Genomic DNA, 70,040 nt, shown 5'->3' with positions numbered 1-70,040 from the left:
AATGTGCATTAGGATCTGGAAAAAAAAAGTACATATTTTGAGTTTAAAAAATGGATAAGTATCACACAAACCCTTAAAACTTACAAAAGAGGTCAATTCAACCTTTGTCAAATCAATCCCTCAACTTCAAACAATGGTACACGTTGGCCCTTCGATTATTTTTTCATCATAACGGAAATGACGTGGCCAGATGTGTAATGTAAAATTCTTCTCAAGTTTTCTCAGACAGTCCTCAGCCAAGTTTATACAAACAACTATGGAAGACTTTGACATCCTAGTATCGTCTATTAGCTATTAGATTTTTAGATCTTCCCATATCAAGCTTCATTTGCTAGACACAGTTCATGAGATGTTGTTATCTTCAATTAAGAAAATCGAGATGATAGTGGGAGGAGAAAGGGGCGGGTCAGGGGGCAGAGAGAGGACTTTCGAAGGAGGAGGGCCCCTTAAACCAAAAATATAGATATTGTTTTTTTTTTCCCTTTCCTCGTTTAATAGCCAACTTGAGTTGACATAAAATTGTACCAATGATTATACTCCATATGACTAATATTAGCACCTTATTATCAGATTTATTGAATTAAAACAAATCTGGAGGACGAACCACTAATCCTAAAATACAACTTTTATTGGTGAATGCATTGAAAGAGAAGAAAGGATCAAAGCAAGTTAGTAGTAATAAATTAATAATTATTAATAATAACTAGCTGTCACATTTTCAAACAGTCTTTTGATATGTTGTTAAGAATCAGGCCAGGTGCGTGTCCATACACAAACCGAATAGGCCCATACATTCATTAATCAATCACACAAGCTCAATCACTACCCACATATGGGTTGGTTGTGACCAACAAACCCATAGACCACTATCTAAAAAACTTGTTGACTGATTAAGGAATGCATTATTGTGGGATATTCGTATCAATATCCCGCTTTACTGAGCCGACGTCCACGTCGGTTGCACTCAGTGGGGGTCTTTCGCTGGGCTGAGGTCTTTACCCGTACCACTGATCCACTGGTAGCCCTTTCCATGGCAGCCCAATCCAGTCTCATACCTGGGGGTTTTTCGTTGGGCTGGGGTCTTGACCCGTACCACCAGTTCCACTGGTAGTCCTTTCAGTGATAGCCCCCACAAGTTCCTTTCAGTGATAGTCCAGTCCCATACCTGGAGGTTTTTCACTGGGCTGGGGTCTTTATCCGTACCGCCAGATCCACTGGTAGTCCTTTCAGTGATAGCCCCCACAAGTGCAGAGACAAAACAACTCCGATACCAATTGTTAAGAACCAAGTTAGGTGCGCGTCCATACACACACCCAATAAGCCCATACATTCCTTAATCAACCACACAAGCTCAACCACTATCCACATATGGGATGGTTATAACCAACAAGCCCAATAGGCCACTATCTAGAAAACCTATAGGCTAATTAAGGAAAATATTTACCCTCCTTATCAATAGATCACAATTATCATATCTAAGAAATGTGGATATTGGTATCATCTACCTAATCAAAATTGTATTTACATATAAACAAGGCCAGGCACTCCAGGTTCAGAGAGAAGACAATTTGACCACTTGAGTACACTGGATATCCAAACAAATGACAAATGTAAGTAAATTATTTAAATATAGGGTAGAAATTGTTTTTACAGCCACTGTAAAAAGTTAAAACAGATTTTGAATGGATAATTTTGACCACTCTATGTACCTGATTAATATTCCTTTTTTCATTTTAATTTTTTTAATAATTAAAGGAATATTTAAAAAAAAAAAAAAGAAGTTGCAAAAAAGTCTTCTTAGGAAATTTTCGTGTGGGCCTCCTCTGGCATCTGCACCTGCGCCAGCACCAGCAACATCTAAGGTTACAAAAAAAACTAAATTAAATATTTATATATATAAGAAAATAAATAGTTTTATATTCCGAAAGTACCCCTACAATAAATACCTAGATGATTTAGCTATTTCCCAAGGATAAACAACGAGAATTGAAAAGCGACTTCAGATTCCAGCGCATCATCCTAATCGAACGGTCCAGACTTGCTGGGCCAGAATCCCCAACCCTTAGAATTTAGATCAACACCGTCCAATAAACGAGCCGTCGCTCTAATTCCCAAAAAAACGTAAGTAAATGAATTTAATTTTATGTAAATCCGAAAATCGAATATAAGTACTCCTCTATACCCCTTCACGCCAAAATCACCAAGAAGCAGTTGGAGCGGAGGGAGAGTTTAGGGTTTGTGAGGATGAGCGACAGGTTGACAGGGAAGGTTAAGTGGTTCAATGATACCAAGGGTTTCGGGTTCATAACTCCCGATGATGGCGGCGATGATCTGTTCGTCCACCAGTCCTCGATCCGATCCGAGGGCTTCCGCAGCCTAGGTGACGGCGAGGAGGTTGAGTTCCAGATCGAAAATGGATCTGACGGCCGTACGAAAGCCGTTGATGTCACTGGACCAAACGGTGAACCTGTTCAGGGAAGTACCCGCGGAGGTGGGGGTGGTGGCGGTGGGGGTGGTAGAGGTCCTCGTGGAGGCAGCGGTGGAGGTAGCTACGGAGGCGGTGGCTACGGAGGCGGTGGATACGGTGGAGGTGGCTACGGTGGAGGCGGTGGCTACGACGGGGGTGATGGATATGGTGGAGGAGGTTATGGTGGCGGTGGGAGATCTAATAGAAGTGGTGGTGGAGGTTATCGCTCAGGAGGTGGAGGCTATGGTGGCGGTGGTGGTGGTGGTGGCTGTTATACCTGCGGGGAATCAGGCCATATGGCTAGGGATTGTCCTCAGGGCGGAGGTGGCGGCGGCGGAGGCCGTGGCGGCCGTTATGGAGGAGGTGGAGGCGGCGATGGCTGCTTCAACTGTGGTGGTACTGGTCACTTTGCTAGGGAGTGCCCAAACAGCGCTCGTTGAATAAAGGAGGTTGGTTGGTTGAGGTGTACTACCTACACATTTGACTTGCTCTCCCTTTCAGTCTGCTGGTTATGCTTTAGTTTATTGCTTGGTTTAGGTATATCATGTTTGGACTTTTCTGTTGATTTTAAGGATTGTCTTGCGGCTTTATTTTTGATCTGGTTTCCTAGGCTTTTAAATCCATATCGTTTGAACTTTTTATGGGTTATGGCATGGCTCTTGTTGCAGCAAGAGATGAGTCGGTGATGGTGAAAGTGATTTTTTGTGTGCTCACTGTGCAATGAAGTGTTCATACACAGAAATATATACATGCTGGGTTTGATCCGTTATTTCGACCTTTCTATAATTTTCAGTTTGTTTTATGTTTTTGTTATTCAATTGGGTTGGTCAAAATCAATTGCTGTAATCCTGACATTCGTATAGATCAGTGTTATACTTTTTGCTCTTTCTATTTCTTCAATTCTTTTATATGGATTTTCCAGTTTGGTCTTTGTTCTCAATAAAAGGTGGATTTTGGGAGCTTGATTGTTATGATTCTTTGTTCTCTCAACGAAATATTTTGGTTTCTGTGTTCCAAACTCTGCTGGATCCTGCGGTTCTTCCTACGGAACATGCTTTTCCCACCCAGGACTTGTTATCATTTTACTAATAAATTAACCAGCAATAATCTCCTCCACCAAAAGTAATTGAGCCTTAGATAGACGGACCTATATGGTTCTAATGAAGTAAGGTATGCTGGGAATAAGGAAAAGGAAAGTTAAAGTCTAAATGCACAAACTTTTTTGTTCTGTACACCCTCTCCTTTTTCCTATACACCGCCGGTCTTACCATTGACCCCACCTTTGACGGAGGGGCTATTGTCTCTCGATCGGGTGCATTCTCTTTTTGCTTAATTGCATCTCCCAAGTTACGTTGAATGTGCTTAGAAGTTCTCCATACAAGTAATTGGCAAGGGAACACTATGGAAGTTGCAACCTTCCCCAACCTAGATCTTTGGGAAATAGGCTTATCTTGGGACTCATAAGAATGATGATATTGATAGGAGGAATACAATGAATATTGACTGCCTGATTGGTTGGTAGATGTTTATCATAAAGCTCAGTCCACTTAAATTAACGAATGTTATCTGTTTTGAGTTTACTAGACGTCCGATCATGCATATATGGGGCCACATACAATACGACAGGTTGTTTCTCGTGGATTTTCATAACCCTGCTGTGCAAAAATGGGATATGCATTTGAAATGGATGCCCAAGTCATTATAGATATAATGAGCGATACGGAAAAAGATTTCTGCAACAAGATTAGGTTAGGTGGCTAATATACTTTCTTATTCTGCTTTTTATTGTTACTGAAATATCAAAATATTAATTAAAAATCTCTGGATGGATAGAAAAATTAAAGAAGAGTACAATTTTGAGCATTTTGCTGGTCCGTCTTACTTAATAACGCGGGCCGAAACATGTTTTATCGGCCGGGTGGGTTTCGAGTATAATTTTCTGATTTTTCAGCAAATTAACGATTCACGTTTCACGGGACAGTACCCCTAATTACGTACACTTCCTTCTTTTTTTCTTTTAGTTATTCCATCTCCTCTCCGCTCTTATTAGTATAACGCAGACAGGCATTTGACCATAGAAGCGAAGTCACAACTCACAAACCCTTCAATAATAGCGGGAAGAAGCAGATATCCTGCCAAAGCTAGTGGCCGTTGCGACTCATGGGTCACCTACTCACCGTTTTCAAGGTTTCGTTTCAAGAAGCAGAAGTTCATTTCAATCGGCTTTCTCCGGTTTAAGGTTTCGTTTTCAATTTTACTGTTTGTTTAGTTGTTTCAAATACTTAGTTTCGATTTTCCTCTCTTTGTTTAGTTTCACTTGCGCTAAATCTAGTGTAATGGAAGGTCTGAACAGCTATAGGTTTTCTTCTACTGTAATATGAGTTTATGCTTCATATTCGTTGATTGACATACTTCCAATTTGGTCAAAGAACTATTGAACTCCCTAAATGGCCTTCATTGTTTCTCTTTTTGAAAGTTACTTTGAAGAGGAGCGCATATTTGCGTGGCCCATCATTGATGGAAAACCCTAAACCCAGCATATGTCATAGGTGGGTTCTGGAACGTCCTGTTGGAGAGAAAATTCTGAAATGGAAAGCAATGGTTGCGTAAAGGAGATTCAATTTATAGTGGGCAAATCATTTCATTGGAAAAACAACCTGATTGATGCAACATATATCGCAATCGCATCATTGGGAATGGATATTCCAGTGGAGAATAAGGTTGTTTAGACTTAAGATGGGAGGAGAAAGGAAATTTTTTAGTTAACTCATTATTCTTCAAGTTGCAGCAAGCCTTCCCACAAGATGTAAGTATGTTATAGTTTGGTCAATTTGTGGAGAAAAAAAATAGTAGACTAGAGTGGTGTGTATTTGCCCATCTTTGCAATATTGCAGAACCAAATAACCTATCTAGTTCCAGGACTTTCTATACGCAAGCTCTAAGTTATCCCAATCTTCATGTAGTGGGAAACTCTGGAGCAATCTCACAAAGAGGAGAAGTAGAGCAACAACACTCTGGATATAGCCCATATGTCAGATGAAATATATAGAATGTAGATGGTGTTGGATATTGGTGCATGTAAACGGCCCTACTTTGGTACATTTGCATTGCACAAAACCAATATCTTGTGAATGAAAAATTGATCCCAAAAGTGTCCACATGAAATGATGTCTACGGTGATGTCTTAGGTTTAGGTTGGGCTAAAACACACACGCCACTTCTTCCACAAATTTTGAGTCCAACTCTCCTATATAAACAACTCTATTCCTCTCTGAAAATTCACAACTTTCAAGCATCTTCTTCTCTTCCTTTGCTCTCAAATTTCCTCTTTCAAAGTGCAGAATCTTGACATCCGTCTGGATGCTCCTCAAGCTGTCCGGATAGATTGCTCTCTGTCACGATTTTTAACCATTCTATCCGGACAGCCCCATTTATTGTCCGGACAACTACCAGTATGAGCCAATAATCCACAAATTTGGATTTCCTAAACCTCTTGTGGGCTTGCTTCAAATGGGCCGCACAAAGGTGTGGACCTGCTTTAAACGTTCAGTGATGTGGACTTATTTTAAACGTTCAGTGCTGTGATTTTTTGTTGACTAGGTCAAAGCGGTTTTTGGTCAGGACAGTGTACAAAACACATGGATGTATTTCTTTGTAAGGCCATCAACTCTTAATGCCCTTCTGTTAAGCATCTATTTGATTCTGGTCTATATATCTGTTATATCCATTAAGAAAATTATATCGCATTGTTGTTCAGCAGAAACAAAGCAGGAGAACTCTCGGTACTCAAAGCTATTTACTCAATAACCAAAAAATAACCTTTTTTTTTGTAGCCATTTATGAATTTTCGCAGTATCATGATTTTGTTTGGTGGGAATCGAATAAAGGCTTAATTCATGAGCCTCAACTGAAAAGATGAAACGCTTTATTGATCTGGGACTGCGGTTGATCTCGCATGCTCTTGTAAATGCAGAAAAGGCATAGTTGTTTCTCATAAAAGTGAGCTCCATCTGTTGATCTTAATGTGCCAAAGTTCTGATCAATCTTTTTCTACTTTAATTCTTTAAGCCTCCTTTTCTTTTTTATCATCCTGGTTTCCGACAGTTTTTGAGAGGCATGTGTGAACTCATTGGAGATTCAAATATGCTTTCATCAAATGTGTTCCTTTCTTGTTCATGACTCGTCGTTTTCAAGACTTATATGCATGGTTTGGGTGCATTGGGGAAGGGAGACCAGATTTTCTCTGGATTTTCTTTTACTTTCTAGGTGAGTGAATAGAATAGTCTTGTTCTCTTTCAACTTGGATGGGAATTTTGAAGCACCCAAAATAGACAATCCTATACACGACAACACACATCTTGCCATTCTTAAGACACTCTCCCCGAGCTGATCAACTTACTTGACTGCTTTAACTGGTTTCAAGAAAACCATCAAGGAAAAAAGAAGAAATTGATCTGTCATTCAATTCTCATGGAAAACATTCTGTGATTTTTCTTAACCCAATTTAAGTAGATCGCAAAATTCGTGTGTGTATATATATATGTAATCAGTCTGTATTGGTTTCGTGCATATTTTAAGTTGGTGTTTTGAGAATGAGAGAACTTACCTCAACACAAAAACGATAGATATTACTACTCATGATAATATATGAAGGTACAAATTCTCGGTTCTGTCATACATCTCCCTCTCTCTTTTTCTTTTTGATAAAAACAAAAAGCCCTAATGAACCTTTAAAAAGTAGAGAAAGAAAACTAAAAATTAATTGTGGAGGAAATGCATCACATGTAGGGATGGAATTTTCATCTTGGAAGTTCATTTCTAGCCATCTCGATCTCTCTTTTCATATTTTTTTGGTGAAGTACTAGCTGCTGCAGTAATAACTCAAAGGCTTCCCAATTTGGGTAGTATCAAGCTCTGTGAGTGTGGTTCTGTGGCAGGTGGTGGAGTGGAGGAGCCGCCACGGTGGCGTTGACCGGAGAGTGAAATTGTGGTGGTGGTGGTACCATTGATTGGGGAGGGCATTGGTAACATTTTGTGAAAAGCCCGAATGTGTCAATCTGGCGTATGAAGTTAGTCATGCTGGCCCATCCACCAAATCCAAACCCAACAAGTAGGACCCACACCACCACAAATATATTGATCGTGTACGACCCCACCCATCTCCCCACAAACCTTGGAGGCTGCTCCACTGCATTCTGCAATACATCAATCACAGCCGTCCATTACCGTCACATTTTATTTTCAATAACATTCAACCATAACCCAATTCAGAAATTCTGTAATAAAACAATCAATTAGTGCATATATATTGTGTGTCCTATGCATATATGTATGGAAAAAAAAAAACTACTTTTCTGCTACTCCCCAGACAGGAGGAATCAACTACGCACAGATGTTCTGCCTTATTATGTTCTGCACGAATCTCGTGCCTTTATTGAAAAATTTTCTTTAATCTGGTTTTACGATTAATTTGGTCAAATTTTCAACTTCTTTAGTTAAGGAAACTCAGACAGAGCAGTCAAACTTCTGACACCAAAGAAAAAAAAAAGTGTTCCACAGATGTTTTGATGAATTAATTATATGGTGTGTTACGACCATGATAATAATGTGTACGTACCTCTCTAGCAGCCGCTGATTTGAAGGTGAACATGTGGGCCAGGGCAGGGATGATGTATACAGTGAAGCTAACAAGGAGTGATCCAACGGCCGAGTTGATGGGTCCAAAGAATGGGAAGATGATAGCCAAGAACCAAATTGGAACAACCACAGGCAATCTGGCAGCAGCTCTTTTGCACAAGCTCTTGCACTCATGCATTCCTATTGCCTTCTCCCACACAAAGTACAAGGGTGTGCATGCAAACCCAAATGTTATAAACTGCAAAACAAAACAAAAAACCAGAATTGACCCAATGACTCATTCATAATTCGGCCATAATGAATGAAACAAATTAGTGTACGCATGCCTGGTGGATGAGCATCAGAATGACAGCCATGTCCCTGAAGCGTGTTCTTGGGAGAAGAGCAAAGGCATTGGAGTGGTCAAGAAGCATGTCTCCAAATGCCCAGTACATTGCTGAGGCAGAGGGCAGTGTCAGTGTCAGTACGTACAGGGTAGCCAGCAAATATATGGCCTTGAACTTCTGTGGCTTCCACATCGCGTGCATTATCTCCCTGCACCACATTTATCATTTAATTTCTTTTACATTTTTCAGATTCAGAGGACCCAGAAAGGCCAAATAAATCACTGGATGAGTTGTCTTACACAGTAACGGCATGTCCTCCGAATGTGTATAGAATGTTTGTGGCACCTGTAAAATACAATACCAATTTTGTGGGTCCAGAATGTTTCACTCCTTCCACCTACACAAAACATTAATATTCACGTCATCAACCCTTCTTTCGCACCCCATTAATCCAAACCAAACAACTCGAAAATATAATACGCGGAAATATAATACCCAGTCTGGACTAAGATCTGCACGATTTTATCATTAAAAAGACCCTCTTGATTGAAAAAGATTGAATCTTTTTATTTAAACCACATGGATGATTTACGTTTAACCGATGTGGGATACAAGTTTTAACAATTTTAATAATGAAAACTCTGTCATAGCAATTAGTACCTGGCCATGGAGAACAGCTGCAATGGATAGGTACCAAGCAGTGTATGTAGTCATAACAAGGCCAATGAAGGACCAGATTCTGTAATTGTGAAATGAAGGAATAAACACTGTGGTTGCACAACAAGCCCCGAAGATGTAAGTCCAAGTCCTCTTGTCCAGATTATCATTAATGTAATATATGTTACTGCAAACAACATTTAACAAAACAAGTGTCAGGTTAATTAATTTGAACTACTCTGTTTCTTTATATTTAATGAATTCAAGACAAAAAAAAAATAAAGCAAGGGACTGGGATAGTAATTAATTAGGTACCTTGCACAAGCTATTAGTTGAATGACAGATCCAAACAGAAGAAATGTGCAATTAAATCCCAACCCCACATTCCTCCAATGCTTCCCAAGTAGTCCATCAAGCACTTCAAACCACTACATGTACATAAATACATTAATTAACAACTAAAAGATTTGGTCTTTTTTTTCTTTTGTTTTGTTTTGGGTTTCTGGGTTTGTTTGGTAGGTAAAGATGAAAAAATTGAACCTGAATGACATGGTTTCTGAAATCAACTTTCTCTCTTTCTTTTCTGGTTCTGTATTCAACATAGAGTACGCTGATGAGATAAGCAGTCCAACTACCCAACAAGCCATAGAAGAGCTGGAACAGTATTCCAGATAGCATTCCCAGTTGAGAAAATGAGTATGGCAGTGTTAGCAGCACTTGAGCCACCTAATTCACCCAAAAAAAAAAATCTCACTAAAACAGAGCATTAAATCATATTGTTGGGTTGTGAGAAATAAATGTCAAGAAAAAAAGGACCTGATTTGAAGCACAGCTGAACCAGGCATCATAAACAGAACCACCATGCCAGAAAAAACTAGAAAGCTTTGATTTGACACTCTTTTGCTTCCCTTCAGTCTCCATCTCCTCATAACTCCCAACCATCACTGACTCCACCACCTTATCTGTAGCCATGATCCCTCTCTCACTGTCTCACTCTAATCACTTATTTCCCTAAAATGGGTGTGATTATAATGCTATATATATAGAGATATGGTGTTGAAGACTGAAGTGGTGTAAATTATAGATATAGTGGGTGGGTGTATGTATATATAGAAGACAGGAAGGAGTTTTTGAAGGTAGTGTTGGCTTGGAATGTTGTATTGTGTAGTAGAGAAGAGGAGGAGGGGACTGGTTTTGGGGAAGCGAGTAAAATCCGCTTTTGGAGAAATCCTGTGGCTTTCGAGTCCAACTTTTGTTGTTTAGCAGAGGTCGTAATTAATTCTAATTTTAAATGATTTTAAAGGTAATTAATTATTACGGAGCGTGAACGAGTTTGTCCGCACGAGCGGGTCACCCCGTTTCCCGAGCTTATTATGACCATTTTGGTTATTTTGACTAATTTACCCTTATTTGCTCCCCCTAATCCATATATAATTGGCGGATTTCTGGACAGGTAGGTGATTACTGATTACTGATTACTGAGGCATTTTAGTTAGTAAGCATATAAATATAACTAATTTTTTTCTTCTATTAGTATTTGGCTCATCTGCTTGAATTATATGGGTGTGTTTGGAAATGGTTTTGGTTTTCAAAAACTGATTTTAAGATTAGATTTTGAAAACAATTTTAAGAAATAATGATGAAAACAAAATTCATTTGATAGAGGATTTTGCACGGAGAAAGAGGAAAGATGAAAGAGAAAACAGAAAAGAATTTTACAAAACTTCAAATAACAGTTTTGGTTTTTTAGTTTTTAAAAACCAAAAACAGTTTTCAATTTTACAAAACAGTTTCTAAAAACACCCAACCAAACGAATTTTCAATCCCATTTGAATTTTCAAAAACAGAAAACAGTTTTGAAAACTGTAACCAAACAGGCCCTATATTTCTCTGCATGCGTGAAAACGGGATTTTTGACATAAATTTAATCGATTGATCTGCCGGTTATTTTGGTTATTGGTCTATTTCTTAGATTGATTCTTTAAAAAAATATGTATTTTTTCGAAAAATATTAGATCGATCAATTCGGTTATCGATCGGTTCGGTTATAATCGGTAATTTTCGACTACCATAAAAATTATCTTATCTATATATAAATTTACTATTTTAAAGAAATATGAAGTTAAAAACCAAAAACAATATTTTGTTTATGTAAAAAGAGGAGTTGAAACACAAAAGTGAAATGATTTTGTGGAAGAACATAGGAAACAACAGCATATTAAAGGAAAATGTAATTGTAAGGGAAGGAGTGAAGGAAATTATAGCAAAGTAGAGCGCATGGCATGGTTGCAGCCAAACCAAACGGGCGTGGTCACTTTTACAACTACTAAGAAAAGCTGCTTTTTTCTTTTCTTTTTTTTCTCTTTCACATGCCCAATGTTTTTTAGGCTCCCAAAACCCTAAAAAAACCCAAACCCCAAAATCTTATCACTCACATGTATACATCCACACATAAGGAGATTTTTTTAAACTTGTGTTAACGTAAATATAAAATATTATGATTTAATTTCAAGGAGTATAATTTTTGTTATTCCAAATTTCTAATGCATGAATAAAGCTAAAGATGTATGTATATTTTACCCATATATATATATATATATATAATTCTATTTACTGAAGTGGTGTTGTTATTAATTAGGTTAGACACTTAGACTAATTGTAGGCTGTAGCATTTCCATTACAGTTAGAAATTATATATAATTATATATATGTGTGTGTGTGGAATTTGAATAAGTAACCTGTTGCTTTTTGTTTGATTATCTTTCAAGTGATGATGATAAACCATAATGATTTTGTCTTTTGTAAATCAAATAGAAAAAAAAAACATATATATATATATGTATGTATATATATATAGCATGTCATGCTTTCAATAATTGTATCACCACTAGCTATCTAGACTTAATATATATATATAATTATTGAAAGCATGACATGCTAGTCCTGTAAAAGAAAAGGAGAAGAGAAGAGAATATATTGTTTTGGGTGCAGTGCAACATATTGATGATGCTTGTTGGGCATCATTCATATCTCAGTACCCCTTGTTATGTCATGCTTTCATGTCTTGTAAAACACAAACATTCCCCAGTGAATTCTGTCTCCTTTGACTAACATTTTTGTGCATTGCATGCTTGTCTTTGCTCTCCAATCCATCCATCCATCAAACTCTCCAACCTTTGATTTCTCACTTCACTTGATCATTCTTATATCACGCTTGCTTGCTTGCTTAGGCTCACAACACACCATTATGAAACTACAAAACTAGATTGACCACTAACGGCATTGTCTACCTCTCTTTAGAGGAGAAAAATCATTTATCTTGTCAAATCCACCTTACTTGCCCATTGTATATGAATGCTTTCATGCCCATATTTTATGCTACATACCTGTAAAAAGATGGTTATTGTCATCAATCAATGATTAAAGCTCTAATGGGTCAAAACTACAATTGATCCACTTATTTACTTCATCATGAGAAATTTGGGAAATGTATCAAAATAACCCACGTTTTTTTATCCAAAGGGTAAAAAAAATCTCTGTAGAAAATCTCTTATGTGTTATGTAGAAAATGTGATGGATTAATTTACTATAGATATGTAGAAAATGAGATGATTAAATACGAGGTAGGAATAGTATCAATTGAAAATCAATTACAAGAAAGTCCTTTAAGATAATATGGACATATACAACGAATAAATACCAATGTGACGGTAAAAAGAATCGAGAGAATTGTATAAGATAGAATAAAAAACGAAAAGGAAAACCTAAAAAATACATTACTTAGATTAATAGGAACATAAATGGATTCAATAATAATTGATGAGAGTGTATGATGCTATATATAGCATGATTAAAGCTCTAATGGGTCAAAACTACAGTTGATCCATTTATTCTACTTCATTATGAGAAATTTGGTAAATGAATCCAAATGACCATTTATTTTATTTTATTTGTCACGTCATTGACTTGGATTTGAATTTGTGCATGTTAAAATTGATTTGGATCCCACTCTTTTCAAAAAATTATGATGCTAGTTTCCCTTTTTGGCCTCCAAATTGGAAGCCAAGTCTTGAGACAAACAGAATCATGGAATGAATTAAAGAGAGAGATGCCATTCTAGCCTGGCTGGCGATACTTTAATGTCCAAAGCACTAGAAAGTATTCCATTGCGTGTCTTATTAGCACTTCTTGGCATTTGAGTCCGGACCAGCCCTACCCCCTATAAACATTTGCCTTAGGACCAGGGGCCGACGTATAGAGAGCCAAATGTAATTTTTGGGCCTAATGTATGGAGGTTGTGGATTTCGGTCATTGTTTAAGAGGCCTGTCTTAAAGAGCCCATGGGTTTTGTAACAGGCCGAGTTACATTAAATCGCTTTTTTAATTTTGTAAAATAAAAATGAAAACAGGACCCAAAAAGAGAGAGATCTCCTCTCCATGTTGCTTTGTTGCTCCCAAATTGACAACAAACATTGGCACTTTTGGAGGCCGGTACACTAAATTATATTTAATTGTAAAAAAGTGTAATCACTAAAACATCTTTTTAAAAAAGTACACTGGGATAATCTTTTACCAAAATAACCTCAAATTTGATTTTCTCTCTCCACGAATTGTGATACAATAGTGATACTTTTAAATAGAAGATCCAATTTGATGTTCAATTTATATCTTTTGCTCATAAAATGATGATATAAATGTTAGAATGTAAATTTGATTGCATTACATGTCTTTCTAGTTTAATTATGTCATTTTAGTGGATTTTTGGTGTTGGTGATACTATAGTGATACATCTCTGCAGCTGTAAATGTTTTTCCAAAACGAGCAAGAGATGTACAAACTAAGAAAAGAAAACCAAGAAAGGAAAAGTAATTAGGAAGAAGAAGTATGCATACAGGTTCAATTATATCATTTTAATGAATTTTTGGTGTTCGTGATACTATAGTGATACATCTCTGCACTTGTAAATGTTTTTCCAAAACGAACAAGAGAGGTAACCAAGAAAAGAAAATCAAGAAAGGAAAAGTAATTAGGAAGATGAAGTATGCATACTGGTTTAATTGTATCATTTTAGTGGTTTTTTGGTGCTGATGATACTATAGTGATACTATATTGATACTATAGTGATACATCTCTGCAAAAAACGAATCAGAGTCCAAATCTGCAAAAAAATGAAGCACAACTCATATTGAACAACGAAGCATAGTCCAGATCTGTCAAAAACGAAGCAGAGCAACTCGACGCAGTCCAGATTGAGCAACGACGAAGAAGGCGATGAAGAGAGGAGAAACTCGGCCAAAAACGGAGAAGAATGCAACGAAGAACAAATTCAAATTGAGAACCAGAAGAAGAAGAAGAAGAAGGAGGAGGAGAGAAAGAAGGAGATAACTTTTAGTAGAGAAGAATGAGAGAAAGAGATGGCATACTAGAGTTAGATAGTTGGAGGGAGAAGAAGAAGAAGAAGAAGAAGAAGAAGAAGGGTATTGTAGGAATAAATTAAAAAATATCTTAAGTCAGTTGACCACATTACCCTTAAATTGTACTTTTTTACAATTTTAAAAATGTTCATGACCTTTTTACAATTAAGTTGTCCAAAGTGCTCTTACTCCCAATTGTCCCTTACAATATTACCTGTGATGGATTGGACTCAACGTACTGACCTTCTCACTACTGAATAGCCCATATCAAGAGGGGCACCAAGTAAATATTGGGCCAGACTATTTTACGGCAGCTGGCGGAAAACACTGGGCAATGCCCCTACCAAACGAAACGGCCCTAAATATTGGGCCAAAGTATTCTATGGAGATGTGTGAAGTTGGTGTGGCTATTTCTCTTTTTTTGATGAAGGAGAAATAGTGAGTGTAAAGTCCCACATCGTTAAAAGATATGATGATAATATCCTTTATAAAGACTAAGCTCACCCATTACCTACAATAAAACCTTTTCTTAAACTTGATTGAGTTAGGCCTAACCCACTTATTTGAATAAAAGAAGAAATATAACCGTGCGGGCCCAATGTATCAATGGAAACCCAACAACCCAAAACAACCATGCGGGCCAGATGTATCAATGGGAACCAAACAACCCAAAATGGACAATATTATTGATGTGTATGTGGATCAGAATTTACAACAGAGAGGAGACAAGAGCATGGCCTCTTATCAAAAGAGAAATAAAACCGTGCGGTCCCGATGTATCAATGAAAACCGAACAACCCAAAACAACCATGCGGGCCAGATGTATCAATGAGAACCGAACAACCCAAAATGGACAATATTATTGATGTGTATGTGGATCAAAATTTACAACATAGAGGAGACAAGAGCATATTATTGATGTGTATGTGGATCAGAATTTACAACAGAGAGGAGACAAGAGCATGGCCTCTTATCAAAAGAGAAATAAAACCGTGCGGTCCCGATGTATCAATGAAAACCGAACAACCCAAAACAACTGTGCGGGCCAGACGTATCAATGAGAACCGAACAACCCAAAATGGACAATATTATTGATGTGTATGTGGATCAGAATTTACAACAGAGAGGAGACAAGAGCATGGCCTCTTATCAAAAAGAATCCAGAAGAATCACTTTTTCTTTAAAATATGACACTATGGTAGCGTAGTGGCTTCCCTAAAACTGGGTTTTGAGCTCTCCTCTTTTCAAAAGAATCCAGAAGAATCACTTTTTCTTTAAAATATGACACTATGGTAGCGTAGTGGGCTTCCCTAAAACTGTGTTTTGAGCTCTTGATCTTGATGAAGCTAAAGAAAAAACACATACGAAAGTTTAGCTAATGCATCAAAGCTATTTGTATATATTAGAATGTTAAAAAAAGTCATCGAAATCACTGCTGAGGAGGCAACACTTAACAATCCGCATTCGATGAGTACTCGTATGTTCAAACTGAACATTTCGCATGGGGTGAGTATTCATATGATCACGCCTAGGAAGGATTGATATCCTCGTCGTCCATTCCATCATTTTTTCATACTAAAAAAAGACCGATAAATAATTACAAATGATTCTGGAAAAAAGTGCAAACTAGCATTTTAGATTTATGTTTTGAGTGAATCCAATCATAAATTAATTATTAACCATATATTATTCTTCACCTTAAACCTATATCAAAATTTAATCATGGGCAAAATAAAATTAACTTTATGTCTCTCATTCCAAAATAAAAAATTGGGCTTTCTATCAAATCATTTTCTCCTTTGTTTTGACTATAAAATGGTTTTTCAACGTTAAATGCAAGTGTAAGTACTAGAAAAACAATAATAATATACAATAAAGCCTCCTAACATTAAAAATTTATTTTTTACGATGAAGTTAGGCTTTTAACTTGTAAGGAATTACTCTTCATCACAATAAAATTAAAACATTAAATAACTTTTTTATGAAATATTTGATAGTATTAGTATGATTAAAAACAAAAGAAAAGCTTTCTAATTCTAAATTGGTGAGAAATGAAAATTTGATAAGAACAATTGGGTACAATTAACGCATGAAAAGAAGAGAAGAAAGAGTGTAGGCATCCAATGCTTTTGCCATAATTGCATTACCCTATGCACTCGGATTTGAATAACAAATTAGGGGTTGGCCTCAGATGAGCAATACTGGATGAGGGGCTCGAATACCTGTTAGCTGAAATTCTTCAAATTCTTTAAATCTAAATCATTAATTTAATCGTACGATTATAAGTTGGACAATTCAGTAAGAAAATTCAGTCGTTGAATGAATCGTGTGGCTCTTACTTTTCCAGTTGCAGAGATTGTTTGGCCAATAATGGTGTTTAGTCCAAATCTAGGTTTCCTCCTCCATGGGTTCGCAAAGAGAATCCTAACGAAATAAGAGGATCCCACGACAGTCTTCCTCCGCCGGCACCGCTGTGTGAGTCCTCTCTCACGTATTCACCCACGAGGAGCGCGAAACCTCCACCAAGAAAAATTATTGAAAAAAAAATCATAAATGTCTCGTATTTAAAATGACGAATTAAGAATTTCACGAATGACGAATTAACTTGTGAATTAGTAACTAACGAACGGTGGTTTGGTTGATAATTGATTGGATTAGATATATGTATGTTCAACATTCGATTTCAATGAAAATGAAAATTTCTTAATATTATTTCAAAAACAAAACGTGAATTAATACACCGTCTCTAAAATAAGAACCCAAGTTGATGATCCCCATCAATTCCAAGTGTTGATACTTAAAAAAAAAACTTATTATTCTCGTGCTATCGATTCATGTTTGTTTGCTACCTTGTTTAGGCCTGTTGATGATTTGTCTTGTGTTGAAGCTTTGGCAGGATTTCTCTTGTTTGGCAAGGGTATGTGTTCTGAGTAACAACAAGTCCTACAGCATAATCTATCCCGGCCAAATAAGAACAGAAATATAGAACTGCTTGAAAAAGAAAAAGTAATTAACAGAACAAGGTGCTAATTATATTATGATATATAAACAAATGTGTATGATTATGATACAGTAAGACGAGATATTTTGATCGGGGTGGCCCAGATATTTGGGCCCAGCCTCCAGGGTTTACTGTTTATTGTAAGTCTCTCCATTCATTCCTTCTCACAACACTTTGTTGCACTTTTTTTGTCGGTTTATGACCTCCCTAAACTCCTCTGTTCACAGCCACTTCCTCTGTTTCTGTCACTGGCAGCTGCCTCCTCGCAGGGCATAAAACTCCCGCATTGTCTCCGTTTCCAGCGCCACAGCTGAAGAATAAGGAAGAAGAATAGATAAAGGGAGGCACTGACACATGGATCTCTCTTCCTCTCTCATTTTAAGCTTTGTTTTTCTACTCATTATAACTTGCAGAGGTATGTTTTATGCAAAACTCACTCCCTCACTCTTTTGCTTTCTTTCCTTTGTCATTTATCAAAATCTTTGTTCTCGTACTAAACGATGATCACTCACACTGCCACTTCAATAAAAGGCACTACTTCTCGCTAAGTTTTCTTCCTAATGGCACTGTAACTTCGTTTCATTTCGTAGGTGTGCAAGGTGCCACATTCACATTCGTCAACCGGTGCCAATACAGTGTATGGCCAGGCATTCTTGCAAATGCGGGCAGTCCTAGACTCGACAGCACCGGATTCGAGCTCCCAAAGGACTCTTCCCGTTCCATCCAAGCGCCGACTGGGTGGTCCGGTCGCTTCTGGGCTCGAACAGGTTGCAACTTCGACGGATCCGGATTCGGTTCCTGCCAGACCGGAGACTGCGGCTCGGGTCAAGTCGAGTGCAATGGACTCGGAGCATCTCCACCGGCCACGCTTGCTGAGTTTACTCTCGGAACCGGCGGGCAGGACTTCTACGACGTCAGCCTCGTCGACGGCTACAACCTACCCATGATCGTCGAAGGCTCTGGTGGGTCTGGTCTCTGCTCGTCAACGGGATGTACCACGGATCTGAACACTCAGTGCCCGCAAGAGTTGCGAGTCGGTAAAGGCGACGCGTGTAAGAGCGCGTGCGAGGCTTTTGGGTCCCCTGAATACTGCTGCAGCGGCGAGTACAATACACCCAGTACTTGCAGGCCGTCTGTTTACTCCGAAATGTTTAAGGCCGCGTGTCCCCGCTCGTATAGCTACGCCTACGACGACGCCACTAGTACCTTCACTTGCTCCGGGGCAGACTATACGGTGACGTTTTGCCCCTCCTCTCCAAGGTAAAAGAAACACGTTAATTAATTGTCTACTTTATTCTCTGTCCCCATTGTTTATTAAAGTAAGTTTATTTTAATTAAAATTAATTCTCTCTTTAATGACAAACTGGCGAGGCCAAGGATTCCCCTTTCTTTGGGGAAGGTTTTCTAATTCTTTAGTTGTGTAATGTTGTGTGGAATTAATTGAGGTTGTTGGATTCTTTCATGGAATGTTAATTACTCATTATTAAATGGATACAGAAGAATCTGAGCAGTAATAATTATATCTGCAAGATAATTAATTATATGGTGTGTTTTTTCCTTTTCTTTTGGTTGTGCAGTCAGAAATCTTCAAGCTCTGCAACACCAGCGACAGAAACATCAACATCTCAGGGTTCAGGGGTAGAGTCACAACCCGGGTATGGGTTCACCTATTCTGGGTCCGGGTCTGATACAGTGTCCGGGTCAGGGTCGGTTGGAGGAGAGACAATGTTGGCAGATGGATCATGGTTAGCTGGTTTGGCTATGGGAGATTCACCAAGAACAACCACCACTGAATCGTTAATTGTTGCTTCTGGAGCACTATCTCTGTTTATACTCTCCTTTTTCTACTTGTAGCATCCTTGTTTTGTTGATCCTTTTTGTTAGTTTTAGTCATTAATGTGAATTCTTTACAGATTATGCAGCAGCCTTGATTGGTGTGTGTCTGGCTGTCTTTTGCCTATCTTGAAAAAAGCTGCAAAGATTCCTGGTCCAATTTGTAGAGCCACCCCACTTTGATATGTCAGGAAAGTGGTTTTGATATGGTTTTGGTGATATAATAGGAACTCTTTTATTAGGCTCCATTGGCTACAGAATTGGCATTATACTCTTGATGACAATCTCCTTCTTGTATCATGAATCAATAAGGATTGCAGACTCTAGAACATCACCCAATACTGTAAAGAAATGTTATTGTGCAAAGGTAATTTCATTATGAGGTAAACTGTCGTTATATATACAAAGAAGATGGTCATTCTAATTACTAGAAATCAGCCCTTTGAAATGTCTTTCCTATTCTATCCCGTAATATAATGTAAGAATCAATTTACATAAATACAATCAATCAAGTCTAAAATCATTCTCCTTCAATCTTGACAAATCTTCCTTAACACTCCCCTTCAAGTTGGAATTGATATTTGGTCATTCCTAATTTGCATAGAAAATTTGAAAATTGTGGAAAGCCCAATGATTTGGTGAAGATATCCGCTGGCTGCTTTAATGTAGATATGTGAAAAGTCTTGATTGTTCCGGCTTGTATCTTCTCCCTTATAAGATGACAATCTATCTCTATGTATTTGGTACACTCATGAAACACAGGATTTGAGACAATGTGAAGGGCTGTTTGGTTGTCACAATACAACTTGACTAGCTATGAATGTTTTAATTCCAAGATCATGTAAAATGTACTTAAACCAAGTTACTTCACAACTAGCCAATGCCATAGATTGATATTCTGCTTCCGCACTTGAGTGTGAGACTGTCGTTTGCTTCTTAGTTTTCCATGAGGTAAGTGAGTGACCAAGAAAGATGCAAAAATCTATGGTAGATCATCGTGTGTCTTGACATCTGTTTGGATCAAAAACCGTCTACATGAAAATCCACACCGCAAGGCCCAAGATCTAGCCAACACTAGACTCATGGGAGTCTTAGTCAAACTCAGTAGGCCCAAGTCAATTGGCAACTATACCCATGAGACTCTAAAGTCCACTTCAGCAAACCCATAAAATGGTTCATCTATTATGCAAAGGCTTAAAGCCCACTGCCAGGAAGCTCCATTACCATTAAAGGCCCAAGGCCCAATCAAAGCTAGTCAACTCAGATGGCATGTGCCTCTCACATGACCAACCTACTATAAATATATGAGGCCCCAACCTCATTGAGAGGCTGAACCACTTGAGGTATCTCTTGCTCTCCCTCTCTTTCTAAAAACCTTCACTTCTCTCACTAAATATTTCCCTCATCGTCAATTGACATGACAGTCGAAGCTTTCCCGACCGGCACCATACCAGTACCAAGCCTGACGGTCAACCTCTAGTGTGATCTTGCAAGGTTGTCGAAGGCCTCAATCGACAATACAAATTGATTGCAGATTTTTAGATCTACAGCATCTGACCCAATATGTATCACAAAATGCATTCAATTGTAATGCACTACTTACAGAAGGGAAAATCCCTTGCCCTGGTGTGTGCCTAACATAGCGCAGAACTCGATGATCTACTTCTAGATATTGAACACGACGCTTGTTCATGAACTGACTAAGGATATGCACTAAATTGACCAAGTCTAGTCGTGTAATGGTCAAATATGTTAACCTCCCAACAAGCCTTCCAAAGGAGGAAAGATCATCAATGTATTCACCTCCATCTTTGCTAAGTGACAAGTTCTGCTCCATTGGTGAGTTTGTGGGTTGACTCCTAAATAGCCTGAATCATCCAATATTTAAAGTGCATATTTGCATTGAGATATAGCAATTCCTTTTTTGGATCGAGTTATTTCAAAACCCCAAAAATACTTTAAGTCACCAAGGTCCTTCAGTTTGAAATGTTGCATGAGATGGACCTTTGTTTCTTTGATATCTTGCAAACTATCTCTAGTCAAAATGATGTCGTCCACATAGATGAGTAGAGCAGTGAGAGATTTATCATGGGTTCGGACAAATAATGAGTGGTGTGATTTGGATTGATGGAAACCTGCATGTTTGAGAGCCAAGGACAGTTTGATGAACCATTGACGAAAAGCTTGCTTGAGACCATATAAGAATTTATGTAGTTTGCATACCCATGTCTCCCGTTTTCGTCCGAATCTTGGAGGAAGAGACATATAAATGTCCTTATCGGGATCACCATGAAGGAAGCCATTGTTAACATCAAGCTGACGAATGTACCAATTTTTAGTGGCTGCGACGACAAGTAGGAGGCGGACAGTGACAAGTTTGGCAACCGGAGCAATATTTGTTGAGGAAACAAATTAACTATTTCAATGTTGATTGAGATATATTTTTGTTGGAAAGAAAAATTAAATTGAGCAGGGGACGTATCCCTTCTTGGAATGGTATAAAGTATAAACCCCATAATAACTTTCCAATTACAGAAAATAAAAATTAGAATCATAGATAATGGGCCTCAATTGTTCAGTAACAACATAGTTGGTCTCCTTTTATAAACCGGAAGCCCAATGGGCCATGTACTCTCGTGTGTACGATTATCCAGCCCGATATATATTGCATTCTTCCAATCTTTCTTCTCATCCTGCTTTGAATCAGCGGCGAGAGAGTGAGAGAGATCAGCTCGGTGTTCTCGAGACCCGAAACCCTAACTCTACAAATATCGATGGGAATCTCGCACTCCTCCGTGCACGTCTCGCACTCCTCTTCCTCCTTGAACTCCTCAAGGAAATACAAGATCTGCTTGGTTTGCGAGGCCTTCGGATGAATGGTATTTTTACGCCAAAGCTTATTCTATTCCATTTGTCCATTGTATACAGCAAGACAAAACTGGATGTGCAGTGGCAATTGGTGGAGATCGCTATTTAGGGTTTATCCACCACAATCGTGATGATGGACATATCGTACTTGGTACCTATCGCTACCACTGTAGTGATCATACCTGGCATGACTTCCAGTTAATCTATGAGTGGCCCAAAAAAGAAAAATGCTATGTCTATCCTATGTCTTTGGGTGATGGTGTAGTCTCCGCTGTTGTGTGGAGTCACTATGTATTATGGTATTATGATAGGGATGATGGACTACCCATTACACACTATATTTCAATAGGGCTTTTTGGAGACAATGGACCCAATTTCAAACGCCTGGATTTCCGACAGTACAAGGACGGGAACAACATGAGGCAGTGCCAGAGGAGAATCACAACTGCCTTCCCCTTCCTCTTGTAAGTAGACTCTTATATATAGCTGTTTGCTACTTTGGTATTTGGAAGTCACCAAACTGCTGCTGTTTGTTTTTTCCATCCTATCAATGGAAAGAAATTTTCATTAGTTCGTTTAGTTTGTTTCATTGGCGCTGGAAATTTCGTATGTTATTTTTTTTTATCACCCATGCTTTTCTATCTCCTCTGCTGTTTTTCTCAATGAAATCAGCAAAGTTGCATACTCTCCGCTATGGCTGTGTTGACTTTTGGAGTTGCTTTAGTTTGTTATAAACTCCTAGGCTCTTAGCAAATAAGCTTCCGGTATCCGTATTAAAATTGCTACTTCCTGTCGCATGCTATCTTGCTGGATTGGATATTTGGATTAATAATTAACGCTCTCGTATAGAGTAACTCATATGTGGGCACAATTTTCGCTTTCTGTTCTTTCTGTCCGTTTATGCCGGACATTTCCATGCTTCCTTTCATGACCTCTGTTGCTTCTTGAATGAAGCTTAATGAAGTTAAGCTATAAAGTTTGACTATTTTAGTTGGTTAGTTTTTGCTATACCCTCCTTTTATTTAGGAAATAAGCTAGTAGGAACCACATTTAATTTGGTTTTTATGTCTTCTTCCTTGGAACGATAACTTATTATTTTCGCCTATAGATTGTGGTTAAGAAATGATAATCATACATCCTTACCTTTGTGACTCCACTCTCTTAGTCACTTTAACTTCATTGTTCCAAGTCCTCTATCAACTTGACATGTTGGTCCGCCGGTGATGACTACCCATTTTCATTGACGATGTTGGAGCTTTCCACTTTCAGCTGGAAACTATAACTTATAGTATCAACCTTAGGTGATTGAACCAGATTTAGGCAACTGGTGAGCTATTGAGCTATATCAGATGAAGTGATTGAACCAGATTTTTAGGCAATCCAGTGACTCCTCTATTTGCACATAATTCAAACCAAATTTACCTTTCATGATTGCCAACATTTAGTATTTGAGTTCATTGGATTTGATCGTAAGACTTCCCTCAATTCAGTGCACTTTCTGGGTACATGATATATTAGTGTCAAAGGACCATCATACACATCTTAGATTAGTTGTTTCTAGACATCAGTGGCAACAGAAGAAAGTGGAGATATTCAATTCTGAACCTAAGCTCATGCATTTGCTGTATTAGTAACTCTGCATCTTGTCTACAGCTGAATGCTAAATTGTTTAGTTTCTCAGACAGAGCGAGGAAGTTGAATTTTTAGTACTGTTTCCATACTTGAGGAGGGTAACTATGTATTCACCTAAGAAACCAAGAAAGCTGAATGAACAATGCTCATCTATCTGATCCTCAATGTCCCCAGTTTTCCATTCCTGTAAAAGCTTGTTGACCACATCATCGGCGGGCAGGTTTTTTGCAGATTATTAACGGTTGGGCACATTTGGTAACACCCATTAGGATGAAGTGCAGTCTAAAGAATTATCCCTTTCACAGAAGGATTTGAAAACCCTTCTCGTAATACTTGTTCTAAGTACACAGCTTGCAGATTAGACACCGCAATTGAAAACTGAGTTTCCTTTCTTGTGTTTGCTTATCAAAGTTACTGCTGATATCAAATGTGGCCAGTTTGTCAAGAATAGCCCTCGTGAGGGAAGATTAGACTTTGAAAATTGACCCTCCCCCCCAAGTTCAAGTTCTCTTTGCCTCAAAATGAAGGTGTCAACCATGGATTTAACATCACTGCACGTCTCCCATCAAATTGTAGTCGTTCATAGACAATGTTGCCAACAGGTCTGATTGGTGTGGTGTCTCGTAGAAGTTCAATGCAGCATTAGGGAATAGGGCCCAGATTCTGCTCGTAGAAATAAAAGTGTCAGTATTTCATGGCTGACATCCCAGTGTATGAACTGTATTTGCTCGTTAGGCAGCTTTGTATCCGTTCATGGACTGCTGATTATAGTGCAGGAACTGTACGAATACAAACCCATGCCGGTGTGTACTATCTGGTTTGCTCTTAACAAATTCCATCATTTGGTCTGCTCTTGTGTAGTTTATCTTCCGTTGTTGAGGTTCTGTTGCATACCATTTCAGTTCATTTTCAAAGACTGCTGCATTGATTCGCTTAGCAAACCATGTCTGGCACAAGAGTAAGGCATGTTTCCAAGAATGGTATTAGCAATTGCAGATCCAAAAGGGAAGTCTCTCCTTGTAGTCTATGTCCATGGCTATCTGCCACATGAATCATGGCCGCGCTTTTCTTTTCTACGGAGGAAATCAAGTATCAGAACTTGATACCAACAATTGTTTAAGAAATTAAATCAATCATAGGGTTTTACAATTAGTTACAATGTTAATTATGTATTAATGCTGATTTGTTCTCCATTCGTGATCACTAAGCACCCTCTATTTTAATCCAGCCTGCAGAGCATCAAGACTCGAGAGATACCATACTGAATAATGTGCTTAATTTTTCTGTACTACATAGTACCTAGTTTCTTCAGCACAAGAAGTCATTGACAAAGGCCATTTGCATTGCTTTAGTCTTTTACCACAAAAAAATTCTTGCAATAATCGCTAAGCTTTAGTCAAGTTTATGTATCTGAGATTACCTAGAACTCTTAAGATTATTTTCATATAGAGAACCACGAGAAGCTCAGTTGGCGTTTATGTGTGTGGTTTCTCATAGAGATCTCAAGTTCGAGCCTCCCATCCCCTTCCCCTGTATTCAAAAAAAAAATTATGTATGCAACATTATACCAAATTTTGAGAATTTGAGAAGGTGAGATCACAAGACACAAGGGGATAGTGTGGAAATGAGTATTTTTTTTGATCTCACAAGGGACCATGGTCTAGTTAAAGTGGTGTATGGTATGGAAATAAAATAGGGTTAAAGTCATGACGTTAACTTGGGTTCCACGCCTAGTCCACTCCTGCACTGCATTTGTGGCAGGTCTGGCACGCCTGCACCGCACAAGTCAATTGGCCCTTATTTTGATGCAGCCGCAAGAGTGGATAGGCATCAAAGAAATGGAGTCCAAGTCAGAGCCCAAAATGATATCATTGCATTACTAATTTGGCAAGATGTAAAGGGAGAATTTTGCGTAGGATACAACATCATATAATTCAATTCACTTCCCTCCACATCCCACCACATACATATTATGCGAGGATAGAGTCTTTAACACAACAAAAAATCAACTAATAGTACAAAGTTCTCCGAGGTTGTGGTTGGAGTGAATGTTGTAGGAGAACGACTCTGATCCTGAATTGAGAGAGCATCACTTGAGCAGAAGCCCATCAATCCTGGAATGTCTAACCGTCGAGGTCCACACCACATGTTATTGCCCGTTGGATGGAGAGGCCGATTTCCTGCTTCTGCCTCTCCTGCTAGAGTGAATCTTGCGATAGATGTCCTTGGTTCTAATCGATAGTAAAACATCTAGACCGAACCCAATAACGCAGGCAATGGCCATGATGATGAACACAAGCCTATAACAATGGGCTCCCACGCATGTGTTGCCACCTCCCGGTGTTGGGGTGGCTTCTGCATCATATAAAAATCCGGCCAGAAGACCAGAAAAGAGGAAGGAGCCTAGTGGAAGGTTGAGTATCAGAATGTTGTAGAGTAGACCATAATATTTGAGACCAAACAGTTCCGACGCAGTTGGGACTGTAACAGCTAGACGAACACCATAGCAGATGCCGACAACAATGGAACCAATGTATAGAGAACCAGGCAGTGCCAATGCCATGAGAATGTACCCAACAGTCATTAGAATCTGAGAGGCTGCGTTACAAAGAGGCCTTGGTGTTCCAGATTTCCTGCAAAACAACGTAATCAACAAAATTAGCATTCACAATGCTCTATTTCTTTTTACTTCAAGACGACATCAAAATGTGAATGAATAAAAAGGAGAGCTTGGCTCTAGCGTTCAATAAACACAGACATCGAGCTGATGTTAGAGCACGGCCTGGCCTTATTTATGCTTATCGCGTCATCGTAACGCATGAACCTTGATGTTACTCAAACAAGGTCAACACAAGTAAAGCATGAACCATGATGTTACTCAAAGGAGGTCAAGACAAGCTTGTGCTTAATACGATTCATTAACACCCTCATCTAATCATCCACTAAAGAATCGACTGTGAATTGACCAAAATAAAAATGGCAACAAATTCTCGGATGGAATTGGAGTAATGTATGGACCAAGAGAGGACAAATAAATTCCGTGGACCATGTTGCCTGACAAAATGACTCAACGGGGACCAACTTTGCCTGACCCTAAAACTGGGGTGAATACCTGGTCCATCACCCCTGCCATGCCCACGACATTTGTTTTTGTTTAAAAACACCAACCAATTACTTATCACCTGTCCCCACTCTTTTACACTTTCTAATGAATCTTGAAATTGGCAATCTAATCTAAATTAAATAACAACTTGTTTAGGATTCCTGCTACCATTTTCTAATGAGCTCCTAAAAAAGTAAAAAAAAAAAAAACCCTTGAACCTTTCTTTCCATACAAAAAAAATAATAAAGAAATTAAATTACTTGTTTAGGATTCCTGCTATCATTTTCTAATGAGCTCCTAAAAAAGTAAAAAAAATAAACCTTGAACCTTTCTTTCCATACAAAACAAATGATAAAGAAAAGAGAGTCGAAAACTATTTTTTAATTGTTGTAAATCCACACCCTCATACACATCAACAATATTATCCGCTTTGAGTTGTTCGGTTCCCGTGAATATAACGGGCCCGCATGACTTTGTTTCTCCTTAGGCCCAAACAAGTGGGCTAGGCCCAACTCACTCAATCTAAGGAAAATGCATTGTTAGTAGTTAAGGGTGAGCTTGATCCTTATAAATAAGAAATTGTTCCCACATCTTATCGATGTGGGACTTAACACTCCCCTATGGACTGGGTTATGTCAGACCCAAAAAGTGGAATAGAGGTCATGTACAATTGGATCAAATTGCTCCGATACCTTGTTGTAAATCCACACCAACAAAATTGTCCGCTTTGAGTTGTCCAGTTTCAATGGATACATCGATTCCACACAACTTATTTGAGATCATTTTCAATTAAAAAAAAACCTTGAACCCTTCCTTCCATACAAAACAAATAATAAAGAAAAAAAGAAGAGAGAACTACTTTTTAATTGAAAATGACCTCCATGAAAGGTCAAAATCAAGCTTGGAGTTTACTAAACAGGTATCAACTTGAACATAAAATAGTAATTAGACATTAGTAAATTACTCTTTTGTTAAATTTTTATAGGGCGGGTAAAATTAGTAGTTGGTATCTAATCATCATTTCAATAAATTCACAGCAACTTGGGCATAAAAAAGAGGAATAAGATTGCGTAGTTTCCAAATGCAACAGATTGCATAATCAAACATGAGCACTTTCTTCAAAGATAACCCCCAATTAAGTTTTAGTCCATTTACTAATTAATTGATTAAGTATCGAATTAAAATTATAGTAATAACTAAGAAGTTATGGTCGAGAGTCGAGACTCGAGACTTACTTGATAAAGTACTCCGAAACGGTGCCGGATATGATCCGCCCGAAAAATCCCCAAATGCTTGTAAGCGAAACAAACATTGAAACGTCGACGTATCCAAGAGCCAAACCAATCTGACCCATATTGTTCATCACCGCTAAACCCGTACCCACTCCGCACAAAAACGACAGGAACAGTAACCAGAAATCAACGGTCAAGATCGCCTCAAAGATCGTGTGCTCCTCTCCGATAACTGGCCTCCTTTTCTTCTCCTGCAGAACCGGCACCTCCTCCGTCGTCTGTGGTGCAACCGCTACTACTTCCCCTTCCTGCTGCTGAGTTTCTTCCTGCTTTAACAACGGTTCATCAATCTGTCCCTCCACGTCAAGACCCGATTCGTTTTTTTGCGAGCTCCAGGTCCGAATAAAAGCGTACACGGGAACCGCCAATGGAGAAGCTAAGAGGACTAGAAGTATAACTGCGAACGCTAAAGAAAAGACGCGGCTGGGAGAAGGAACGAACTCGTACCCCAATAGATAAATACTGATAACGACGGCCACCGTGTTGAAGATAGTGAAGTAGCGGGATTCTTCTTTCTCTTCGGAAGCGGTGGCCGACGGCGGAACCTCCCGAAGGAAGAAGATGGCGTTTAGGCAGACGGCAAAGGGGACTAAAGCGAGCATAAGAAGGAACGAGGACGGGTCGTTGGAGAACAGAGCATTACAGACGTCGGTGAAAATTGCAGTACTGAGACCGACATATCCCTTCAAGATGCCGGAGACAGGGCCTCTGTTACGGCGGAAGTTACGGATGCAAGTAACGAGAACCGCCGTGTTCATCCACGTCGTGCTGTTTCCTCCCAAACATAGAAATATACACATCTGCACAAGAAATCAATAGAGCAGTCACTAATTCTGTTCAAATAGTGAAATTCTGTTTGGTATCATGCGACCTTGTGAATTCAAATTGGTGTACCTGCCAGTAAGGGAGGGGTCGGATTCTCTCACTGACGACGAGCCACTGAGTTCCGTACCCAATTAGGCCTTCAACGGACCCAATTAGAAGAATGACTGGTGTAGGCAAGAGATCGGAAGCGATACCAGCGAGAAGACCAAAGGCCTTACCAACATCTTTTGCGACGGAGAGATTGTTGAGTTCGAGTTGGGTTAGGTTCATAAGAGATTTGAGAGCGTCAGAGTAATTAGAGAAAGTGTAATTGTTGCCGGAGATGGCTTGGACCCATACGGCGGTGACAAATCCCAGCCATTTAGTGGCGGTAAATGTCGTTGAAGAGTAATCGTTGAAACCCATCAAAACAGAACAAAAGACCGTTCGGTCTAAGCAAAGCAAAGCAACAATGGAGAAAACTTGAAGGGTCGGTGGGTTGGAACTTGGAATGTTTGACACTTGAGGCTTTGAACTTTTTGAAGGGTATTTAAAGAGAATTTTCTTCTTCTTTTTATATATTATATTTTTTAATTTCGAGCTGTACAAGAACAAAGTTGTTTGTTTGTGCACATGGTAATACTTTTCCTATTACTGTACGGTCGTGGTTTGTGGGTGCCCGGGACCTGTCCCGCTGTAATACCCTTCACGTGTAATAAAAAATTTTATTTTTATTTTTAAAAATCATAAATATATAGTAAATTTTTTGTTTGAAATAAAAATTAAATTCATCGTGATCAAAACATCGAATATTTTGAGTTTATATCGGATGGTTTAGAATTATCGTGTCTTTTTCATATTGAATTTGATTTTTGTTTCGAACAAAAATATATCGTTGTATTCGTTGCGGTGAACACTACATATTTATGATTTTTAAAAATAAAATAAAAATTTTTAATGCTCAAAAAAGGTATTACACTGGGGCCTGCTGTAATTTTATTGTTTTAATCTTATTTTAATCAAAAATCTTTTACTTGATTTTCCAGTCTAAATTATAATAACTGGGAAAAAAAACATTGAAGTAAATTACAAATTAAAATTTTTATTTGATTTCCATGATTCCATCAATCAATTCTAAATAAGTGGCAACTTTATTTAATGTGGTGTGTATAACGTATATATATAATCTTATTCAAATGTAAATTTGACCACTTTCAATGGATATTTCACATTAATTGGTATGTTGGTTTTCAAGTATTTGTCAATTTTGGGTGGTACATATTGATTTTTTTTTTAAATAACGTTGAGAAATATATTTTTAATTGAAATTAAAACTTTTGACATATATATATATATATATATATGTATTCTAGTCGGTTATCAACCGAACTGTCTCTCGTTAATGTATATATTGATTACTTGAAAGAAACTAGTTAACCATATTAGTGATATGAATTGTGACAAAAGAATAAAAGATTAGCCGATCCAATAGGTTAGTATATAGTTTCCCTAATACAGCCAAAAAGTTTATACTTATTTTCCTAGTATATTCAATAGGTATGAGAATTCCAATATCAATGAATTTCTGTCTTAATGACATGAAACTTGGATTGTTTGCTCTGTTGGTGATGATATAATCGATTGCGTGGACGTCACAGACGTAGGACACGTATTCATAATTACTTGATGTGTCCAACAAGTGAAGTCCCATAAAAGGTGTCACATACATGGCAAGTTAATGACTACAGATTGGTTAACAGATCATACGCTGAACATACGCGCATGTGATAACGTGTACAGAAACAAAGATTATTTTTATTTTTGAAACCCTGGATAAAAAAAAACCCCCTGGATTTCATTAAGCAACCTAGCTATTAACTTTTAACAAAGCTAGAGGGGATCAATGAATTCATTTGGTTCATTCCAGAAAACATAAATGACAATTATGCAAGTCATCTACCACAACTGTCTTCCCTACAGTACCGGGGGTTGCGAAAGTGTTATTAACTCTAGATTGTAGATGACCCCTGCCGATTAATCCTCCTTTTCATTACCATTGTGCAGATAACTCATCCATGCTTAATGTTGATAGACTTCAAACGAAAGGCTACAATGTCTCTATAGGAAGAGATAGACTATAACTTTTCCTCTCAAGAACCTTCAGAGAAAAGATGGTGAGAAAACAAGGTGTAATGAAAATTCAATTGACTCCTTAGCCCAACTTTTTGACTATTTTGGTAAGATATGGTTTGTTTTCCCAATCCCAAATCCAAGCCCAACTAAACGTCTCAACTACTCAATTCATTACATTGAATCCTGTTTGAACCTTGGTTGAATCTCTAAACCGTAAACAGAAGATTTTTCCGATTTGATAATTGATCCGGTTTTAAAAACCTTGCACAGAACATAGACGCAATTGCCTTCATAAGTAAGTAATCGACATTAACAAATAAAAAAAAAAAAGATTAACAAAATTCACTGAATATGACATCAAAGTGTTATCAATTTACATATGGTCCTATTGTCGGAGTTGTTTTTTTTCAAAATTAATTTCAATGACAACAACCACCACTCACCAATTGGTCATTAGCAGATATTTCATCGCTGAATTTCTTCAATGACAGGCAATAATTAGGCATCTTAATCAAATAAATAATCAGGGTGATTAATTAACCACTGTAATAAATCATGCTGTAATTTAATTCTGTTAAATCAAATTAATCACGTACGACTGAGGTGAGGAAAAAGATGCGTTTCCTCAAGTACAACCATGGCTAGCTAGGGTTGGGAGGGGGACCAATTAGAGAGACGATGCACTGAGAACCATGATAAGGCGTTGGAGCTATTTAAGATAGCGAATTAAACAAGTGGTTTACGCTTTGATACCCTATCACATTCATGTATCTATTTTTGTGATAATTTTTTTTTATAAGCTATGTTTGCGATAATTAATCGATCTAATCAAACTCTTTTTGTCAACTAGCTTGGAGAACATCCGTACGTATTCACAACAATAATGTTGAACTCAATCATTAAAATAGAAAACCAAGTCAAGTGGGTAACGCAAGTGTGCTAGCTTTAAGAAAATATTCGCGCAAAAAAACCTTCACACTAGAGTTTAACGATAAAAACTTGATGACAGAAGAGGATGATAATGCATATTCCTTTTACGTTCCGATCTGATTACGAGTCCAATGATATTTTTTCTTATAAACAAAATTCAAATTGCACATGAAAAAGACAATACAAAAAATTTTGAACCGTTTAATATAAATCCGAAACATTCAATATCCCTCTTGAGATAAATTTGACTTTCATTTGGGACAAAAATATATGATTGAACTCATAAACTCGATCAAAATACATCTACGATTTTGAAAAAGTAAAAAAAAAAATTATACCTTAAAACGATTACATTAGGCTCTATGTAATTTTTTTTTATAGCAAACCCCAACACCTAAGTGTGAAGTAGGAACACAATCCATGTGATTGTTGTACCGACAATGACTAAATATTTTGAATTAATATTCAATGGTTCAAAATTATTATCAAGCCAATTATATTTTTAAAATAAAAAATATATCGATATACTCGTAAAAGCCACCGAAGTACAAATATTTTTTTTTTCAAATTTTTTTTAAAAATATATTGTGACTGTAGGCTGATATTGCGAATCCTTTATCAGATATGAATTGTGATAAGATGAAATGATGTTTTGTGGTAGGTAGGGCCCCGTGTACAGCCTGCAGTGTACTACTCGTACTTTATTAGTTTTTTAGCTTTGCAAATTCAACGGCTCACAGTTTTTAGAATATTATGAAAAGGAAATGAATCTCCGTATATATTTCAATTTGTTAAAACAAGGGGAAGAGAGAGAGAGAGAGAGAGAGAGAGATTCCGGCTGTCGGTGGTTGACATATCGCTAGTAGTTTGTCGTTGGAAGAGTGAGAGTGACCGATAATATACGGCGCCATACTGCCTGGCCCATGCCCGTTGTAATTTAAAAAACGACAAATTCTGCCTTAAAATGAATCACCATTCATTCATATATATATATATATATATATTCAATATTTGTAGACAAAAATAATAGAATTTGTACGTATAGACTTTTTTGGTCAATGGTTTATTGAATGTAAATATACATATAACCATTAATCAAAAATTAGTAAATAATAGGACATTGTTTTCAATAAATAAATAAATAATTTGCACTACTTGAGGGAAACATCCACTGATACGCTGAACATAGACGTAATTGCCTTGCTAATTGACATTTTAAAAATAAAAAAAAGGTTAACAAGTACAAGATTCATTGAATATGACATAACAGTGTTATTAATTTACATATGGTCCCATTGTCGGATGAGTTTTTTTTTTTTCAGAATTAATTACAATGACAACAACCACCACTAACGAATTGGTCAATACTACCAGATATTTCCTGGCTGAATTACAGGCAGTAATTAGGCATCTCAATCAAATAAATAATCTGGGTGATTAATTAACCACTGTAATTTAATTTTGTAAGAGCAAATTAATCACGACTGAAAAGAAAGATGCGTTTACTCAAGTACAACCATGGCTAGGTATAGGTAGGTAAGTTGGTGGGGGTTCAATTAGAGACGAAGCGCCGAGAATCATGATAAGGTCCTGTAGCTATATAAGATAGCCCACTAAACAAGTGGTTTACGCTTCAATACCCTATCACATTCATGTATCTATTTTTGTGATAGTTAATGGATCTAAGCAAACACTTTTTGTCTTGTCAACTAGCTTGGAAATCCGTACGTATTTACAACAATAATGTTGAACTCAATCATTAAAATAGAAAACCAAGTCAAGTGGGTAACGCAAGTGTGATAGCTTTAAGCCTTTAAGAGAATATTCGCGCAAATAAACCTTCACACTAGAGTTTAAAGATAAAAGTTGATGAAAGAACAACATGATAATACATCCTTATATTTACTGATATGATTCTCTATGCATGACCTTTTAATATCTTGACGACAATTATGATAATCTTACGAGACAGGTAAAACTAGCAATCAATTAGGTTCAATTGGGTTCGGAGCTAGGCGTCCGTCCATGGAGTAAGGCGACATGGGCCGTCGTCCAGTACCCCTGAAGACTCAAGTACGTCACTGGTTTAGAGATGTTAGATTGGAAGGAGTTTGTCACGAACTCTTATTTGACAATTATATATGTTTGGGCATGGGGAATATTTCCGAACCCCGTCCAACCCTTTTTTCTTTGCGAATTCTTCAAAACAAAGAATTGAGATTAACACTTACAAAAACGTGGGACATTTCCTAAATCCTAACCCACCTTTTTTCTTCAAAAAAAGTGCCCAAAGTCCTAAATATTCCAACTCTTCCCAAATCTCAACTCGAACATCTCCCAACTCATCAGATCGCAGAACCATATTCCCAACAAAATATAGAGCTTCGATCCGTTGATCTCGCTGGCTGTTTTGAGGTTTGGAAGGTTTTGGATCATAAGCATATAATCTTTTGGCATCTACTTGAATCATAAGCATGGGTATTAAGGATGGCGGGGTCTATTGTAATTTTTTTAACATCGAACCCCGCTATAATCAATATTTTGAGTAATAAAAGGTTTTGATCGGTTTAGGAATCCAATCATATATTTTTTTTTCTAAATAAAAATTAAATTGAACATGAATAAGACAAAAAAAAATTTGTAAAAAAAATATCGATATATTTGTAAAACCCACCGAAATACAAATACGTTTTTTTTTTAAATTAATTAAAAAATGACTGTAGGCGATATGGATAGCCCTTTATCAGATATGATTTGTGATAAGATGAAATGATGTTTGTGGTAGGTGGGGCCCTGTGTACAGCCTGTAGTGTACTACTCGTACTTATTAGTTAATCAATAAGTAATTTTTAATTTTCAAAACAGTGTAAGTCGCAAATTCAACGGCTCACAGTTTTTATAATATTATATATATTTAGTAACGAAAATGATATGTAACCCATCAATTTGATAATCTATAGGAGCCTATCAGATTTATTTCATTGATTTAATAAATCAATGGAATAGAATAGTTTTATTTCCATTATTTTATCCATAATTCATTGTCCAAAATTTATTGTTTTAATATAGATTCTATTGTTTTTAAATCACGGTCTATAATTCATTATTTTATTTCTGAATTGATTGTTTTTCAAAATTTCATTAAAAAACAATAGAATTAACATTTACTCGATAAAACTTATCGATAATGGATCTTTTTAAAAAAGAGTTTTATGTGTTGATTTTGAATATATAATTTTTTTTTTCAAAATCTAACATGTATTTTAAGAATTAAAATATTTTAAAAACATGGTTATCAGCACTACTGAATTAGTAATCTCAAATCTGAATCAATTTTCCAGTTGTGGAGAGAGACATCAGACAGCCTGTCTGGCTAGCTGAATGTAGGCCGTCAAATTCTTGCTTGTCCGTATTAGAAGAGTGGACCCTACTACTACTTGGACCTGCAGGAGAAAAGCCAACCAATGTTGAAAAATGGTGTCCAGATGCAGATGAAGTGGGTAACTGTATCTCTCTATCTCTTTCAGACTTTCAGTGTTGAATTATCAGTTTCAAAAATGTTAGACAAGTAGTGTATGTTATTAATTACATAAAGACTGATTGAAGTAATGGAATGCAGTTGAAAATTCTTTTATTAATATAATTGCTACATGCTTAATAACCTCAATGTCTTCATATAATTAAACTAATTCAAATGGGTTTAAGCTAGGGGATTAAGTGACATCGAGTCGCTAGTTGGAGTAGTAAAAATGGTGTGTATCATTCAAGTGATTAGGGTTCAAATCTCTCCTTCTCGTTTTAAAAAAAAAGGTTCAAGTTAGGAGACACTTTCCATTTTTATTTATGTTTATTTTTTAATTTTCAAATTTAAAATTTTAGAAATAATAAAATTTGAAATAATTGTGAGCCATTAGATTCGTAAGATACAATATCAACCATAGATTTTTTTTAACATCAGCTGCCTAGCCAAGCCCCCGGTAATACAATCCAAATCCAAAATTATCAAAATTTTTGAGAAGAATGAAACCAAATATCCAAAATTTGATTCCCAATACCCCCCATAAAGACCCACAATATATCTGACAAATCGCACTATTTGTTGTATCCATGCATGCACAAGTCTTTTTTTATGATGATATTCCCAAGTTTTTATGTGCACGTTTTTCACTCCCAAATGTGATGTCTGTTCAACATATATATATATACACACACACACACAACGATATATATTTACTTTCAGATGTCTGATCTCCTATACATATATGCATGCATTCAGATGTCTGATCACCAAGTGATGCAATATGGGTATTCAAGAAATAATTGGTGCAAAAGATAAGCCTATAATTATGCATGACCACATGAATACTAGAATGAAAGTTATGACACATCTTTGCAAAATATTATGAGAATTGATATGGCAAAAGAATGGTCAAATGAGTTGATTAAGGAGAGCAATCATGGAGAGCAATTGATGACTTCATTTCAGCAACCATGATCATGGGCATTGAAGAACTTACCATAATAAGAGACACGTCCAACCTATTTATATTATTGTACTTTTTATTGTTAAGATTAGCATATTTTGTATTGAAGAAATTGTTTTTTTTTTTGAAGTGATTCATTAGTAAGAAAATTGAGAGTGATTCTCAAAAGTGTATGTTTCCTTATTGTGAGTTAGTTTGAGTGTGATACTTGAGCTTATTCCCATCGACTTGGTATCAAAGGAATGAACACATGGAACCGTGTTCACGATCCCAGCGGCCTCGATCACTATAATCGTATCTACGAATATGAAGACTCAAGGTGGGACAGTTATAGTTCAGTAAAAATGAGAAACCCCCTTACATGACTGATCGAGAATATTTATCCCAATTTTGTATCCATGAGGCTACAAACCTCGCAACGACTTCAAATGGGGGAAGAGCAAGTACTATGGCTACTGCACAACGACTTCAAAGTGCTGAATCTGCACAAAAACTTGCAAGTTTTGTCTCAGAATGTCGATTTGTTTCTAAAGGCCATGCAAAAGCCGAAGAATCAGAGTGTTTGTATTGAAGAAACGTGCAAATCAGGTGCTCCTTCTAGACAAAAGGCGGGCATGGTAATAACCTCAAACTTAAAACTCAATTTTTTAACTAATGATGTGGTTATGGGTGAGGAAGTTTCTTACCTCAATGAAAATTCACTTCCAAACAACCACTTTGTCAAACCTCTTGTTGATGTTAAAGATACAAAAGTTGAAGAAATGAAAGGAGTTCCAATTTTTGTTGTTTCCAATTATGATAAAGAGAAGATAGTATACACTAATATGTGGAGGAAGCGGATGCCAAAGAAATTGAGAACGAAGAACAAGCTAATAAGGGATCGGAGGAGAATCGAGCCTCAATCACAGACAAGAATGAAGAAAGTAAGTGTCTCTCCTCTCGGGTTTCAGACACTACAGGGGACACTATTGAGGTAGTATTCATTGACATAGATGAGGGGATGACCTACCTACATCACCACTCCCTAGTTAACGTCATGCACTGTGATCTCAAACCGAGTAATGTTTTTCTCAATGATGGCACGACAACTTCCTTTTCTGATTTTGCAATTTCGAGGATGGCTATGACGGTTGGAGGCAATGGTGGAGTGGTGGAGAACTCTACTGCAACACTTGTTTTTGTGGATCAACCAAGGTCCATGGCCAAACTAATCATATTTGGGAGGTATAGGAGCGTGTGTTTTGTGTTCTTGAGAACCAATTACTTTGACAAACAGATTATTTTTGTTTTTGATTCTGGTGGATTGAACTTTGCGGCTTCAACATTAGACGGAGTCGAATTTTTGTGAGTCGGTGGGAATGATACAATATGGGTATTCAAGAAATAATTGGTGCAAAAGATAAGCCTATAATTATGCATGACCACATGAATACTAGAATGAAAGTTATGACACATCTTTGCAAGATATTATGAGAATTGATGTGGCAAAAGAATGATCAAATGAGTTGATTAGGGAGAGCAAGATATGGGGATCAATAGAGTTAATCATGGAGAGCAATTGATGACTTCATTTCAGCAGCCATGATCACGGGCATTGAAGAACTTACCATAATAAGAGACATGTCCAACCTATTTATATTATTATACTTTTTATTGTTAAGATTAGCATATTTTGTATTGAATAAATTGTTTGTTTTTGGAGTGATTCCTTAATAAGAAAATTGAGAGTGATTCTCAAAAGTGTTTGTTTCCTTATTGTGAGTTAGTTTGAGTGTGATACTTGAGCTTATTCACATCACCAAGACTAACATTATTCCCTCACAACCACAAAGAAAAAAGGCTGCCAAACGATGAAACATAGCCTACGCGGCTCTGTGATGAAGACCAAAGAATCCTAAGTCAATGATCGAGGGACGGATGACCCATCTCCATGCAAAACACAAGTAACGTTGCAAAGGAGGTAGATCGAGGCACAAATAAAGAAACAATGTTGCAGCCGTCAACTATATAAGGAATTAGAAAGTCAGATTCTAGTGATTAGTTTAGTGTTAGTGTCTAATAATAATAGTTTTCATATTAGGTTACGGTTTACTTTCTTAAGTTAGTATTCTATTCTAGTTAGAATTTTATTTGAACTTAGTAGTTCATGGCTATATATAGCCAGTTGGTATATTGTTTTGGGAATCAATCAAATTAAACAAAAAAACGATATTTGTTCTTAAAACCGAGAGTTTTCTCTCAACCCAATCATGTTCTTAATTCTGATAAAATCAAGGTTTTCATCACTCCACCTCAACATGGATGCCTTTTGTCTTTCAATAATTATAAAAATGCCCCATTTTTTCATGTTGCTTTAGATTGGGGTATATTAAAAGGAAAAAAAAAACTGCAACTTCAAATGAAATTTAAGTAAAAATTGGAATTTGCAAGAGTTGAAAGATTTTCGGCACGCGAAATTGTGTTATAGATATATAGGGTGTGTTTAGTAGAACGGTTAGATTGATTTTTAATACTAACGGAAAAGCTGTGTAAGAAAAAGAAGCGCTCAAAGTTGTGTAATATGTTGTGAGATGTTTGGATTTTGGCGAACTAAAAGTTGAGGCTAATGGAAAAACTGTTGAATTAAAGTATTATAATATTAGATTTTATGATTTCTATAATAAATTTGTTATTAAATTTAATCTAATAAATATAATTTATTACTAAAATTAATTTAAGTATAAATTATAAATATTTTTATATCAAAATTAGTAAAAGAATTTAAAAATAAAATTTGATTTGTTGTATTTAATGAGTTATTAATAAAATATTAAAACTGAATTTGTTCTATTTAATGGAGCCCACATTATGTTTTAAAATAATATACAGAAACTTATTGGAACTTATAAATTTCCATTCACTAATTCCAATTGATAGAATAATTTATAATATATTTTAAAATTTTACAATTAAACATTTAATTTACAATCTAACTTTTTTTTTGAAAGGCACACAGGCCCCACACACTAAGCCATGCCGAGGGGTATGAAAGCCACCACTGCGGATGGAAAACTACCCAAATCCAAAACCCCCTGGTGAGAATAGAACCCTTGATCTCAAGGTCCTGGGCAGACAACCTGACCAACCAGGTTATCTCCTATGTCAGATAACTTATGTCAGATAACTTCTGAGTTAGTTCATAATAAACTCCACCAAACCGAGCACTTATATTTCAAAAGTTGTCGGTGATTTGGGTGGACTTTGCAGCCCAAAGTCCATCTGTTGGGCCCAATTACTTAACATCTTCTTTGTCACACAAGCCCAAAAATGGGAACAAAAGCTCATCTTTTACACGCACCAGTTAATCAAACACAGAAACACTTCGCTCTTCCATTCCTCTACCGGAAACATCTCTGTCAGGGGGCACTGACACAATGCGGAAGTGAAGCTTTGTCATTCATGGAGAATCGAGAAAGCTGTATCTGATACTGACCACGAATTGTTAGAGAGATTAAAGGAGAAAGTATCTCAAAACGATGCGTCGAGTGATCTCGATTTTGGTTCAGCCACGGTGCCTGCTCCTCTTGATAGTCCTCTCGATTTTCCTCGTTTTCGCTTTCACCGGTCACAAAAAGGTGCATACTCTGGTAGCTCATCTGCGTAAAACGTGCAGAAATGTATATTAGGGATTTAGTTGCCAATTTGGGGCTTGTGCTATGACGACAATCTTGTTGTACTGTGCATTCGGGATCTGTTTTTGATTGGATATTGCATCCTAAATGCTCCATTATAGACATCAGAATTTTAATTGCAATTCGATTTTTGAGGCCTGTGAGACAGAGATGAGATGCATTTCTCAATTTGGATTGTGGATTTTGAATCTTGATTTTTATTATTTTTTCTGGTTATGTGTTAGTGGCCGGAGCCAATCCAGTTGTGCTTGTGGAGCCAATCCTTTTGCGATTGTGCTTCATTAGTTCATTATTCATCTTGCACTTAGTTGGCTGGGAATTCAATGTTTAGTATTGCTGCTCCCTATTCTCACGCATCTTTAACAGAACATGTTATTCGTTGTTAAATATTCCAACAAATTGCTTGGATGAATCATTTCCGTGTCATAAACGATAGGGTTGAATATAGGAATTCAGTGATAGTGTGCTCTAGTTCATTGATAAATGTCTTGAAATGTCACCGAATATTTCAGTAGCCGTAGCTGTTGATGTATAGCTATTTTACATGTGAACTTGGCATTAAGGTTACAGGTTTCAAATGGATTTGGGCTAGAGGGTTTGCTTTCTGGAACAGTTACAGTAATTTATTACTAATGCTTATTCCATATGGCAAAAGATTCAAGTCAGAGTATAGTGGGCTGTAGACTATATTATTGAGGCAGTCTTTTATGCCTTTTATGTTGAAATAAATGCTTCAGGGTTTCTTGGAGGAGGTCGTGGTTTTGATGTTTAGATACTTGCACATGAGTCAGGGAAGAGCTATGGGCAATTGGATCTTGTTTTCCTATTGCCTTGGTTGTAGGTTATGACAAGTTCTGGGAGTCCTAGATGAGAGGAAAATGCTATTATGAGGTTATGTAGCACTTATAGTAGTTCCATTGCTTCTGTACCTTTTTTTCCTTACTTTTTGATATTAGTTTCACTGATGCTGTTAGTTTGATTAGTTTTATTCACTGCAAGTGAAAGTATTTTTTTTTTATTAGTCAGTGAATGCATTTCTTATCAGAATTTATTCAGGCGTCTTTCATGTGCACACATGTGCATTTAGCTGAGACCCGATTATGCTGAAAAAATTTCAGTGTCTGTTTGATATATATGTATATACATTTTGGAGATATAAGGCACGTTCGACTGTTTGAGATTAATAGTGCTTAAATGATGAAATTATAACTATGTGCTTGAAGTCCCATAGCAAAGCTCTCTGTGATCTATCTGATGCTTTGGGTGAGGGAATTCCTCCAACTGTTAGGGGTTTACCTATATGTCATTACGATCCCAATGATGGACGTGGCTTTAGGGTTTTAGTAGTTTCAAAATAAATAAATGAAGACAATTAGGATTGAAATTTGGCCTTATTTCTTCCCTCCTTACTTTTCTGGCCTCAATGTGGCTTACCCTTCAAGTAACTGCATTTTCTTTTTCAACAATCTACTTGATTTGCTTGTTTATGTGAAAAATTGATCCCATGCCTTCTAATAGTACGCGCCGGAGGAAGAGAAAGCAGAAGAGGTGTATGAAATTACTCACAGAGTGTACTTGGATATTGATATTGATAAGCAACATATAGGTATGCTTTTGCATCTTTACAATGATAATGCTTGTAATTAAAATCCCACTTTAAAAAAATATTTTTGATAAGACCCCTAAACTCGTTGCCTTCTTAGTTTGCTTAAATGACGAAAAAGTTATTGCCTAAAGCACCCATGTTCAATTAGCTGTCATTCGAACAGCATAATTTTTATATCTTTCCATCCCCACAGTCTCTTATTAATTGACTACGTCATTTTATTTCCACAGGTAGAATTGTCATTGGACTATATGGCCAAGTTGTTCCAAAAACTGCTGGTATGTCCTTTTTTTGTGTTTAAAACTGATCAAATAACAGGATCTTAAATTTTTTTTTCTTCTAATCCAGTGGTGGATAGATGTCATGAAGGTAGGTCAAGTCAATTTCATTCAAAATATCTCAAATGTTTCGAACAAATACCAGACTATCTGTGCGTCTTCCTAAACCTTGCAGAATAAAAGGCCATATGAGTTATTTAGCTTCTCAGTATAGTCAATTAGGTTACTGGAATTCAAAATCTGGGCAATGTGCAATATTTGTGTGTTTTATGATAGATTGATAATTTACAAATCTACTTGCTTTATCTGCGTGTTAGTCAATACTGATTCTTCTCTTTTTTTCTTTTCCTGAATTTTGATGCAGAGAACTTTAGGGCTTTGTGCACAGGTGCTTGTTTGTCTATCCTTTTGATTAATTTCAGATCTTCATCATTGTCAATGTGCGAGGTCTTAGTTATTCTTCAAATTGCAGGAGAAAAGGGGACTGGCAAGAATGGAAAACCTCTCCACTATAAGGGAAAACCATTTCATCGTATAATATCTGGATTCGTTATTCAAGGTGGAGATATAATCTATGGGGATGGCAGGGGTAGCGAATCTATTTACGGCGGGTCTCTTCCCGACGAGAATTTTAAGATAAAACATGCACATGCAGGTGCTCAAATGTGACCTAATGGCTAATGGAACTATTTTTTTTGGTTTATGCACAAATAGTTTTTTGTTTGCCAAAACTACAATTTTCTGTACTTTACAGGTTGTCACCTCTCTCAAAATTTTGAGTTATTTTTGTAGGTGTTTTATCAATGGTGAACTCGGGGCCTGATTCCAATGGCTCACAATTTTTTATTACAACTGTCAAGGCTAGCTGGTAAGTGATTCTTTAGTGGCAGAAACAAGTAAAGGATAAGAATAAACAGTTAACTTGTCCAAAGATGGTGGATGGCAATAATTAACAAGGCATAGGCATTAATTTTTCCCTAAGAAGATTTTTTTCTTCTGTTCCTTTCTAATTTTTGAATTATCTTGTGATTGTAGCTAATAATGGTGACCATTGTCCTAGTAGTAAAGTTGCTTCACTATAACCCAGATTTTATCAATTCAATTCCTGGAAATAGCCTCTCCATTATGTGGGAGTGAGGCTGCATATATCTTAGGCATTAAAACATAAATTTAAGCATGTGCAAATTGTGAAGTCCTTATTTCTGTTGTTTATTTGCAACTGATGCAATTAAGTTTATTCTCAAACTTTCTTGTGAATGTGCTATTGCTAGTTCTTACAGCATGAATTATAGCTTGCAGATTAGTGTTAGCTTAAATGCGTTTTTAATTGTTTGTATGATATCCCTCTCCATCCGTATCTTCATTTTCCTTTTTCTTTTTGAGGAAAAGGTGATTGAGATATATTGATCGTAATCTAGGATACACTAATATGGCATATGCGGATACACCACTTATTCCGGTGGCGGTGTTAGTACTTGTACTCCTTTAGTTGTGATACTCAAATGCATGTTGCGTCCGGTTTAGACCTATATGCTTCACATTCTAACTTATTGGTCAAATTATTAGGTTGGATGGAGAGCATGTTGCGTTTGGCAAGGTTATTCAAGGAATGGATACTGTGTATGCAATCGAAGGAGGAGCAGGAACCTACAGTGGGAAACCTAGAAAGAAAGTAATCATTGCCGACTCTGGAGAGATACCCAAGAGCAAGTGGGATGAGGAAAGATGAAGCTCATCATTCAGAGACAGTTTCTTTATGGAGTTCTCCAACCTCTTTTCTTGTTTTAAAATATAGCTAGTCAATCACTATTTTATCCGTTGTATCATGTCGTGGACTTTATACTGTTCATGATTTAGATCCAGTAGTTCTAGTTGTGGAAATACTGTTGTGTGCTCCACTGCTCTGGATCTGTTTGTCTGTTAATATAAAAATTGTTCTGTAGTTTAGCAATCAGAGGAAAATTTGTGCAAGGATCTACATGTTATGCTTTAATTCCATGGTAAGTAGATCAAACATGAAACTTGGTCTTAACAAAGATGTTTTATTGTTTCATAATTACAGTCGTCAGACAATTGTGAGTTAAATTTATTGACACAGAACAGTAGCTGGAAGTCTGGAACTGTAAATGGACAATTATAAATCAAGCAAGGTGTTGAAGGATCAGTTATTGGTGTCATCGATCCTTGGATGAATATGTCCAACTTGAACCTGCATTAGTTTACTCTGTCATCGTTGGATTTTAGCATGTGATAATTGCATTTTAAATCTTTTGACTTTTGCAGCTTCTAGGAATTGGCTCAAATGACCCTTCCTCCAAAGATCTGCTGGCATCCTTGCAAATTCAATCCGAGGTCTGTTTATGGAACTTCTATAGTGTGATAGGAAGGTTGACTCTGTACACATGATGCTTTTTGAGTGTTTGTATGTGCAATCTCCTTCCGTCGTTACATTTGCATTGTGTTACTGATGCCATTTTAATCCTTTATGCTGTTGAAAATTTTTAAAATATTTATATTCTGCATACTTGTATCATTTTTTATTCGAATACTTATTGCTTTCAAGTTTCAACTCCAGTAGTGACAAGATTTTTTCTTCCGCTATTACAGTCCCAACAGAAGAATGATGAGGATATGCCACCAAATGATGACAATTGAAGTTGCTCGCGGTTGCTGATTCATATATGTATTTCAATTTCTGGACCCAAGTCTACCGTCTTAACGTTGGTGATACTATAGTTCTATGCGCACCTAAAGAAGGCACCTAATCTTGAAAGGACAATACCTGAATGGTACGGAATCTACTTCTGGAAATTTCAATAGAAATTCTTCCGTTCTGATCTATCTTTCGTTGCATGTTAAGACATAAGACTCTTATTAGTATAACAGAAACGTAGAAAGTAATGGAAATAGGATAGACCATCATTTACTTATTCATTTGATACCTCCTTCTTACTTATTCTTGGCAGTTTGATACTGCTCTAGAACTCCATTTCTTTTATTTGGAGGGTTGCTTTATTTAAAGAAGTCGAAAGAGAGTGGTATCAGTCCTTGAAGAAGTTTGAAATTGTTCACATATCTGTATCCACATCAGTACAGTGTACAGACAACAAATACTATGGAAGTATTCTTGATTACTTGTTGGATACTTGGAGTGGTTGGATTAAACAGTTGACAACAATGCATTTTGGAGGTAGTCCATATGACTTTTTGTGAAATAGATGTGAATACTGAGGTGTCTGATATGACTCAATTCTTAGCTGATCCAATATCATTCAGGACCAACAGAAAACTGACAATTCCTCAACAGTTTATGGCGTGGCCTGATGCTTAGCTGGTCAAAACATGAGGAGAAAGAAGTGATGCTATGGCATGTCCCAGGTTAGCGATTATGTGTAAGATCTATGCGGCTATTGCTTCTTGTTCAATAGGGATTTGTGTTCTGAAATAGGCTGGGCCATGATGTTGCTCAACATTGGCTATAATTACAGTAGCCAGATATGCATGCCAACTGATTGTTGGTGCCGGATTAAGCTGCACCACCAAATAGGGTGCTTCCATTCATAAGAATTCAGGAGCTATAATACCAAACCAAGGTGGCATTTCATAACCACTCCCTAGATTAATAGACAACTTTTGAGAAACTCAGATTCTTATAAAAGTAGTCATGGACAATAGTTGTAGGATTACATGCTGATTTGCTTCAATTTCCACGAGGGATGGCCACCTCAAAGAGCGACATGTCTCTCCTTTGAATGTCATTTTCTCTCTTTCTTGCAACTCTTCTACATTTTAGTGTTTGTCCTCTTAGTACACACTCTCTCATAACCCATATCTGAACATGCACATGATTTTGCTCATCTAAAAGACACACACATGATTTTATGTACATCACCCGAGACATATGGATCCTACTAATTCACTTGGATTCCGTGCGTCTAACTCAACAATTGAGATAAATGTGATGTGATGTGATGTCAATTATTGAGATGTTTATAATTATTGAGATGTTTATAATTTTCGATATGTAATTGTACGCAACATTATTTTATAGGATAATTGTTTGGCTGTTGCCCCTCACAACTACATAGCCTTTAGACAAACTTGTGGAAAAACTCACGCACATGGGAATACGAGATGTGATAAATACTACCAACCCAAAAACTTGCGAATGGGTGAAAAGAACCTGAGCAGGTTTACTGTGATTGCTGGAACATGCAAGGTTTTAGCTTTTTTTTTATTTATTTTTTTCTGAATAAGATTTCTTATCCATCATCTTCATTTCTCCTTTGCTTTCACGCGAAGACTCCTTTTGATGAACACGAATATAGAGAGATGGGAATGTGGGTCTAGCTGCGTGTGATCCAAGATGGGACCACCGTAGGATCTACATACTTTTATGTTCAATAATCTTTCACCTTGTAATTAAAGCTAGATTTCACATTGTATAGTGTAATCATGTACATGTTTTCCTAGATGATATATATATACACTTTCTATCTTATTTCCTAATGCAATTATTACACTGTTTGAATGAGTTTAGGCAGGTAGAGAGATCTAGGTTGCTGCTTGTGAGGCAGGAGACAGAATTAGTACATGATGGGGGTGATCACCTATATGAAGTATGAACTAGCTAGCACCAAACCCAAGTTATATTCGAGGAAACCCAATATCATATTTTTTTAAGGAGATAATTGAGTGCATTTAACTTTGCCATCAAATCTCTCGTCATACACTTGAATGGTCGTCATTTTAAGAATTTTAATCCACTACCATAATTAGTTAATTACTTGGATTTGTATTTCATTCTCATTTTTCAGCTCATAAGTTTTTTTTAAACGGGTAAAAACACTATACAATTTATCGTTTCAACATGGAATATGGACATAAACTTGAGTCGTCACACTCTCGTACACAGAAATTTCACACATGTGGACAAGATAAATTGAGCCAAAAACTAGCGCGTTGTCACAAGGATTGTAGCTTGCCAGCTTGGAAGTAAATCATTACATCTGTGTCGTTGGATGTGCTTGCATTGTCCTACAATTTTAATTACAAATGTCCAATATGTTTATCAAATTCAAAAAAACATGTGGACCCCATACTGATAAACATACTGGACGTTTCGTGATTAAAACTGTAGGGATTTGTATAACAAATTCAAAAAAATATGTGGATCCCATACTGATAAATAGACTGGACGTCTCGTAATTAAAACGGTAGGGATTTGTGGAACAGACCCCTCTTCGGTTTGTAAGATGGACACCTTTAAAATTGAATGATTTTCTATATATGGCATAGAGAAAAGTTAAAACATTAATTAACTTAACAAATCACATGAAAAATCAAACTGCTTTGAGACGAATACGAAGACAAAATAGGTGTACAAGCACAAACGTGTGTGAGTTTTTTTAATATGAAAAAGACTATCAAATTCACTTCACTTAAAATAAGAGATAATAATAGCAGCAGCAGCCGAGTCAAAATAAAGCACTAAAGGATAAAGACAGGGACAAAGTTGTAATTATAATGAACATCAATGGCAATGTTAGGTTCACAACGCTTTATAATCCGTAGTTGGTCCACACCCAATTCAGAGGCTACCCTGAAATTTCCTTCTACACCAAGCACAGAGTCTATTTACCTTCAACAGCAATAATGGCAATGGCTTTCAAAATGGTATCTGTTCGTTGCATACATAATTGTTTAATTTTTCTTGTTTGATCGTTGAATTGCTTTGTGCTAATCGAGTGTGATTGGTTGTATGGGTGATAGGCGACTACTGGGATGTGGGTTGCTGATGAGTGCAAGAACTCATTCATGGCGATGAAGTGGAAGAAGATTCACAGGTACATAGTGTACAAGATTGATGAGAAATCCAGATTGGTCACAGTCGATAAGGTCGGTGGGCCGGGGGAGAGTTACGATGATCTCGCCGCCTCCTTGCCGGGTGATGATTGCCGATACGCCGTCTTCGATTTCGACTTTGTCACCGTCGATAACTGCCGCAAGAGCAAGATCTTCTTCATCGCTTGGTCGGTCACCCTTTTTAATCCTTTTTATTAATTAATTAATTATTATTATTATTGTGCTCTGGGTTCTCATCATAGTAGATGTAGATGTTCGATTGCAGGGTCATGAGTGTTAATAGGATAAAACGAAAGGGGTGGTTTGGTCATTTAAGACGTTGCATTTTGGTCCGAAATGACCAGCAATATTGATGGGTCGGTCTACCTTAGATTCGATTTTAATATATTAAGATTAAAAAAAATTAATGTGGGTTAGTAATTTTATTATTTTTAATAAGAAAAGGCATCTGAGGCTTTATTTTTGCATTATTAGTGTTAACCTGGACACTTATTGAGCTCTAATTCCTTGGATTAATGGGTTAGGAGTTTAATATAATTTGGTTAGAATATTAGTGATTTGGTGAGAATTTCAATAACTTATGATGATGAAACTTTGGCTTTACGAATTAATGATGCTTCAAAGACAACGTGAATGGCCAATATGCCAACTGTTGGGTGGGGAACATTACATATCAAATCATGGACAACCCAAGTTCAAGTTTTGGTTAGGATGGTAACCTTAGACTATTGTAACTGACTAACTGTGGAATGTTATAAGTTCAACTCTCACGCTCAATTGTTTCAACATTATTTCTTTGCATGCATGGGAGGCTCTGTGGAGTTAGCTATCTTTTGTAGGCTTTGGCCTCGTTCTCCCTACACAAGTTTTGGTTCGGTCTTACATGTTGCCAGTGCGGAGCGGGTTGGGTTGACAATGTGAGTTTAGTCCTAGCTTAGTTGTTTGGTAAGTATGTTGAGCTGGAGAATTCTCGGTTATCAAAAAAAAAAATGGAGACCCCACATGATAATTCTTAATACTCAATAACATTTAGGGTTTTATTTTTATTTGATTTTCCAAATCATAAAAAGATGTTCATGAGATTAGATTGCTAATTATGATTTTATGAAATTGGGTGTTTATAATTTTGTGCAGGGCTCCCACAGCATCAAGAATAAGAGCAAAGATGTTATATGCAACATCCAAAGCTGGACTAAGGAGAGTGCTAGAGGGCATTCACTACGAGTTGCAAGCAACTGACCCAACTGAGATGGGATTTGATCTGATTCAGGACAAAGCCAAATAGATATATATGCGTGTGTTTATATATATATATATGTCTGTTTATATATATATATATATATATCTAATCCAAGCTCTTGTCGTGGCATCTTACTGTTTAAATTTAATAATACCCAACTAGACTAGATGAGATGTGCTTTTCTTGTCCTTGTCATCTTTCAGAGTTTTGGGACCAATGTAATGTATGTTAATGTTAATCCTTCTCTCTAATTTATAATAATGATAATAATTCTTGTCCACTTTGTCAATTTGTGCCCTGCATTATTTACAGTAAAAACCCCTTTTTCAATCTTTTTTGCCCTAAATTTAGTTACTTTGAATTGTTAGTGCGCCTGTGGTACTTTAGGATTAGAGTACTCCGCAATTAGTTTCAAATTATAGAGTCTACAATTGAAATTCAATGACTTGAGAGATGTGTCACATCACACCACATTTTTGTTTTTTTATTTTTAAAATTTGTACGACTTTTTCTTCATATTGAGTATGAATTGTAGATTCTAGGGAATTGTTGAATCTCCAAATCTGATACTTTAACACTTCAAAATAATAGGACACAATCCTTTTTGCAATGAACTCAATTAAAATTAATTCTTGTAACAATTCAATCTTATCACACCACTAATCATTTCTACCAACAAGTGGGTTTTAATTGCACTCAATTAACAAGTCTACTTTGGGACATTTTTTTCATTTGTAAATTTTAAGTTTTAGGGTTTTCTATGCCTGAAATACCATCAAAGAAAAAGGATTGCTGTCAAACGTTGCTTTTGGCTAACAATATGATTTCACTACCTTTTCTAATAGCAAGAGGTGTACATGGGAACGGATTTCGCATTATCTAATGGGGTCGGGTTCTGCCCAATAATTTTGAACAGGTGGAAGACCCAACTCATAACTCCGTTAAAAGTGTTTCGGGTGACTCATGAGTTCCAAGCCACCAAAATTTTAAATCATCGAAATGAACTGGTAAGAATAATTTCGGACTAGCCTGATAAACTTCATATTGGGCCAGGTGGCTGAGTCGGTTCGGGTATGAAAACCCGATGTACACCCTTACCTGATAGCTGTGGAATAGTTTAGTAAGAAAGCAAGAGCCAAAACATGACTCATGACTTATGGAGTTGCATGGGGAGTGGTTTGATTCCATGGGCCATTCAATCAAGTATTGACACCTAACTCACGAAAGATCATATCTTTCCTACCAAATTTATGCTCATTGTCATTGCCATTAGTTGGCTAGCTACCATTCTTCATCAATTAATTATTATCTTCCCACTCATAATTAATTGCGTTTTCACTTCATATATTTACCTATCTCATCCTATTATTTTCCTTTCTTTTTGATGAATTTCATGATTCATTCATGGGGCGGCGACCATGCAAGGTGAACGATCTAGAAAAAGAAAAGCAGTTACATACAGAGGACAGTAGTAAAACTAGTGAATACTTTTACACCACTAGAAAAGAAAGAATAACGCAACCAAACTTTCGAAAACATCATATATATGTAAATGATTAATCCTCCACTATAAGCTTGATTATGATTAATCAATGTTTTTCCTTGTAAATTACTTGAATTTTTTTTGTTTAATGTTTTTTTATCTGGCATGAACTGTTTTTATTTACGTCAGCACAAGCACAACACTCTTCTAATATGGTAATCAAGCGAGGCTGCATATTAGGCCGCTAAGCTTTTTCTGTTGGTGGGCTTTGGAAATTAAGACCCAAAAGCAGCATGACGACGCATTACCTACCAATAACTACCATTACCTGTCAATCTTTGGGCTAGACTTTAGGCCAATGTTCACAAAAAATAATAAAATATCCAAAGCCTTAGAAAAACAAAAAAGAGGGCCTGGATTTTATCTAATTTCAGGCCCTAGTGATTCCCATTAATCCAACGGCCATGATTGAGCGTCATGTCCATAAACGATTCTTAATTAAACTTAAAGTCCTCTAATACGACGTCGTTAAGATCAAGCGATTATAACAAAAAAAGACAAAATAATATCCCCACATATCTCTGTTTATAATTTTAATTATGAGTTTTTTTGAAAAAAAAAAAGGTCAAGACGAAGAAGACAATAATACTTCTGTCACTGCATTCTCTCAGTCGGTAAGCGAACGGTCACTCACTTCACTTCACTTCAGTCGTGGTGATGGATGCTACGTTTCTCTCCAGTTCGCTCTCTCTGATGTTCTTCTTCTTCATTTACTCCAATTTCGTTCCTGCGATTTCCCTTGATCAGACGGTCAAGAAGACTTTCATCTTCCTCGTCGACTCTCAAGCCAAGCCTTCCGTTTTCCCAACCCACTACCACTGGTACTCTTCCGAGTTCGTCTCAGACCCACTTCAAATCCTCCACACTTACGATACTGTTTGCGATGGCTTCTCTGCTGTGCTCTCTCCAGACAGAGCTTCTACGCTCAGCCAAAACCCCTCTATTTTGGCTGTTCTTGAGGACCGTCGCCGGGAACTGCACACCACGCGCTCCCCGCAGTTTCTTGGACTTCGTAATCAGCAAGGGCTCTGGTCGGAATCCAATTATGGATCTGATGTTATCATTGGAGTTTTTGATACCGGTATCTGGCCTGAGAGGAGGAGTTTCTCTGATGTCAATTTGGGGCCGGTTCCAACCCGCTGGAAGGGTATTTGTGAAACTGGAGTGAAATTTAGCCCCAAAAACTGTAACAGGAAATTAATCGGAGTGAGATTTTTTGCTAAAGGACATGAGGCTGGGCCGGGAACAGGTGGTACGTTAGGCGGAATTAATGCCACCATTGAATTCTTTTCCCCGAGAGATGCGGAAGGTCACGGGACGCACACGGCGTCCACTGCTGCCGGACGCCACTCTTACCGTGCAAGTATGGAGGGGTACGCTGACGGAATCGCGAAAGGTGTGGCGCCAAAGGCGCGATTGGCGGTTTATAAGGTTTGCTGGAAGAATTCCGGTTGCTTCGACTCTGACATCTTGGCTGCTTTCGATGCCGCCGTGGCCGATGGAGTGGACGTCATATCGATTTCAATTGGAGGCGGTGAAGGGTGGTCCACACCGTATTATATTGACCCTATAGCAATCGGCTCTTACGGGGCCGTTTCGAAGGGGTGGTCGTGTCTTCCTCAGCTGGTAACGATGGGCCTGATGGGATGTCAGTGACGAACCTCGCACCATGGCTTATCACGGTCGGTGCGGGCACAATTGACAGGAACTTTCCCGCAGATGTGATTCTTGGAAATAGCCACACGCTCTCTGGGGTGTCTCTGTTCTCTGGAGCGCCATTGAAGGGGCAAATGTACACTCTGGTTTATCCTGGGAAATCAGGGGTCTTCTCAGACTCATTTTGTATGGAAAATTCTCTTGAACCGAATCTCGTGAGGGGCAAAATTGTGGTCTGCGATCGTGGAAGTAATGCGAGAGTGGCTAAAGGTTTGGCAGTGAAGGAAGCTGGTGGTGTAGGCATGATTTTAGCAAATGAAATTTCCAACGGTGAAGAGTTAGTGGCCGATGCTCATCTTTTGCCTGCTTGTGCTGTGGGTTCTAACGAGGGTGAAACACTCAAATCTTACATCTCATCGAACACAAATCCGACGGCAACCATTGATTTCAAAGGTACTATACTTGGGATAAAACCGGCTCCAGTTGTGGCTTTCTTTTCGGGGAGGGGACCAAACGGAATGAACCCGGAGATTCTCAAGCCGGACTTGATTGCCCCAGGAGTGAACATCCTTGCCGCTTGGACCGACGCCGTAGGTCCAACCGGACAGGACTCTGATACACGGAGAACAGAGTTCAACATTCTTTCAGGAACATCAATGGCCGCTCCTCACGTGAGCGGTGCTGCGGCGTTGCTAAAGTCCGCACACCCTGACTGGAGCCCAGCCGCAATTCGTTCCGCAATGATGACCACCGCTAGATTAGTAGATAACCGGAAGATGCCCATGACTGATGAATCAACAGGCAAGCCATCGACTCCTTACGCTTTTGGTGCGGGGCATCTCAACCTTGGTCTCGCAATGGATCCCGGACTAGTCTATGATATCACCAATGACGATTACGTGAACTTTCTTTGTTCAATTGGGTATGAGCCAAAGGTAATTCAGGTGATCACTCATTCACCGGCCAAGTGTCCGGCAAGAAAGCCAAAGCCAGAGAATCTAAACTACCCTTCCATTGCTGCATTGTTTTCTAACTCATCTACGAGGACTCAGAGCAAGACGTTTATTAGAACCGCGACCAACGTCGGTCAGCCAAACTCAGTTTACCGGGCAACAATAGAGTCGCCGAATGGAGTAACAGTGAGCGTGAAGCCGGCCAATCTGGCCTTCACTGAAGCGGTGAAGAAGCGGAGTTTTATCGTGACAGTTACTGCGGATACCCGAAACATGATGCTGGGTGATTCGGGTGCGGTATTCGGGTCAATTTCATGGTCCGACGGTAAGCATGTGGTTCGGAGCCCCGTTGTGGTTACTCAAATCAACCCATTGTAGACCAACAAATTAACAAGTTTTTATTGGACCCAAATTGGAAAGTAGGATTAAAGTGTACAGCTTGCTACACTTGCATGGTTTAAGATCCTAGTGTGTAATGGTTCCTCACCTTTGTTGCGTAAGAAGTTGACAGTGGTGCTACTCGTACCAGCAATCGAGAACCCATCACAGACTCTTTAAATTTGGTTCATACATCTCAGTAATTGAAATCATTATAATCTTAATTATTAGGGCAAATATCTTTTTCGAAAAGTTAAAATCCCTCATTGACAACATGTTAGGTTTTAGCTATTTTATCTTTTTGATTATGCTTCTCTAACGTATTGCTATATTTATTAACTTTATGTTGATTAGTGTTTATATATATTAATTATGAACATACATCCGAATCATTAATTGAAGTAATAAGGATAATGTATAATTATCTTGATGACTAGAATTCGAATCCACCTTCTCTATTTAAAAAAAATATATATGCTAATTATAAACTAGTTGACTAATATTTTGTCAATAGTTTAGAGCATCCACAATGGGAAGAATTTGAAGTACTTGAGATGATACTTTCTTGATAAGTTAAGTGCTAGATGTTCACAATGGGTATAATGGGGTGTATTTCAAGTACTTGAAATGTTACTTTTTTGATAAATATAGTGCTACATACACACAATGGGTGAAAAATTACACTTGAAAATTTAATTGTGGAAAAATGATACTTGAGAGTTGGAGTATGTATATAGTTGATGAATAGTGAAGAGAGAGGTGATGAATAGTGAAGAGAGAGGTGATGAAAAGGAAGAGAGAGATGATAAAAAGGAAGAAAGAGAAGATGAAAAGAAGAGAGAGATATGAAAAAGAAGAGAGAGATGATAAAAAGGAAGAGAGAGAAAATAGAGAAAGTGAGTATGAAGTGTTGGAATGTATGGAGTGTTGATGAATAATGTATATTGTGGGATTCACTCATCCAATTAAATTGTGCCACGTAGGATAGATGAGAAGAGAGAGAATGATTTTGAAGTGCTGGATATTTGATGCATCACTGTGGATGCTCTTAGTAAGTGAGAAAATTTTCCCAATCCAGCCAAATAGGCTGACTAGTTATTACGCATCCTGTTCATGTGATCTGGTTTCTCCTTGACGTTGACAACAAGATCCACTGGTGTCACCATTACATGAATAGATACGTTATTGTGGCAATAGATTTCGGCAGTGAAAAAGTGGCATTAATAGTCAAACATTTGGTTCCCTTGCTTTATTGATGCGATAGATAATGCTTGAGACCCCTAAATAACGTTCATAAAAGACTCTCATTTAATATGGAGTATTGAATGTAAAGTAAACTCTACATGTATGTTTTTAATTAATGATTATTTTAATGTCACATAGATTTAAGAAATTTTTAGAGATCAAATTCAAGGAGTCTCTAGTATTGTCCTGTGCGTTATAAGAATTTGATAAGCTTTCTACACAGTTGACCCCTCAAGTTCTGCCCTCTAAGGGAGCTTAAGGTTTGAAAATTATCCACCATTTTAACCCCAATTCATGTGGTGGTACGTGGAGTATCCAACACATCAAATAAACGATGGAGGAAATGGTTGATTGTTGTTGTCCACAGCCAACAATTCAACACAACAAAGACCCAGTGGATCCATTGGAAATCTAGCTTTACCAGAGCTAAAGCCTAAATAAGGAATCAAGTCATAATTATGCTAGTATTTTTAGCTTAAAAAGGGAGAGTAAAATGGGTCAAAAGTCTCACAAGTCACAACCCCCCCCCCCCCCCCCCCCCCCACACCATATAACAACCATTATTTATTTTTCCCTGTTCTCTTTTTCTTTGTTGAAAGCACATTTAAATATGCTAACTTTAGAGGTAATTTGTACAAGCATCCTGTCCAGCAATAAATTAAAGGCCACAAAGCCACTGTCCAGAACCAGAAACATATCCTCTATCACTTATTAAGATTCAAAGGGTTTTTGTTCAGGTAGTTGTCCTAGTCTCCTAGATGTTAACAAATCAACAAAAAACCTCTCACACATACTGCAAAAGGCAAAAAATAAAATAAGAGACATCATAATATAAAGAGTCTAACAAAGCTGCTTTAAGAGCATCTGCATCAGTTTCTCTTAACAGATTTCCTAAAATACAGACAAAATGTCACTTTCCCCTATTTTACAGATTCCCTATCCAATCAACACTGCATCAGATTACCTATCATATTCTCTATTGCATTAAAATAATATTTATTTCTCTTTCCTTTATTTATTCTATTCATATAAACTACTTCTATTTAAAATAATAAATTAATTACATTTAAAACAATATATTAATTAAAATAATAAATTAATGTTATTAAAAATTAGAAAAAAATTGAGGAGAGAGAAAGAAGAGAGAGAAAAAGTGAGGAGAGAAAGAGGAGAGAGACAGAAAGGAGTGAGGAGAGAGAGAGGAGAGAGTGAGGAGAGAGAAAGAAGAGAGAGAGAAAAAGTGAGGAGAGAGAAAGGAGTCAAAATGTGAGGAGAGGAGAGAGAAAGAGATGAGAGAGAAAGAAGAGAGAGAAAGAAAGGAGTGAGGAGAGAGAGGAGGGAAAAAATGAGGAGAGAGGAGAGAGTAGAAAATAAAGTAGTAAAAAATATTATTTTATATTTAGGGAAGTGAATAGTGGTTCTCTAGAGGTAGGGAACTACTGTTCATATTCTGTAAAATAGGGAACCTCTAGGTAATCTGATGCAGAGCTCTATTTTGACAAAATCTCTAAATTTTACAGACAGACTCATGTTTAGGTAATCTGATGTGGATGCTCTAAGCTGATACCTCATAATAATCTGTCTGGGAGGTCCCATGTAAAATAGAATGATAAAATGCGAGGGCGGCCCTATTCACTTTGTAATAATGCTATTATGATGAAGCATGACAATGTGACTGATGGAAACTGACCTTTAAATTGGGACACTTTAAAGAAACAAAAGTTATTAAGGCATATGCAACTTGCTCCCACCAATCACTCACCTCTTGGGTCAGCTATTATGACTCCAAACCAAGTAAATCAACAAGAAGCTTAATTAACTCAATTGGCCTCGCTTTGGGAATTATGTAACTCAATCAACAAGTAATGGTGAATTTTTTGGAAGTTCATGGTAAGCCAGAGACTTGAGAGGCAACTAACCAGGTGTGAAGTGTACCAGTATCACTCCAATCAACCAACAGAGACTTGTGTATGAGTATTATATGCAACCTGTCTTTATGAAAAACAAAAACACTTGCAACTTCAGGTAGGAAATCCACTACGAAATATGTAAAGTAGATTTTTGTGAGCTTGAAACCACAAGTGAAGGTGGAGTCTAGCTCCCAACATGATCTTACCCACTAAAGGCAATTGAGATTCTATGCTATTTAGGTGGGGAGCCAGAAGACAAATATTTTATTAATAATTTAACGTATGTACTACTTCAATATTTTTCATTCTCACCATTTGTGGTTATCAACTTCTCCACCTCTAATAACAGCATGTTAAGTATATCATATACACCATCATATATGAAAACAGACTGTCTCTATATATAGAGAAAATGCATGACTCCAAGGAATGATTTGATCATAAAGAACAAGACAACAAGCAAGTCAGAGATCTGCTTACTGTAATAGATTCTTCATTATCCTCGCACAAAACTCAATAAGTATAACCGTTCGAAGTGCATTGTGCCGCAGCTGCTGTTGTTGTGCAGTGGTGTTGCTGTAGCTCTTGGAACTTCAAAGTCCAAATGCCCCAGTTTCAATAAGTCGTTGAGAATCCGATTCTTTCGACCACTGCTACGGTCGGAAAAGGAAATGAAGCATTTTTCTAGTCATCCATTCGCTTAAAAGAAGATATAGAAAATGACAATATATATTCACAAACATTAAGCTATAGATAATGTGATGGATAATCTGGTCATCATAGGTTTTGGGGCAAACAAGTATTCTGTTGCACTTATTAGAAAAGCTACAAGTATGGAAATGAATGACAGAAAGGTTGCAAAGAGTGCAATACTAAAAAATTTTCCTTCATGGGAAAACAATTGAGTAGTGGAAATTTTAAGGGAAACAAAGGTCGCTGGTTCAGTCATTCCAATTGAATACGAGGAAAGATCATTGCTTTAACAATTTGCAGGCACTCATGCTGACAATTGAAAAAGAGAGCTCAATTCTGAACAACCATGATGAGATCACGAAGACCTAATCATTTCACAAATGAAATAGAATATCATGTCAAATCTCTAGAAGTCATCATTCTACTTCATCTTGTTAGCTATTCAGAAAATATACACCTTTTTTGTTGATGGAAAAAATATTGTACCTTCAACTGTACATTGCAAGAGACTAAACCTGGGTTCTTTAGTCCATTGAAAACTCTACGAATCAAAAACATTACCACACTTTGCATAGGTATCAAACAATGCAGTACTCAAAATCAAATCCGAATCAAGACCACCTTTAAGAATTAACCCACCAACAGAATAAGCAGACACCATATCCCTCAAGCCTGCAACGCTAACGACAAAACCGACAACAGTGAAACTATTAGGTACCAATCCCAATAAACGCATTCGCGAAAATAACTCATAGACTTCCCACGCACCCCGTTAATCTCATATCCATGAACTGCAATGGACCATGGAACTACATCCTTCTGTGGCATTTTATCAAACAGTTTCTCAGTATCTTCAATCTCACCGAATTTGAAGCAATCACTCCAGAGTTTTGAGGACTTATATACCGGTCATTGACAGAACAATTATGATGAATTGGAACTTTTGCGCACCATAAAAGTAAGTCGGTTTCCATTGATCTTGCGAAAGATCATAGAAAATAAGGAATGATTTTGTTTTGTGTGTCTGCGATGCGGTTTGCATTAGCTCTGAGCCTCTGAGAGCTGAGTCTGATTGGTCTGGGCTGGTAAGTCCAAAACTGGGCTTTTATCAAATCCTGAAGCCTGAAGTAGTGCAGCCCACAGAAAGTATTATAGTTGATTGTGATGGGTTGGACTACTTCCTTTAATAATTTGGCCCATTCCTGATTAAGATTAGAAAACGACAGTTATTTTTTGCAGAGCCGCGACCTTCGATCCACGGCCGTTACGCGGCTACTCCTCCGTGTCCCACGTATCACTCATTTCACCGACACGCTCCTCCATTTTCTTACAGATTAAGATTACCCGAATCTTAAATAAGTCAAATTGCTAAAGTATAAGAACAAAGTTGTCTGTGAGAATCGTCATCGCTCAATCATGGCTTCTTCTAAATCCTCGGAAACCCGAAACTCTCTTTACCCAGAAGTCATTCTCTCAAACCCTGATGCCACTTCTCCTTTTAACAAAAATCCAACTTCTTCTTCTTCTTCTTCTTCATCGTCTTTGTATCCAACTATAGACATGAAAGACATCGCTGATAACCTCTTTCCCGAAGACGATACTGTTTGGCAGAACCAGAGCTCTCCACTACAACAACCACCATATGAGGAACTTTTGATTAAGATTCCAGGAGCGATTGTTCACCTCATAGAAAGAGACCGAAGTGTAGAGCTTGCTTGCGGCGAGCTTGAGATAGTCAGTATCAAACAAGGCGACACCACTGTTGCTGTTCTTGCTCGTGTTGGCGATGATATTCAGTGGCCACTTGCGAAGGACGAAGCCGCAGTTAAGCTCGATGAGTCGCACTACTTCTTCACTCTCCATGTACCCGGAAATGGGTCGATGGAAGATGATCAAGACACGATTGAAATCGAAAAGGAGGATGAGATGTTGAATTATGGGGTAACGTTTGCCTCGAAAGGACAAGAGGGGTTATTGAAAGAATTTGATAAGGTATTGGAAAATTGCAGTGCTTTCACGGTGCAAGAAGTGCGAGAGATGGGGAACTGGGAGGTGTTGGATGGGACTTCCGCAAAGGAGGTGTACCCGGAGGAGTTAAACGAGGAGGAGAAGAAAGAGATGATGGAGAGGCAATCATCCGCTTATTGGACTACTTTGGCTCCCAATGTGGAGGATTATGGTGGCAGTGTTGCGAGGATGATCGCAGCAGGGTCGGGACAGTTGATTAAAGGGATATTGTGGTGTGGTGATGTGACTGTGGATAGATTGAAGTGGGGGAATGAATTCTGGAGCACGCGGATGGGAAAGGGAGAGAAATCTAAGATTAGCCCAGGTGCAATGAGGAGAGTAAGAAGGTATGGTATTTTATTTTGATTACAAGTTGTTTGAATCTTGTTTTAAGCTGCTTAATTGTGTCATAATCACTGTCTTTCTGATAGAAACTCTGCCTGTTATTGGGTTGTTCATACCTTTCTTGTTTTTGAGCTTTTGGTATATATTTTGGTGCTATTTAGGATGTTTGATGTGATGTATTTCTATACGGTGAGAGTAGTCGTAATAGGATCAGTAGGTTAGTGTGATCTCTAATTGACCTCAGACTGTTCAAAAGACTGTTGAATGCTATCTTGTTACTTTCAATTTAGAGTTTGGAGAGCTGAGAGTTGTATTCTTAATGATGGATTCAATAAAATAATTTAATTATCAATTCCTTTTTTTTTTGGTAAGTAAGTAACCATATTTCCTAACTTTGCTTAGCTATATTTGCAATTTGGTGAGATAAAAATTTTTAGGAAATTTTGCCTCCAAAGTGGAACAAAGGGCTGTTTGCCTTTGGTATATTTTCAATCTATCAACTTTTTTTTCTTTTTCCAATTATTTAAATTTTAAGGTTAATTCTTGGTACAGCAAATACTATATTTCTTGACGTCTAGGTTTCCGTACATTATAGAGTAGTATTGTCATGCCATTTTATTTTTACTCGCGATCTTTGCAGGGTTAAGAGGTTGACGAAAATGTCGGAGAGAGTTGCGGTGGGAATCCTTTCTGGCGTTGTGAAAGTCACAGGATTCTTTACCAGTCCAATTGTGAATTCCGAAGTGGGCAAGAAATTTTTTAGCCTTCTGCCTGGAGAAATTATCCTTGCTTCGTTGGATGGATTTAGTAAGTTTCTCATCTGAAATTTTGCTCTGCATATATGTGCTTTTAATGCTTCCAAGTTTATAATGGGTACTGCCCAGGAGTCTCATTTCGGTCTGTTGGCTTTTAAATGAACTCCATCGATATTAATGTCAAAGAGATGGTAGTGTTCCCAGTTCAGTTACAAATTCAAATATCATTTATCAACTTAAAATTTGTTACTTAGACCCTTTTCAGCTTGAACTAGCCTAGGCATTAGAACATGTATGCAAAAAGCTTAGAGCTTTTCTTCTGAAGCGGAAAAACAGTGTTTGAATAGCTCCACCATGTTCTTCCTTTTCCGTGGATCCCATGCATAAAAAAAAGTAAACAACTCTCGTGCACAAGGCTCCCATAGTGGACGGGGTTGGGGATAGATGGGATGTACGCAAACCATGTCTCCACATAATATGTGGGGAAGTTGTTTCTTAGAATTGAACATGTGACCTCCAGTTTGCATCCCTGCAACTCTATCACTAGGCCATATGTTCGCCTGTAAAGGTAAACAACACCCGTGCACAAGGTTTCCTCAGTGGGCGGGGTCGGAGACATGCAATATGTTACCATATCTTACCCCCACATAATATGTAGGAAAAGGCTGTTTCCAGTAATTGAAGTTGTGATCATGTTGCAAACCACTAGATTCTATGCATTGTGTATTTATTTTTGCATTTTATTATGACTAAAAATCGGATCAAGAGTTGCTACATGACTACCCTAATTTTGGCTTCCCTCATTTGTTAGCTTCAGTTGCAATGCATATATATTTATTGTTTGTACTCCTACTATGGTACTTCAAGGGAATTAAATTCAAAATCAATGATGTAACTTGATAAACCTTTTGAGAGTGAAGTGTATCGTTAGCAATTGATTTTTAATTATCGAGTATAATTAGAGTATAGAAAAGAACCTGGAAGTTTGGGATTCAAACCTGGTTCTCCAAATTTTTCTGTTTTGCAATAAAGAAATGTGCATTCATGATACAACATATGAAAAAAAAAAGGGTAACCTGTTTTCAGTATATTATATTTTGCTACAGTCTTATAATGTTTCTTACAAGTCTTCTTTCTCTGCAAAAATGCAGATAAGGTATGTGATGCTGTTGAAGTTGCTGGAAGGAATGTGATGTCAACCACATCAGTTGTAACAACTGGACTTGTTTCACAGAGGTATAACTCAATACTCCTGGAAAACTCGATACTCATTGTCCGACTTTCTAGTATTCCAATTTCCAAATATGGCCAAATTCCTCATTCTAGAATAGGAATGTTGGCGTTGATGCCTGTGCTGATAATGCAATTGTATTGTAATGAAATCTACTTTGTGGTGGATAATTGAATTAGCTGCTGGGAAATTGGCAACTATTGACTGTACAAAGAACTTGCATGTGTTCTATATCTGCTTAAGTTTTGAGGGCAAATTGAACCCTGAATATGGATTGGGAGTTTGGGTAGAAACAGAGGAGTTGTCATGTTTGCTTTCTTTGTCCTTCAGCGATGCTCACCTTTTGGGCAGATTTACACCAAATATTTTACTATAACGTGCATCCTTGAGGAGACTAAATAGTTTGATTGTACTTTTGTACAGGTATGGAGAGCAAGCTGAACGGGTGACAAATGACGGGCTTGATGCTGCAGGGCATGCCATTGGGACTGCTTGGGCTGTGTTCAAGATAAGAAAGGCTCTTAATCCCAAGAGCGTGTTCAAACCTACAACTCTTGCAAAAGCAGTTGCAAAGGCAAATTCTGCTGAACTGAAGGCCAAGAACAAATAGAAGTATCTGAAATTGTTGGGTTTTGTGTGTATTGTTTATTAATAGCGTATCTCACTACTATGTTGGTTCATGGTTGACCTTTGAGTTGATAAAGGACAAGTTTTTTGTTGTAAAATTGTCATAGAATGCAAACTGGAGATTGTATTACACTTCATGGCCGATTAAGTAAAAATGCTTTGTGCCCTCGTTGTTTTTGTTTCTTATGAATTTACCAATTGTTGTCCTGATTAATTTTGCTGAAACCCTGGCTTTTTGGGTAATGGTGATTAGGTTTTGACATGCACATAATTTTAAGAGAGATTTTATTCCTTACTGGAACTGTAAATTCTAGTGTTGGTTGTTCTTACAGCCACAACATGAAATCTTCTAACCATTTCTCTGTATAGTTATCCATTCAACTGGTCTCCCTCAGTAACTAGTCTTGAATGGCTTGTATGTCTTGAGATCCAAAACTACTCCAGCAACAGAGCCAATTGCAGCAGCGATGGTTACAAAAAGGCAGGTAACACTGAGTATCTGAAGTCCAAGCCATCTGGTTGTCCGTGGACCAATCTTCTGCTGAGCGATGTACATCTCAGTTGGAAAGTAAACTGTCAAAGGCCAGAACCCCATAGCCCCTAGTATCCCAACTACATCATTGAAGAAGGGCATAAGCATGGCTATTATAGTTGTCAATATCACAAACAAGGTCCTCCATACAACCCTGAAAAAGTTGAGCTGATATACACCAGAGAAGGGGATGGGGATCTCATATTCTGCTGTTACAAAGTCACTCTTTGGCCACTTCCGCGCACTCCATTTTTCTACGAATGCATACAATGGTTGGCAGAATACCTGCAGGAATCTATGTCAGGTATGCACCGAACCAAGATCTACAGAAGTTGTACAAATTTTGATTGATTAGTATACCTGGTATGCGCCTACGAGATGAACAACAATTGCAACATTTGCAATGTCTAGCAACCAGTAAGGATTGTAGAATCCAAAGCCGGTTAACAGATTTCCAGGAGCCGTATCACCAAAGGCAGCATAGCCAAAGCATCCACAGAGCATATAGAAGATCGTGGTTACGACGATGCTAAAGAAAGTTGCTTTTTTCATGGTTTTGTGCTCTGCAGGTGGAGACCTTATTGTATCCTGCATATTCAAAGGCAAAGACATGACTTGCACACCAGGACTGTCATAATTGTCATAAGAGAAGATTTGTATATTACTTGAATCTCAATGAGGACGAGGGAGAAAGAGTATGCGAAAGCAATAGCTCCAAGAGCTTGTAAGCTCCTCCATAGCTTCTGCATAGCTGTAACTGTGCCAGCATGTGTTGTTGTTCCTATGCCGATGCCTGTCAAGCTTCCTTTGAAGCTCTTATTTTCTGCAAAGCACAAATGAAGCAATTTCTTCACATAACATAATTTTATATGGATGTTTTAACTAATGATCATCAATCTTATCTTTACCTGCAACCTTTCCAATGCCAAGACCAAGACCGACTGAGGAGTACGTGAATGACATAATAGCAGCTACAATAGAGAGCCACCATACTTGATCAAAGTCCGGGATTTGAGAAAATAACACCTCTATGATTCCAAATGTTATCATATACCCATTACTGGACATGTGACAAGGGTCCTTCCCACTACTCTTGTGGAAACAATTTGATCTTTTTATTGCCCTAGAACAACCAGAACACAAGAAATTAAAACAACCTCATGAAATATTGGCACAAAATTAAACTACTAAACTAGGAAGACTCACATCATACTGACTGAGGCTGCTATAGTGTACCCAATTGCAACACCAAAGAGATTCAAGTATTGAATCAGACCACAAACCATGACACTCTTTCCTCCTGCAGCGACCCGACGAATTAGTATCACATAATTAACATCATTAACATTAGCCTTGCCAATTTGTTATTACTTTAGTTTCTTAATTACCTAAGTTGGCCTTGACAGCATCCATGTAGGTATAATTTCTCTGACCAGTGAGAGGGTCACCAGTTCTATAGCACTGTGAGAGGAGGTTAGAAGTGTAGAGATTAACAACTGCAAATAGAAACATAACAATTGGTCCTGCCACCCATCCAAGCTGCCCTATTGCCCATGCCAATGATAGGACTCCTGACCCTATCACTGCTGTGATTATATGGGATGAAGCTGTCCAAAATGTTCCTGCAAAGCATGTCATATTTAGCTAGTACCCCAAAAACATCAAAACCTTCTCAAGTGCATTTTTTCAAATAGTTGACAAACATACCTGTTCTCTTCAAGCGGCCATCATCATCAAAACACTTGGAATAGTTTGATTGCGGATTTATGGCTTCACTTTCAGTCTGCGCTTTAGGCTGCACTTCTACTTGCAAGTAGTGCCTGATGTCATGCCTCTCTTCTACCTGAAACATTCATGGATATGAATATCAGAAGCTACACACACACACACACATATAAAGAAACAGAGCTTATAATCTTACTACTCCATGGTGGATTCTGCTAGGGAGAGTTCTACTCCTTGGCAACATAGCAGTAATTTTGTTGAAATCAAATTGATTGTTTGGTAAATTAAGAGAGAATTACAGAGACAGAGAGAGCTAATAATCTAAGAAGGTGAAGGTGGTGATGGATATACCACAAAAATTGGAGACAAGGTTTTTATAGGAAAAGGCTGTTCGTGCAACACGTTCGTGAAAAATCATGTAACACGGTTCATATATTAGTGCATGTCTTCACTTCAATGTTCAAAATCTTCTGATCAACTTTCAAGTGGCAATCATGGCCAATATATGTGGAGAGACATTTTCTTCTTCTTTTTTTTTTTTTTGAAGAAAATTTTCATTAAGAACAAACGAATTACAAGATTGCGATCCCTTGCTAAGAAGGACTCAACTTCAATCGGATACCCACTTCGCCAAATGGTTTTTCTACTACCACTCTTAGTCAGACGGGTTAGAGAGTGAGCATCATAATTACCCGAGCGAGGGACATGATATACACACTGAAAACTTGAAAGTTAATATATAATTATATGAATATTGATAAATAATTGTCTTTCAACTTGGAACAAGATTAGAGTATTCAAGAAAAAGGTGACAATACAAAAGAAAGCTGTTTAATTATGGAATCAATGATTGCTTTATGTTCCCTTATGAGGAAGCCAAGCATGCAAAGTTGTATACATCAACTTCTAGACAAAAAAAAAAAAAAAGAAAGAAAAAAACCAGTACTACTGTCAAGTAATTCATCGTTTGAAATATACTCTTCTTGTCTGAATTTCTTATCTTAATCTAATTTAATTAACTTTTTCTTTAATTAATACAGTCATATGAAATTAAGGGCTTTAATTTCAGAGAAAATAACTGCAATAAACTATAGAATCAGATAAAATCCCAACTTAATTGTGGCAGAAAGTAGGTTAAGCATCCAAATTAAGAAGAGATATTTATATTTGATGTCTATATCTATCTTTTATAGTGGACGGTGGTTCTGTGATCAGTTTTGTTTATTCGTCTAAAGTGGCTTTATATGCCACCATCTTCACTATACAAATGGCAGATGATATGCATTAAAAAATATCCCAATCTAGTTATTAAGGAGAGGTGGCTCGATTAGCAATCAACTAAGTTACACACATATGAGTTCAAGGTTGGATAATCCAATGAGATACAAATTTCTCAATAGTATTCCCAATGTAATTCTTAATTGCTGTTTATGACCTTTTAAGGACATATCTTGGAAGCAAAAAACATGGGCAATTTGGTAATTAATCTTAGCTTAGATGGATACCATAATTGCATAACAAAAATATCTTGTCAAATAGTGGAGTAATCTTTGATTGTGTAAACGACTAGACACCACAAATTGTTCATTTTAGAGGTCTATTTGTTTTCATGGGTTAGTTCTAATCATATTGCCCTAAACACTGCTTGCTGACTCTCTCATCACCATCAACAGTCTCCCAATTACCATTCCTATGTTTTTCCCTAATCTCCTACCTTCTTGAGGTTACATGCCATGGATAGATATATATTCTAGTATTAGTTAGAAGTTTGATTCTTCATGCATGTACATCTCTGGAAACTTAGATCGTATTATTTTTTTTCTAAATATGTTACAGGATATCAGCCTGACGAATCCATATATTGAATCATCCGACTAAAAGGTTATATATTGACGATCATATAAATCCATTATTTGTGGTTGTTGCTATTAGAACACAAATGTTGAACAAGGTCAAGGAGCGAGTTCTATCATCACACACACTAAGATTGTTCAAAAAAAATTGTCAAAACCGAAATCGATCGTAACTGAATCGATTGGTCGATTTTTATAAAAAAAAAGTTACATATTTCTCCATATAAAATCGAATTGAATCAAAAAAACCGACCGTTTGGTCGATAATATTTATATTTAAAAAACTGGGAAAAAAAAAATCAACCGCTAACACACGCGAGCTTTAATGGTATAGTTGAGATGGTATTTAGAGAGAACACATGAAGAAAATGGATAGTAGATGAGATATAGAGAGTTCATGAGAAGAATAATTGATTTTAGGAAATGAAAGAAGAACAAAAACCCATCAAATATTATGTTGGATGTCGCTTTCTCTGTCACTTCAATCTTTGCAATTTCAGTTTGTGGGGTGGGCTTGGGCATGGGCTGACCATCAAGCACACCCACTCATATGGGAGGAGGACCCACCACTATTGTATTTTACTATTTTGTTGGCCACTGCATGAAGTTGATGGGCCCTAATTGGGCTTCGACCATTACATGCAACTAGTGGATCTGGGCCCAACAATTTCAAACTCAAATTGCGTTTTGTGTTTCACTTTGAAAACAAAAGAGATCAACTAATCCTAATTCTCTTCTTACGAAAATCTCATTGAACTATATCCAGCCTCTTTTGAGCTCTGATAGAAACAGCAAAATTCTTGAGATAATTTCTTTTATACCTGCGGGCATGGCATCTGTAATGCATTATATATATTACAAAAAAGTGAAAGAGAATGACTTTATGGATGATCTGCATGTCACGTTATGTTAATCATTTTAGGAGAAAAGTGATCTCCAATGCATTTGGGAGTTAATTAAAAGAATTTCTTAGCCCCCTAATTGAAGGGCAATCAACCATACCGGAAGAAATCAAGTGGTTAATGATTTGAAAGCCCTCCTATCCGTGCAACCAATGAAGACAAGACCTTGATTAATCTAGATATACACCCATATCAAACTTGGGTTACTATTGTTTTTCCTTCCTAATATTATAATATTATTCCACTAATCGTCAGCCAAATGCAATCATTTCGTCCCACAAAGACTTTTTTTTTATTATTTTCTTTGTCAACAGTTTAATGGCAAAATATTCCACAGTGAAGTTTAAATTTAATTATAATATTCGGAATTAATCAAGTCGTAATATTACATAAAGCCAACCTTCAAATTTCCAGATACTACAGATTCATTAAAATCCACTGATATTGAAACTATCTCGAGATTCAGCTAGAAAACTTAAAGAAAAGTTTGCTAGTAAAGTTCGATTAATATACCATATAAGAAGGTGTATAAATAGATGATCCAAATATTTGGATTTTGTATTACTCAAAAGCTTAGGTTAAGAAAACCCTAGTAAGAATAAAGATGGATTAGATTATGCATTAGTGGAAGATGTATGGGGAAAAAGAAATAACATATATAATAACGGACGATTAGAAGACTTGACTAGGTAATTGATGGACCATTGTGCACTCACGAGTACAAATATCCTATAGAAAAAAAAATAATTTATGTGATATGATGTGTGTCACTCAAATTGAGCTATACCTTAACCCCCCTTGCTTTAACCAAATCTTTGGTTTTTTAAGGTAAACCACCAATTAACGATAGGTGGGTTAGATTATTAGGAATGCCATCGCCCCTTCTTTTGACGTACGTGCACAATAAACTTGTCTCTATACAAATATCAACAAGATAATCTCGTGCTTTTGATTCCCCTTAATTTTATTTTCTTATATATATATATATATATATATATTCATTCATTCTAGTCATTTTGACCCGTCTTGGTGAGGAGAAAGAAAAAAGTAATTATTGAAGTAAATAAAAAAAATAATTACCCAAATTGATGACAAGAGAAGAGAGTAAAATGTATCATGATGCCAGAAGAAGGTGTTGGGCAGGTAGGGAGAGTTTAGTGAATTGTAGGATGGATGGATCGGATCATGGATGGATAGTATGGGCACATAGGGTTTTTTCATTTCAATAATGTTTGTAGGGAAAGAGACACAAAGTTGACTGAGACTTTGGGGATCCATCACTATCAAACCAGCGACTACCACCTAACCAATATATATATGTACATACATGTGAAGCAAACTTCCATTGCATCTTTAACCACATAATATCATATCCTCCCCACCCCCCTTATCCATCTAGAGTCTCCATTCATTTAATGCTTGTCTCACTCTCTCCTGTAAGGCTGTAATCATTGATCATCACTACTACATCTACACACACTCTCTCCTGTAAGGCTGTAATTATTGATCGTCACTACTACATCGACACACACACACACACACACACACACATATAGATATATATATATATACCAAACTCTTTACCCAGCCAATTTTGTCTACTCTTCGGGTTATGTGGGCACCATGTCTTTAATTATATGTCGTTTTAAGTTCCTCTCTAAGAGATTAATCATAAACCATTCAGAGATGGGTGAATTTTTTTTTTCCAATTGGAAAATTCAAGTTTGATTATTTATATTAACACTTAAGAATTTATCAATATATGGTAAAAAAATAGAACGACCTAAATAGTAAATACTGGATAATTTTTGAGTTAGAATACCGATACATTAATTTAGAACCTATTTGAGTATAATTAAATTTATTGAAAATATCTTAAAGAGAGAACATTTTTAGAACCTATTTATGAAAATTATTTTTTTTGAAAGAAAAGGAAATAAAAAAAAATTGAAGGGATAAGAAGAGTAAAGACGGAGAGATAAGAGGAGGACGGAGGTGATGGTGACGGCGAGGGACCCACAAGCTTGTAGGAGAGGCTGAGAAGGGATTACACTGAGTGGGGCCCCACGCCGCAACGAGCACATGAAGGCTACGTAGGACGGCTGTCAACTACCACCCAAAAGCGGAGGAGTTGGTAGGGAGTGTTGGACACGGACTCGGTCAGTCATGTTCTTAAATGCCCTATTGCCCATGCCAAAGATTCCAGTCACGAAAGTGGACGTGAGAAAACAGACTTTCGATCCTTCGCAGTTGGCAAGACGAGAGAATAGAGGAGCTTTGACAGAGTAAAATGGTGGGGGCTTAAAAAGATGGTTTTTTGTTATGCCATATCTTCATGTTGACTGCTCGAATTATAGAAAATATGTTCAAATGTAAATATGGGAATAATTTTCATTTTTTGGGTTCTCACATTGGAAAGTTTGGATATTCAGTAATCAAAAATT

At 37.3% G+C, this 70,040-nt stretch overlaps 9 protein-coding genes and 2 pseudogenes across 9 annotated transcripts; 6 read left to right on the top strand and 5 right to left on the bottom strand.

The window, feature by feature from the left end:
• Positions 1-2,187: 2,187 nt before the first annotated feature.
• Positions 2,188-3,358, top strand: LOC120003007 (glycine-rich protein 2-like). Its single transcript, XM_038851892.1, has one exon. It carries the CDS (start codon positions 2,245-2,247, stop codon positions 2,905-2,907), a length of 663 nt encoding a protein of 220 aa, XP_038707820.1. The 5' UTR covers positions 2,188-2,244; the 3' UTR covers positions 2,908-3,358.
• On the bottom strand, positions 3,282-4,167 carry LOC120002519 (cytochrome f-like). Its single transcript, XM_038851286.1, has 3 exons — positions 4,089-4,167; positions 3,686-3,974; positions 3,282-3,315 (listed from the first exon to the last, which is right to left on the bottom strand). The coding sequence occupies exons 1-3, from the start codon at positions 4,165-4,167 to the stop codon at positions 3,282-3,284; spliced, it is 402 nt and encodes a 133-aa protein (XP_038707214.1).
• Positions 4,168-7,074: 2,907 nt separating this feature from the next.
• Positions 7,075-10,195, bottom strand: LOC120001381 (auxin transporter-like protein 2). Its single transcript, XM_038849688.1, has 8 exons — positions 9,904-10,195; positions 9,628-9,813; positions 9,403-9,515; positions 9,091-9,274; positions 8,730-8,827; positions 8,431-8,638; positions 8,085-8,342; positions 7,075-7,662 (listed from the first exon to the last, which is right to left on the bottom strand). The coding sequence occupies exons 1-8, from the start codon at positions 10,057-10,059 to the stop codon at positions 7,375-7,377; spliced, it is 1,491 nt and encodes a 496-aa protein (XP_038705616.1). The 5' UTR covers positions 10,060-10,195; the 3' UTR covers positions 7,075-7,374.
• Positions 10,196-17,688: 7,493 nt separating this feature from the next.
• LOC120001382 (thaumatin-like protein 1) lies at positions 17,689-19,583 on the top strand. Its single transcript, XM_038849689.1, has 3 exons — positions 17,689-17,917; positions 18,093-18,762; positions 19,080-19,583. The coding sequence occupies exons 1-3, from the start codon at positions 17,857-17,859 to the stop codon at positions 19,354-19,356; spliced, it is 1,008 nt and encodes a 335-aa protein (XP_038705617.1). The 5' UTR covers positions 17,689-17,856; the 3' UTR covers positions 19,357-19,583.
• Positions 19,584-22,019: 2,436 nt separating this feature from the next.
• On the bottom strand, positions 22,020-25,492 carry LOC120002518 (annotated as a pseudogene).
• A 196-nt stretch (positions 25,493-25,688) lies between these two features.
• On the bottom strand, positions 25,689-29,460 carry LOC120002314 (protein NUCLEAR FUSION DEFECTIVE 4-like). Its single transcript, XM_038851037.1, has 3 exons — positions 29,125-29,460; positions 28,174-29,030; positions 25,689-26,468 (listed from the first exon to the last, which is right to left on the bottom strand). Exons 1-3 carry the CDS (start codon positions 29,458-29,460, stop codon positions 25,985-25,987), a joined length of 1,677 nt encoding a protein of 558 aa, XP_038706965.1. The 3' UTR covers positions 25,689-25,984.
• Positions 29,461-39,925: 10,465 nt separating this feature from the next.
• Positions 39,926-44,121, top strand: LOC120001220 (peptidyl-prolyl cis-trans isomerase CYP21-1-like). Its single transcript, XM_038849444.1, has 7 exons — positions 39,926-40,195; positions 41,771-41,858; positions 42,089-42,136; positions 42,501-42,524; positions 42,609-42,791; positions 42,929-43,004; positions 43,703-44,121. The coding sequence occupies exons 1-7, from the start codon at positions 40,097-40,099 to the stop codon at positions 43,863-43,865; spliced, it is 681 nt and encodes a 226-aa protein (XP_038705372.1). The 5' UTR covers positions 39,926-40,096; the 3' UTR covers positions 43,866-44,121.
• Positions 44,122-47,673: 3,552 nt separating this feature from the next.
• Positions 47,674-49,521, top strand: LOC120001489 (actin-depolymerizing factor 5). Its single transcript, XM_038849848.1, has 3 exons — positions 47,674-47,812; positions 47,909-48,168; positions 49,136-49,521. The coding sequence occupies exons 1-3, from the start codon at positions 47,792-47,794 to the stop codon at positions 49,284-49,286; spliced, it is 432 nt and encodes a 143-aa protein (XP_038705776.1). The 5' UTR covers positions 47,674-47,791; the 3' UTR covers positions 49,287-49,521.
• A 1,662-nt stretch (positions 49,522-51,183) lies between these two features.
• LOC120001281 lies at positions 51,184-53,933 on the top strand (annotated as a pseudogene).
• Positions 53,934-58,891: 4,958 nt separating this feature from the next.
• LOC120001279 (protein EARLY-RESPONSIVE TO DEHYDRATION 7, chloroplastic-like) lies at positions 58,892-62,761 on the top strand. Its single transcript, XM_038849528.1, has 4 exons — positions 58,892-59,973; positions 60,612-60,778; positions 61,878-61,962; positions 62,381-62,761. The coding sequence occupies exons 1-4, from the start codon at positions 59,036-59,038 to the stop codon at positions 62,565-62,567; spliced, it is 1,377 nt and encodes a 458-aa protein (XP_038705456.1). The 5' UTR covers positions 58,892-59,035; the 3' UTR covers positions 62,568-62,761.
• Positions 62,463-65,361, bottom strand: LOC120001278 (amino acid permease 4-like). The gene is made up of 8 exons (XM_038849527.1): positions 65,038-65,361; positions 64,824-64,959; positions 64,505-64,738; positions 64,323-64,416; positions 64,025-64,239; positions 63,782-63,939; positions 63,477-63,704; positions 62,463-63,401 (listed from the first exon to the last, which is right to left on the bottom strand). Exons 1-8 carry the CDS (start codon positions 65,083-65,085, stop codon positions 62,976-62,978), a joined length of 1,539 nt encoding a protein of 512 aa, XP_038705455.1. The 5' UTR covers positions 65,086-65,361; the 3' UTR covers positions 62,463-62,975.
• Between the last annotated feature and the right edge of the window lie 4,679 nt (positions 65,362-70,040).

The sequence above is a fragment of the Tripterygium wilfordii genome, chromosome 7 (genome assembly GCF_013401445.1).
Source record: "Tripterygium wilfordii isolate XIE 37 chromosome 7, ASM1340144v1, whole genome shotgun sequence".
Lineage (NCBI taxonomy): Eukaryota > Viridiplantae > Streptophyta > Magnoliopsida > Celastrales > Celastraceae > Tripterygium > Tripterygium wilfordii.
Note: the sequence above shows the minus strand (reverse complement) of the source record. Positions and strands in the feature narration are given on the sequence as shown.

Coding starts and splice junctions, on each gene's coding strand:
- LOC120001279 (XM_038849528.1), top strand. CDS start 59,036: ATGGCTTCTTCTAAATCCTCGGAAACCCGAAACTCTCTTTACCCAGAA. Junction 60,779..61,877: donor TGCTTCGTTGGATGGATTTA/GTAAGTTTCTCA, acceptor GCAAAAATGCAG/ATAAGGTATGTGATGCTGTT. Junction 61,963..62,380: donor ACTGGACTTGTTTCACAGAG/GTATAACTCAAT, acceptor ACTTTTGTACAG/GTATGGAGAGCAAGCTGAAC.
- LOC120002314 (XM_038851037.1), bottom strand. CDS start 29,460: ATGGGTTTCAACGATTACTCTTCAACGACATTTACCGCCACTAAATGG. Junction 29,031..29,124: donor GACCCCTCCCTTACTGGCAG/GTACACCAATTT, acceptor TTTCTTGTGCAG/ATGTGTATATTTCTATGTTT. Junction 26,469..28,173: donor GTTTCGGAGTACTTTATCAA/GTAAGTCTCGAG, acceptor GTTGTTTTGCAG/GAAATCTGGAACACCAAGGC.
- LOC120001278 (XM_038849527.1), bottom strand. CDS start 65,085: ATGTTGCCAAGGAGTAGAACTCTCCCTAGCAGAATCCACCATGGAGTA. Junction 63,705..63,781: donor TCGTCCTCATTGAGATTCAA/GTAATATACAAA, acceptor TTGAATATGCAG/GATACAATAAGGTCTCCACC. Junction 63,402..63,476: donor ATCTCGTAGGCGCATACCAG/GTATACTAATCA, acceptor AGATTCCTGCAG/GTATTCTGCCAACCATTGTA.
- LOC120001382 (XM_038849689.1), top strand. CDS start 17,857: ATGGATCTCTCTTCCTCTCTCATTTTAAGCTTTGTTTTTCTACTCATT. Junction 17,918..18,092: donor ACTCATTATAACTTGCAGAG/GTATGTTTTATG, acceptor TTCATTTCGTAG/GTGTGCAAGGTGCCACATTC. Junction 18,763..19,079: donor TTTTGCCCCTCCTCTCCAAG/GTAAAAGAAACA, acceptor TTGGTTGTGCAG/TCAGAAATCTTCAAGCTCTG.
- LOC120001220 (XM_038849444.1), top strand. CDS start 40,097: ATGCGTCGAGTGATCTCGATTTTGGTTCAGCCACGGTGCCTGCTCCTC. Junction 40,196..41,770: donor CTTTCACCGGTCACAAAAAG/GTGCATACTCTG, acceptor GCCTTCTAATAG/TACGCGCCGGAGGAAGAGAA. Junction 42,137..42,500: donor AGTTGTTCCAAAAACTGCTG/GTATGTCCTTTT, acceptor ATTTTGATGCAG/AGAACTTTAGGGCTTTGTGC.
- LOC120001381 (XM_038849688.1), bottom strand. CDS start 10,059: ATGGCTACAGATAAGGTGGTGGAGTCAGTGATGGTTGGGAGTTATGAG. Junction 9,275..9,402: donor CAACTAATAGCTTGTGCAAG/GTACCTAATTAA, acceptor TGTTGTTTGCAG/TAACATATATTACATTAATG. Junction 7,663..8,084: donor AATCAGCGGCTGCTAGAGAG/GTACGTACACAT, acceptor GATGTATTGCAG/AATGCAGTGGAGCAGCCTCC.
- LOC120001489 (XM_038849848.1), top strand. CDS start 47,792: ATGGCAATGGCTTTCAAAATG. Junction 47,813..47,908: donor TGGCAATGGCTTTCAAAATG/GTATCTGTTCGT, acceptor TATGGGTGATAG/GCGACTACTGGGATGTGGGT. Junction 48,169..49,135: donor AAGATCTTCTTCATCGCTTG/GTCGGTCACCCT, acceptor AATTTTGTGCAG/GGCTCCCACAGCATCAAGAA.
- LOC120002519 (XM_038851286.1), bottom strand. CDS start 4,167: ATGACTTGGGCATCCATTTCAAATGCATATCCCATTTTTGCACAGCAG. Junction 3,975..4,088: donor TCCACGAGAAACAACCTGTC/GTATTGTATGTG, acceptor CCAACCAATCAG/GCAGTCAATATTCATTGTAT. Junction 3,316..3,685: donor AGGGTGTACAGAACAAAAAA/GTTTGTGCATTT, acceptor TACGAATGTCAG/GATTACAGCAATTGATTTTG.
- LOC120003007 (XM_038851892.1), top strand. CDS start 2,245: ATGAGCGACAGGTTGACAGGGAAGGTTAAGTGGTTCAATGATACCAAG.